The 65038-nt window shown below is 43.4% G+C and overlaps 1 protein-coding gene across 1 annotated transcript; it reads left to right on the plus strand.

The window, feature by feature from the left end:
* Nucleotides 1-9349: 9349 nt before the first annotated feature.
* LOC138765325 (uncharacterized) lies at nucleotides 9350-29129 on the plus strand. Its single transcript, XM_069942369.1, has 6 exons — nucleotides 9350-9530; nucleotides 9726-9815; nucleotides 9878-10086; nucleotides 10264-10752; nucleotides 11044-11290; nucleotides 24888-29129. The coding sequence occupies exons 1-6, from the start codon at nucleotides 9350-9352 to the stop codon at nucleotides 26102-26104; spliced, it is 2433 nt and encodes an 810-aa protein (XP_069798470.1). The 3' UTR covers nucleotides 26105-29129.
* The last annotated feature ends 35909 nt before the right edge of the window (nucleotides 29130-65038 follow it).

Consider the following 65038-nt stretch of genomic DNA (forward strand, 5'->3'; position numbering starts at 1 on the left):
CAGGTGGACCTGAAAGGATGGGGTCAGTGTGATGCACAGCAGGACCTGAAAGGATGGGGTCAGCGTGGTACACAGGATGATCTGAAAGGATGGGGTCAATGTGGTACACAGGCAGACCTGAAAGGATGGGGTCAGTTTTTTTTTTTTTTTTTTTTTTTTAAATTTTTTATTTTTCACACCATAAATCACAATAGCCATGATATACACTTTTTCTTTTCCACACATTTACAGTGACTTTTTCTCCCTCCCCCCTCCCTCCTCCCAAGCCACCCCCCCATCCCTCCCCCCTCTCATCCATTTTAGTTATACAATCTAGGTTGCATTAATTCAGTTAGACAATGTTGTCATTCAACAAAAATACACCAGAAATTCTAGAGTCCATTTTTTTCTTCTCTTCTCCTTCCATCAACTTAGGTAATGTTTGTTCCCGGTAGGTTTTCGCTATTGTATTTAATGTAAGGCTCCCATACTTGTTCGAATATTTCAATATTATTTCTTAAACTATATGTTATTTTTTCTAATGGAATACATTTATTCATTTCTATATACCATTGTTGTATTTTCAAATTATCTTCCAATTTCCAGGTTGACATAATACATTTTTTTGCTACAGCTAGGGCTATCTTAACAAATCTTTTTTGTGCATCCTCCAAGTCAATTCCAAATTCTTTATTTTTTATGTTACTTAGGAGAAAGATCTCTGGATTCTTTGGTATATTGTTTTCTGTTATTTTATTTAATATCTGATTGAGATCATCCCAAAATTTTTCTACTCTCTCACATGTCCAGATTGCATGAATTGTTGTTCCCCTTTCTTTTTTACATCGAAAACATCTATCAGATACTGTTGGGTCCCATTTATTTAACTTTTGCGGTGTAATGTATAGTCTGTGTAACCAATTATATTGTATCATACGCAGCCTCGTATTTATTGTATTTCTCATCGTTCCAGAGCATAACTTCTCCCATGTTTCCTTTTTTATCTTTATATTTAAATCTTGTTCCCATTTTTGTTTAGTTTTACCATTTGTTTCCTCATTTTCCTTTTCTTGCAGTTTAATATACATATTTTTTATAAATCTTTTGATTAACATTGTATCTGTAATCACATATTCAAGGTTACTTCCCTCTGGTAAACTCAAGTTGCTTCCTAATTTATCTTTCAAGTAGGATCTCAGTTGGTAATATGCCAGCGCTGTATCTCCCGTTATATTGTACTTATCTCTCATTTGTTCAAAGGATAAGAATCTACTTCCTGAAAAACAATTTTCTATTCTTTTAATCCCTTTTTTTCCCCATTTTCTAAAGGCAAGGTTGTCTATTGTAAAAGGGAGTAGCTTATTTTGCGTCAATATTAGTTTTGGTATTTGGTAATTTATTTTATTTCTTTCTACATGAATCTTCTTCCATATATTGAGGAGATGGTGTAATACTGGAGAAGTTCTATGTTGTACCAATTTTTCGTCCCATTTATATAATATGTGTTCAGGTATCTTTTCCCCTATTTTATCTAATTCTAGTCTCGTCCAGTCTGGTTTTTCCCTTGTTTGATAAAAATCTGATAGGTACCTTAATTGTGCGGCTCTATAATAATTTTTGAAGTTTGGCAATTGTAAGCCTCCTTGTTTATACCATTCTGTTAATTTGTCTAGTGCTATCCTCGGTTTCCCCCCTCTCCATAAAAATCTCCTTATTATTTTCTTTAACTCTTTGAAGAATTTTTCTGTCAGTTGTATTGGCAATGCCTGAAATAAGTATAGTATCCTTGGAAAAATGTTCATTTTAATACAGTTTATCCTTCCTATCAGTGTTAGTGGTAGCTCTTTCCAATGCTCTAAATCGTCCTGTAATTTTTTCATTAGTGGATTGTAATTGAGTTTATATAATTGGCCTAGATTTTTGTTTATTTGCACACCTAGGTATCTTATTGCCTGCGTTTGCCATCTGAATGGGGATTCCTCCTTAAATTTTGAGAAATCCGCGTTATTCATAGGCATTGCTTCACTTTTATTTACGTTTATCTTGTATCCCGACACTTCTCCATATTCCTTCAATTTCTTATATAGTTCTTTTATTGATAGTTCTGGTTCTGTTAAGTACACTATCACATCATCCGCAAACAGACTGATTTTATATTCCCTGTCTTTTATTTTTATTCCTTTTATATTATTATCTCTTCTTATCGATTCTGCTAGTGGTTCTATAGCTAGCGCAAACAATAATGGTGATAGTGGGCATCCCTGCCGCGTTGACCTGCTTAAGTTAAATTGCTTTGATACATGTCCATTTACTGTCACTTTCGCTAACGGTCCCTTATATAATGCTTTAATCCAATTAATATACTTCTCCGGTAAACTGAATTTTTGCAATACTTTGAACAAGTAATTCCATTCTACTCTGTCGAAGGCCTTCTCTGCGTCTAAAGCAACTGCTACTGCCGGTGCTTTATTTCCTTCTACTGCATGAATTAAGTTAATACATTTACAAATATTGTCTGTTGTGCGTCTTTTTTTGATAAATCCAGTTTGGTCTAAGTTTACCATTTTCGGTACCTGTTCTGCTAATCTGTTCGCTAATAGTTTAGCTATTATCTTATAATCTGTGTTTAGCAAAGATATTGGTCTATATGACGCTGGTGAGAGTGGATCTTTCCCTTGTTTTAGTATCACTGTAATTATTGCTGTTTTACATGAATCTGGTAAGTTTTGTGTCTCATCAATCTGGTTGATTACATCCAGGAGGGGCGGTATTATTAGGTCTTTAAATGTTTTGTAGAATTCTATTGGGAGTCCATCCTCTCCTGGTGTCTTATTATTTGGTAAATTTTTTATTATCTCTTGTATTTCTACTGTTCCAAATGGTTCTGTTAATTTATTTTGTTCCTCTATTTGTAGTTTTGGTAGTTCAATTTTAGTCAAAAATTCATCTATTTTCCCTTCTTTCCCTTCGTTTTCGGTTCGGTATAATTGTTCATAGAATTCTCTGAAGTTTTCTTAATTTCTTTTGGATTATATGTAATTTGTTTGTCTTTTTTCCTTGTTGCCAATACCATTTTCTTAGTTTGCTCTGTCTTAAGCTGCCATGCTAGGATTTTGTGTGTTTTTTCCCCTAGTTCATAATATTTCTGTTTTGTCTTCATTATATTCTTCTCCACCTTATATGTTTGTAATGTTTCATATTTTATTTTTTTATCCGCCAATTCTCTTCTTTTGGTTGTATCTTCCTTTATTGCTAATTTTTTTTCTATGTTTATTATTTCCCTTTCCAACTGCTCTGTTTCCTGATTATAGTCCTTCTTCATCTTGGTTGCATAACTTATTATTTGCCCTCTAATGAATGCTTTCATTGCGTCCCATAGTATAAACTTATCTTCCACTGATTCCGTATTTACTTCAAAGTACATTTTTAATTGTTTTTCAATAAATTCTCTAAAATCCTGTCTTTTAAGTAGCATGGGGTTTAATCTCCATCTATACATTCTTGGAGGGATGTCTTCTAGCTCTATTGCCAATAACAGGGGTGAGTGGTCCGATAATAGTCTAGCTTTATATTCCGTTTTCCTAACTCTCCCTTGTATGTGGGCTGATAACAGGAATAGGTCTATCCTTGAGTATGTTTTATGTCTAGTCGAGTAGTATGAGTATTCCTTTTCTTTTGGGTTTTGTTTCCTCCATATGTCCACAAGTTTCATTTCTTGCATTGATTTAATTATAAATTTGGTTACTTTGTTCTTCCTGTTAATTTTTTTCCCCGTTTTATCCATATTTGGATCCAAATTCAGATTGAAATCCCCTCCTATTAGTATGTTCCCTTGCGTATTAGCTACCTTCAAAAAGATATCTTGCATAAACTTTTGATCTTCTTCGTTAGGTGAATATATATTAAGTAGATTCCAAAGCTCTGAATATATCTGACATTTTATCATAACATATCTCCCTGCTGGATCTATTATTTCCTCTTCTATTTTAAATGGCACATTTTTGCTAATTAATATAGCCACTCCTCTTGCTTTTGAATTATACGATGCTGCTGTTACATGTCCTACCCAATCTCTCTTTAATTTCTTGTGCTCCAATTCAGTTAAATGTGTTTCTTGGACAAATGCTATATCTATTTTTTCCTTTTTCAGTAAATTTAGTAGTTTCTTCCTTTTAATTTGGTTATGTATTCCATTAATATTTAGAGTCATATAGTTCAGCGTAGCCATTTTATATTTTGTTTATCTTCTCTTTCCGTTTTTCCATCATTACCTTTCCTCCTTTTCCATTTCTGTTTTCTTATTTTCAACTCTTTACCAGACAACATTCCTACAACATCCAACATTTTCCTTATTCTCTTATTTCTATCTTCTTTATCCCCAATCTCCCCTTCCCCTCCTGAGTTGTCCTTTATCCCTTGTCGGACAACCACATCTCCCCTCTCCATTTGGATTTGCGAATCCACTCGCAAGCGTCAACTGATTTTGCAGTGACCGCTCTTTTCCCCCCACCCAGCCCCCCCCAGAAAAGATTTCGTTTTTTATATGTCACAAAGGTCACTCTTTTAGTTCCCTCCTTATTCTCTCTATTCCATTACCTTCCCTTATTAATTCTTGTCTATACTTTCTATGTTTTCCTCTAATTACAGATACTTTCACATATGCCCGTTGTCTCTATTCACTCTTATACCTCTTTACCCGCATACATATCAATCGTGGTCATTTTTACCCTCCTTACCCGTCTTCATCCCTCAGTCTATTTTTGTCTTTACCCACATACATATCAATCGTGATAATTTTTGCTCTCATTACCCGTCTTCATCCCTCAGTCTATTTTTGTAATTGTTCTGCAAATTTTCGTGCTTCTTCTGGATCCGAGAATAGTCTGTTTTGTTGTCCTGGAATAAATATTTTCAATACCGCAGGATGCTTCAGTGTAAATTTATATCCTTTCTTCCATAAAATCGCTTTTGCTGCATTGAACTCTTTTCTCTTCTTTAGGAGTTCAAAGCTTATATCTGGATAAATGAAGATTTTTTGCCCTTTATACTCCAGTGGTTTGTTGCCCTCTCTTACTTTTTCCATTGTCTTCTCCAGCACCTTTTCTCTTGTAGTATATCTTAGGAATTTTACTACAATAGATCTTGGTTTTTGTTGTGGTTGTGGTTTAGGGGCCAATGCTCTATGTGCCCTTTCTATTTCCATTTCTTGCTGTAGTTCTGGACATCCTAGGGCCTTAGGGATCCATTCTTTTATAAACTCCCTCATATTCTTGCCTTCTACATCTTCCTTAAGGCCCACTATCTTTATGTTATTTCTTCTGTTATAATTTTCCATTATATCTATTTTTTGGGCTAGTAATTCTTGTGTCTCTTTAGTTTTTTTATTAGATTCCTCCAATTTCTTTTTTAAGTCTTCTACCTCCATTTCTGCTGCTATTGCCCGTTCTTCCATCTTGTCCATTTTTTTCCCCATTTCTGTTAAGGTCATATCCATTTTATTTATTTTCTTTTCTGTGTTGTTTATTCTTCTTCTTAAATCATTGAATTCCTGTGTTTGCCATTCTTTAAATGACTCCATGTATCCTCTAACAAGAGCAAGTACCTCCTTTACCTTGCCTATCTTTTCTTCTTCTATTTCCCTGTACTCTTCCTCTTCCTCTTCTTCTTCCTCTAGGTTGACCATCTGTTGTTTCTTTGCTGCCCTTTCCTCCTCTTCTTTCTTGTTTCTATTGTCTTCTGTGGTCTCTTCTTGCTGCAGGTGTTCTGCAGCTGTCGTTGCCGGCTGTGGAGATCGACTCCCCAGCTGGTCCCCCCTCCCGTCGGTGTGTTTTTTTGTATGCGCATCGCGCATGCGCGAGGAGTCGCGCATGCGCGGTTGCGCACTTTTACTCGGCTCTGTGAGCCATTGTTGTAGTTCTCTTTCTACCGACCTGAGGTAGTGGGGTCTTCTCTCCACAGCGGGCCTCTTCGGACAGGTAAGGCCTTCACCTTTTTCCTCCGTTGTCTTCTCTTCCTCTCTTCTTTCCGTTGATTTTGATTTTTCTCCTTTTGTCTCCATCTTCTTTCCACCTTTATATTCACTTTTCTTTAACTTGTATTTCTGTGCCTTTGTATTTTCTCTTGTTTTTCCCGACTTTTCTGGAGAGGGCTGGAGTTCACCGTCCGGCCACTACTCCATCACGTGACTCCTCCTAAGGATGGGGTCAGTTTGATGCACAGGTGGACCTGAAAGGATGGGGTCAGTGCAGTACACAGGTGGACCTGAAAGGATGGGGTCAGTGTGATGCACAGGGAGACCTGGAAGGATGGGGCCAGTGTGATACACAGGCGAACCTGAAAGGATAGGGTCAGTATGATGCACAGGCGGACTTGAAAGGATGGGGTCAGTGTGATGCACAGGTGGACGTGAAAGGATGGGGTCAGTGCGGTACACAGGCGGACCTGAAAGGATGGGGTCAGTGTGATACACAGGAGGACCTAAAAGGATGGGGTCAGCATGATACACATGCGGACCTGAAAGGATGGGGTCAGTGTGATGCACAGGCGGACCTGAAATGAGGGGGTCAGTGTGATGCACAGGCGGACCTGAAAGGATGGTGTCAGTGTGATGCACAGGAGCACCTGAGAGGATGGGGTCAGTGTGATGCACAGGAGGACCTGAGAGGATGGGGTCAGTGAGATGCACAGGCGGATCTGAAAGGATGGGGGTCAGTGTGATGCACAGGCGGTCCTGAAAGGATGGGGTCAGTGCGGTGCACAGGCGGACCTGAAAGGATGGGGTCAGTGTGATGCACAGGCGGACCTAAAAGAATGGGGTCAGTGAGATGCACAGGAGGACCTGAAAGGATGGGGTCAGTGTGATGCACAGGCGGACCTAAAAGGATGGGGTCAGTGTGATGCACAGGCGGACCTGAAAGGATGGGGTCAGTGTGATGCACAGGCGGACCTGAAAGAATGGGGTCAGTGTGATGCACAGGAGCACCTGAGAGGATGGGGTCAGTGTGATGCACAGGCGGACCTGAAAGGATGGGGTCAGTGCGGTGCACAGGCGGACCTGAAAGGATGGGGTCAGTGTGATGCACAGGTGGACCTGAAAGAATGGGGTCAGTGTGATGCACAGGCGGACCTGAAACGATGGGGTCAGTGCGGTGCACAGGCGGACCTGAAAAGATGGGGTCAGTGTAATGCACAGGCGGACCTGAAAGGATGGGGTCAGTATGATGCACAGGTGGACCTGAAAGGATGGGGTCAGTGTGATGCACAGGCGGACCTGAAAGAATGGGGTCAGTGTGATGCACAGGCGGACCTGAAAGGATGGGGTCAGTGTAATGCACAGGCGGACCTGAAAGAATGGGGTCAGTGTGATGCACAGGCAGACTTGAAAGGATGGGGTCAGTGTGATGCACAGGCGGACCTGAAAGGATGGGGGTCAGTGTGATGCACAGGCGGACCTGAAAGGATGGGGTCAGTGTGATGCACAGGAGCACCTGAGAGGATGGGGTCAGTGTGATGCACAGGAGGACCTGAGAGGATGGGGTCAGTGAGATGCACAGGCGGATCTGAAAGGATGGGGGTCAGTGTGATGCACAGGCGGTCCTGAAAGGATGGGGTCAGTGCGGTGCACAGGCGGACCTGAAAGGATGGGGTCAGTGTGATGCACAGGCGGACCTAAAAGGATGGGGTCAGTGAGATGCACAGGAGGACCTGAAAGGATGGGGTCAGTGTGATGCACAGGCGGACCTAAAAGGATGGGGTCAGTGTGATGCACAGGCGGACCTGAAAGGATGGGGTCAGTGTGATTCACAGGCGGACCTGAAAGGATGGTGTCAGTGTGATGCACAGGAGCACCTGAGAGGATGGGGTCAGTGTGATGCACAGGCGGACCTGAAAGGATGGGGTCAGTGCGGTGCACAGGCGGACCTGAAAGGATGGGGTCAGTGTGATGCACAGGTGGACCTGAAAGAATGGGGTCAGTGTGATGCACAGGCGGACCTGAAAGGATGGGGTCAGTGCGGTGCACAGGCGGACCTGAAAAGATGGGGTCAGCGTAATGCACAGGCGGACCTGAAAGGATGGGGTCAGTATGATGCACAGGTGGACCTGAAAGGATGGGGTCAGTGTGATGCACAGGCGGACCTGAAAGAATGGGGTCAGTGTGATGCACAGGCGGACCTGAAAGGATGGGGTCAGTGTAATGCACAGGCGGACCTGAAAGAATGGGGTCAGTGTGATGCACAGGCAGACTTGAAAGGATGGGGTCAGTGTGATGCACAGGCGGACCTGAAAGGATGGGGGTCAGTGTGATGCACAGGCGGACCTGAAAGGATGGGGTCAGTGTGATGCACAGGCGGACCTGAAAGGATGGGGGTCAGTGTGATGCACAGGCGGACCTGAAAGGATGGGGTCAGTGTGATGCACAGGCGGACCTGAAAGGATGGGGGTCAGTGTGATGAACAGGCGGACCTGAAAGGATGGGGTCAGTGTGATGCACAGGCGGACCTGAAAGGATGGGGTCAGTGCAGTGCACAGGCGGACCTGAAAGGATGGGGTCAGTGAGATGCACAGGCGGATCTGAAAGGATGGGGGTCAGTGTAATGCACAGGCGGACCTGAAAGAATGTGGTCAGTGTGATGCACAGGCGGACCTGAAAGGATGGGGTCAGTGTAATGCACAGGCGGACCTGAAAGAATGGGGTCAGTGTGATGCACAGGCGGACCTGAAAGGATGGGGTCAGTGTAATGCACAGGCGGACCTGAAAGAATGGGGTCAGTGTGATGCACAGGCGGACCTGAAAGGATGGGGTCAGTGTGATGCACAGATGAAAGGATGTCAGCAGAGCACTCAAGGACGATGACAGCTTGCTGCTCAAGCGGACCTGAAAGGATCAACGTCAGGGTGAAGTTCGGGCGGATCGGAAAGGATGGGTTGAAAGGTACGCGGCAACGCGATGCACAAGCGGACAGTATCGTCCGAACCAGTTACGGAGATGGGCAGAGCGGAGAGGAAACTGAGCCAAACGATGCGCAATGTTGATGAGTCTCCGGGTGAAGCAGGGTCTGGTGGGGGGGAGGGGGGGTGGGTTGGGGGTGGGGGGCTCCGTAGTGGACCGAACAAGTTGAGTGTGTTCAGAAGCAGCACGCCACGCATGGCTCAGCAGGAAGAGCTTGATGGAGACGACAGCGCGTTCCAAGCGGACCTGAAAGGGAGGCGGCAGCGCGGTCCAAGCGGACCTGAAAGGGAGACGGCAGATGGTTCTCAAGCAGATCTGAAATGGTGAGCGTGATGCTCAGGCCGACCTGAAAGGATGAGGGTGGCTTGTTTTAAGCGGACCTGAGAGGAACACGGACCGTCGGGTGAACCGATTGCAGAGATGGGCAAAACGGAGAGGAATCGAAGCAAGGAATGCCCAATGCTAGTGAGTGTGCGGGAAGAGGAGAGTCTGCAAGGGGGTTCGATGGTGGACCGAGCAATAATAGCACCTGCAGGGTGGCGTGATTTAGTTTCTTTGCTCACGTTGTTCCCCTTCGAGTCAAGCATGGAAATTTCTGAAAGTTTGTCTGTTCCAAAACTCCGTTTTGAATCTTATTCTGCAATTTAGGTGGGATTCTCACTGGGATTGAGTTGCAAATCAGGCGTGATCTGACCAGATTGGGGTCATACTTGAGTGTTCCAGTGGTAGAGGTTTCAAGCCTGGCTTCAGAGGTAGAAGACCTTCGTTTGAACTTTACACCCTGCGTCGTTTCAAGCTCACGCTCGTCGATCTTTCCGACAAATCCACCGAGGGCAGCGTTGGCCGCGAGATGTCGCCCGACTAGCGAGCTGCGCTGAGGCCAATGGTGAGTCGGTTCCCTCTGGCAGTGTGTTGACCCCAGTATTTCTCTCCTGGTCGCTTTCAAAGCAGAGCGAGCGAATCAACGCTCCAGATGTCCTCCGGCTCCTTCTGACAGGTGCCCCCGCAACAGCAGATCAGGAAATGCATTCGAATGCATATTTAAGACATCATACTGGTTTAAATCCGGATCTAAAGCCCCAACCAATGGAGTAACAATTGCTTCCTTCTCAACCTGTGTCTGGGAGGAATGGGAGCACCCGGCAGAAGTTGGAAAGGTAAGGGGCCTCTATTTACTGGTTTTATTTTTAAATTCTGTTCCGATTACTAGAAAGTGGCGTTGAAGTGTCGAGTAAACGAAGTGGAGATGTGTAAGTAAAGTGGGGAAACTCCCGAAACAGTCGCTCGTCCCTGAGAAACATCATGGGCTCTGCCGGGTTCGCTGTTCCCCGCAGTACATGGGTGGGACAGGGAACTCCGCCTGCGGAGGATGTCAGTCGAAGAGACCGAGTGTTTGGAAGCCAGCGGCCGGCTTCGGGGTTGAAACCGAACGGCCGCGTGGGTCCCGCTACTTAATTTCGGAGTCCAAGGTCGCAAGGGGCCACAGAGAGAAAACCTTCCCAATCTTAAGTCGACGAGAGAGAGAGAGTCTCGGCAAATCAGTAGCAATGACTGAAATTAATGACGCTTTGTCGGGTTGGGACATCGAGAAGTGTGAGAGTGTTGAGAGCAGTTTGCTCTTGGGCTCCTTGTTCGCCGAGGGGTCTCTTGGTGGCCAGAGTATTGAAGGTGTTTTAATGAATTGTTCCGGCTGGAAGCAGCCGTGTTTATCATGTAGTCCTGGAAACGGCTGGCCTTTTCTCCTGTTTTGTGCGAGCTGCAACATCTCCGCCCCAGACCTGGGCTGGAAGTTGCCACTGTTTACCATTGCCATTTTACAGCCAGTTGCCACTTTCATCTGCCTCAACCACTTCTGTTCAAAAACCCTTCTCAACCAATGGTCTTATGGTTTCTATCCGAATTTATTGCCTTAAACGTGTCACGAAATTCGTTATTTTGTGGCTGCTTCATAGTGCAAACATTTATATAAACCACCTTATCAAATAGTTTCTTTTTAACAAGTCCAATTAAGACGGTGTATTTTGGGGGAGTGGGGTGGCATTGGGGAAGAAGCTGACCTTGCGCCACTGAGTGCTGGTCTTCGGATTCTTGTACCGTTTTCCCGTTGGTACTAGAGTGAAGAGGGCAGGGGGTCCTTGAGGACCGAAGAGTCGTTTTGCGGACCTCACCTGCGGAAGAGGAGTTGCTTATGTCATTCTCTCACTTCCCTTTCTGTCGGAGCCAGGAGGGAGTGGTGTGTGTTGACAACTGCTCCCAGGGTACCCCCAGACCAGTCGTTTTCACGAACAAAACAAAGTGAGCTGGAATCGGCAAGCGGGGAAAACAAACGCGGCGGCAACGCGGGTACTTTCTATAGCACAGGTAACCAACGTGTTGTGTTTGAGCCCATCGTCAAGGCACCTTATATAAAGTACACCGTTTGACCTGCGAAGTTTCTCCAGCATTGTGTTTTACTTCAATCACGTTGAAGACTACTGGCCCTTTGGCCCACAATGTTGACCTTTAGACCTGCGGTTCTCCCCCTTTTTCTTTCCACTCACATCCCACTTTAAGTATTCCCTATGCCCATTGGTGCTCTGAGATGAGTAAGGGATTGCTTAAGGTGGGATGTGAGTGGGAAGGGAAGGTTGAGAACCACTGCTCTAGACCCAATTGTTACTGAAATAGTTTGCTCCAGAAAAATTGTCATTGGCCCGTTTCCTTTGGAGTTCTGAAACCGTGCACATAACGAGTCAATGAGGTATGATTAAAACAGTGGTTTTCAAACTTTTTCTTTCCACCCACAGACCACTTTAAGCAATCCCTTACTAATCACAGAGCACCTATGGCATCGTGGTATGTGAGTGGAAAGAAAAAGGTGGAGAACCTCTACTCTAGACGCTGTCTCCCACATAACCCTTCCTGTTAAATCCCTCCATTTGCTTGTCTAGTATTCTCTTGAATTTCAACTATGTACCTCCCTCCAACACTGACCCAGGTGATGCATTTCATGCACCAACCTCTGGGTAAAAAAATCTTCCTCTAGTATCTCCCTTAAACTTTCCACCAATTACCTTAAAGCCATGTTCTCTTGTATTGCACAATGGTTCTCTGGGAAGGAGGGGCTCGCTGTCCACTCTATCCTCACTATCTTGTACACATCTATCATGTCTCCTCTCATCCTCCTTCTCTCCAAAGAGTAAAGCCCTAGGTCCCTTAATCTCTGCTCATAATGCATACTCTCCAAACCAGGTATTATCCTGGTAAATCTCCTCTGCACCCTTTCAAACGCTTCCACGTTTTTCCTATACTGAGGCGACCAGAACAAGACACCAAGTTTGGTCTAACCAGAGTTTTGTAGAGCTGCATCATTACCTCGTGGCTCTTAAGCTCAATCCCTTGACTTATGAAAGCTAACACCCATAAGATCTCTTAACTACCCTGTGTACCCATGAGGCAACTTTCAGGGATCTGTGGACATGGACCCCAGATCCCTCTACTCTTCCTCACTACCAAGAATCCTGCCATTAACTTTGTCCTCTCCCTTGGAGTTTGTCCTTCCAAAGTGTCACCTCATACTTTTCCGGATTGAACTCCATCTGCCATGATCTGCATCTTATCAATGTCCCTCTGCAATTGTATACAATCCTCCACACTATCCACAACACCACCAAACTTTGTGTCATCTGCAAACTTGGCAACCCACCCTTATACCCCCTCAGCCAAGTCATTAATAAAAATCATGAAAAGCAGAGGTCCCAGAACCAATCCTTGAGGGACTCCACTAGACAAAACCCTCCAATCTGAATGTACTCTCTCCACTACAACTCTCTGCTTTCTACAGACAATTCTGAAACCACATGGCCAAGTTTCTCTGGATCCCATGCCTTCTGACTTTCTGAATAAGCCTTGTCAAATGCCTTATCCATGTAGATCCCATCCTCTGCACTAACCTCATCAATATATCTGGTCACCTCAAAGAACTCTATCAGACTTGTGAGACATGATCTGCCCTGCACAAAGCCATGCTGACTGTCACTGATCAGACCATGATTCTCTAAATGCCATAGATCCTATCTCTAAGAATCCTTTCCAACACCTTACCCACCATAGATGTAAGGCTCATTGGTCCATAATTACCTGGACTTTCCCAATTACGTTTTTTTGAACAAGGGGACAACATTTTCCTTCCATCTCCTCCAGTACATTCCTGTGGATAATGAGGACATGAAGATCCTAGCTAGAGGCTCAGCAATATCCTCCCTTGCCTTGTGGAGCAGCCTGGGAAATATTCCATCAGGCCCCGAGCACTTATCCACCCTAATGCATTTTAACTGCTCCAACACATTCTCTCTCTCAATAGCAACATGCTCTAGAACGTTTACCCCACCCATATTGTCCTCACCATCATCAAGGTCCCTCTCCTTGGTGAATACTGAAGAGAACCTCATGCACTTCCACAGTCTCCATTCACATCTTCCCACCTTTATCTCTAATCGGTCCTACCTTCACTCCTGTCATCCTTCTGTTCTTCATAGAACACCTTGGGGTTCTCCTTAATCCTACATGCCAAGGCATTCTCATGGCCCCTTCATGCTCTCCTAAATCCTTTCTTGAGCTCCTTCCTGGCAACCATATATCTCTCATGAACCCTTCATGTTTTGTCTCAAGCAATTAGCTTTTTTAAAATTTTATTTATTAACCATGATAAATCATACAATAAAGGATACAAACAAATAAAACATAATACATACATGATATTTTTCTATCTTCCAACCCCAAACCCCCTCTAAAGTACCCCAAAAGAAAAGGAAGAAGAGAAAAAGAGGAAAGAAAGAAGTGAAGGTCAATTAACATAACACTTCAATTATTTAATGCACGAGGAAAAATATTAATAATTCCACCCCATATATTCCAAATACGGGCTCCAAGTTTTAACAAAAAAAGAATAATTATTATGTAAATTATATGTTTTCCATCGGAATTCAAGATCTCATTTCCAAATGCCATTGCTGAATATTGAAATTAGTCTAATTTTTCCAAGTAATTTCCAAACATTTTCTAGCCACAGTTAGAGCCAATCTCAAAAAAAGCAATTTGAAATTTACTTAATTTTAATTCCAAGCTCAATTTCTTGTAAACCCAATAAAAATGCCAAAGGGTCAAATGAAATTTTCAATTTAAAAACCGCTTCTAATTCATGTAATTAGTGGATGACGTTAGAAAGTGTCTGGTAGCTTCAGTAACCACTGGAGCTTGGTGAGACCACTGCCTGCATCGGTCCTTATTTAAGGAGGGGGAGAAGAGGTAACAATGCAGCCTAATTCTTGGTCTTAATGCCTGGACCAAAGAAAAGAACCATGCATGTGCCTTCTTTTCATTTTGAATATTTTCTTTTAGTTTTTCCTAGACTCATATAAAACATTATATACATCATATTAATAGCATTAAAATTACAGAGTCTCATATGATTGCTGAAATTTCACCCCCCCCCCAACTGCTAACATAAAAAAAAAACAATTGTCCAAAAAAGAAGGAGCTTTTGATCCTTTATTAATTACTCCCTATCTTGATCTTCAGGAATTCAATGCTATTAACTGAACTATATTGTTTAAATTTTTGGGGGGAAGTTAATTACATCTTTAAACCAGTATGATTCAAATAAGGTTTCCATATTTTAACAAATGCATCATATTTCTCTCTAAGATTATAAATTATCTTTTTCAGGGGAGTACAACTTTGCATTTCCATATTCCAGCGAGTAATAAGTAGGGAGGAGTCGGACTTCCATGTAACAGCGATATATCCCCTGGCCACTCCAATCCTCACAAACTGTATTTGATATTTTGATAGTCTTGTGCCATTAAGATGCTCAATAAATATGGTTCTGGTTCCAATGGAAAATCCACTTCTATATTTTATGTCAAAATTTCTGTCAAGTCATACCAAAAGGATCTTACTTTCACTCCTAGCCAGGTTGAATGTATAAATGTTCCAACCTCTTTTTTTTTTCTTTGGCTTGGCTTTGCGGACGAAGATTTATGGAGGGGGTAAATGTCCACGTCAGCTGCAGGCTCGTTTGTGGCTGACAAGTCCGATGCGGGACAGGCAGACACGGTTGCAGCGGTTGCAGGGGAAAATTGGTTGGTTGGGGTTGGGTGTTGGGTTTTTCCTCCTTTGCCTTTTGTCAGTGAGGTGGGCTCTGCGCTCTTCTTCAAAGGAGGTTGCTGCCCGCCAAACTGTGAGGCGCCAAGATGCACGGTTTGAGGCGATATCAGCCCACTGGCGGTGGTCAATGTGGCAGGCACCAAGAGATTTCTTTAGGCAGTCCTTGTACCTTTTCTTTGGTGCACCTCTGTCACAGTGGCCAGTGGAGAGCTCGCCATATAACACGATCTTGGGAAGGCGATGGTCCTCCATTCTGGAGACATGACCCACCCAGCGCAGCTGGATCTTCAGCAGCGTGGACTCGATGCTGTTGACCTCTGCCATCTCGAGTACTTCGACGTTAGGGATGAAAGCGCTCCAATGAATGTTGAGGATGGAGCGGAGACAACGCTGGTGGAAGCGTTCTAGGAGCCGTAGGTGATGCCGGTAGAGGACCCATGATTCGGAGCCGAACAGGAGTGTGGGTATGACGACGGCTCTGTATACGCTTATCTTTGTGAGGTTTTTCAGTTGGTTGTTTTTCCAGACTCTTTTGTGTAGTCTTCCAAAGGCGCTATTTGCCTTGGCGAGTCTGTTGACTATCTCATTGTCGATCCTTGCATCTGATGAAATGGTGCAGCCAAGATAGGTAAACTGGTTGACCGTTTTGAGTTTTGTGTGCCCGATGGAGATGTGGGGGGGCTGGTAGTCATGGTGGGGAGCTGGCTGATGGAGGACCTCAGTTTTCTTCAGGCTGACTTCCAGGCCAAACATTTTGGCAGTTTCTGCAAAACAGGACGTCAAGCGCTGAAGAGCTGGCTCTGAATGGGCAACTAAAGCGGCATCGTCTGCAAAGAGTAGTTCACGGAAAAGTTTCTCTTGTGTCTTGGTGTGAGCTTGCAGGCGCCTCAGATTGAAGAGACTGCCATCCATGCGGTACCAGATGTAAACAGCGTCTTCATTGTTGAGGTCTTTCATGGCTTGGTTCAGCATCATGCTGAAGAAGATTGAAAAGAGGGTTGGTGCGAGAACACAGCCTTGCTTCACGCCATTGTTAATGGAGAAGGGTTCAGAGAGCTCATTTCTGTATCTGACCCGACCTTGTTGGTTTTCGTGCAGTTGGATAATCATGTTGAGGAACTTTGTTATACCACGCCTAAAGCATGAGTCCGAATTTCAGATTTTAAACCGTATCATTTTTGCGGTAAAAGGTATAAATGGTGCATAAAATTGTATTGTACCAATCTATATCTGACATTCATAAATGATGCCATATTATCTGAGCACAATTTTGACCAATTGTTCTTGAATCCTTTTCCCCAAGTCCATCTCCCACTTTTCCTTCGACTTGTGCAAGCCTGGTTCCGGGCTATTACTCTGCAGTACAAAATACACCTTAGATATAAATTTACTTGCGATCCTCTTTTGAAAAAGAGCCTCCATGTCTCCACACATTGGCAGGGTCATGGCTGGCCCTAACTTACTCTTCAAAAGATCTTAATTGAAGATAACAGAAAAAAGTTCTTTTTGACAAATCATATCTATTTTTTAGCTGAGCAAAAATCCTGGACATTGTCCCTGTTCATAACAATCCTCGATATTGCTTGATCCCTTTAAGGTGCCAAGTGTCCAGGATTTTATTTTCTAATGTCACTGGTATTAACTCATTTTGATACAAGGGTGTTTAAACTTCACTTTTAGACCTATACATTTATTAATTTGTACTTTGTGCTTTCTTCACCACCCTGCCACTTCCATGGAATGATTTGTTGAAGACCCAGGTCCCTTTGTTCGACAACGTTCCCCTGGCCCTGGCATTCACTGAGCAAATCCTGCCCTGGTTTAACTTCCCAAAGGGATGGCCAAGCTTGCTTAAGAGCCACATACAATAAACTTCAGACATTTGAGAGCCCCAAGAGACATGCACATTTTTACTCGTATGCATATTTTGTTACATACATTTTATGTAGAAATGAAGAAATACATGTAAGTAATAATATTTATTCGTGTACGTCATTTTAAATATATATATATAAATGTGTGTGTGTGTGTGTGTGTGTGTGTGTGTGTGTGTGTGTGTGTGTGTGTTATGTATGTAGTCCTTCGGCTCAAATAAGACATGTTGTTGTGCACTTCATCTGGACACAAAGGTGATTTGACAGTCCCAGTCTGGAAGTGCAGAGTTTAACACAATGAGGGCACCGGAAGTCCATTTTTGCTTTGTGACGCTGGTCATGGTTTTCCATCAGTTGTTTGGCAGCACCTATCTTCGAAACTGGTATAGACTTCATAGCACAGGGCTCGCCAATGGGATCTGTCAGCAGCCATAGCTTCTAGTTCTCTTGGCAGGGTGTCACAGTCGTGTAGGGTTTCCTTCACAATGTCTTTACAGTGCTTGTATGGATGACCTTGAGGTCTTCTTCCGGTCTTCATAGAGCAACTGGCAAGGCATATGGTGGTTGTCCATTCTGATGACATGTCCCACCCACCACATCTGGGTTTTGATGATCAGGGACTGGATGCTGGAGAACTTTGTGCAACCCAAGACCTCCAGGTCGGAGATACCATCTTGCCAACATGTCAAGGATGGAACAGAGGGCACGTTTGTGGAATTTCTCCAGTTGTTTGATGTGTCATTGGTACAGAGTCCAGGTCTCACATCCATATAGGAGAGAAGAGATGAACGCAGCTCTAGACTTTCAGCTTGGTGGAGATACAGACATTGTGTTGATTGAGCACTCTGGTTGCAATCTCCCCAGAGCCTGGCTGGTCTTGCTGATCCTGGAGACAATTTCTTTGTCCAAAGACCCAGCAGTCAAGATGATGCTTCCCAAGTATTTCAAGCTGTTTATATTTGTCAGCTGGGTGTCGTCAACAGTTATTTTTGGTTCTATGGTGTTGGTGTTTGGAGCAGACTGATGGAGTACTTCAGTCTTGTTCAGGTTGATGATCAGGCCAAAGAGCATAGCAGCATCTGAGAATTTGTTCAGTATTATCTGTAGATCACTATCTTTGTGCGCCAAGAGCACACAGTTATCAGCAAAAACGGTTTCTTGAATAACTGTGTAGAGGCACTTCATCCGTGTGTTCAAGCAGCCAAGGTCAAAGAGTGAGCCATCCAATTGGTACCTGATGTACATACCCACCTACAGACCTTGGACAGCACAAGACAACATGCAAGAGAAGAACAGATTGAACAAGACTGGGGCTCGTACACAACCCTGCTTCACTCCATTGGAAATGGCAAATCCAGCTGATGTGTCAACACTGTGGAGATCTGTCCAGTCATTCCATCATGGAGCAGCTGAATCACTTTTACGAATTTCCTTGGGCATCCATAATGACTTGGGGTGATCCAGAGAGCCTCCCTGTTCACAGGTCAATGAAGTCAGAGTAAAGAGTCTTGTTCTGCTTGATACACTTCTCCTGAACATGTCTCACACCAAATATCATGTACACTGTACTCTGTTCTGGCTGAAAACTGCACTGTGCCTCCGGGAGATTCCTTCCCGAGACCATGACTGTTCAGGAGGATGCAGGTGAAAATCTTGCCTCCAATGGACACCTCTGAAGTTTCTGCAGTTTGATTTGCTTTCCGTATTTTTGTAGAGATCCATGATGATGGCATCGTGGAAGACATCAGGCATCTTCTCTGTGATTCAGATGTCTTCCTGGATGTCTTGGAACATCTGTAATGCACTTAGAGCTTTGTAGATCTCAGCAGGAATACCATCCTGCCTTGTTGCTTTATTTGAATTCACCAGCAAGATCGCTTTATTGATCTTATAGAGGGTGACAGGTCTAGGTCACCCAGTTCTGCTGAGGGATGTGCTATAAGACATCAGGTTCAACCTATTGAGTAGGTGGAAAAGTAATCAGTTTTTCAGTCCTTCCTGGTCTTTGATCAGGCTCGACCCATCTGATGACAGCAAGGGGGAGAATCCTGATTTAGAAAGACCATAAACTGACTTCATGGTGCTGAAAAACACTCTGGTGGCATGCATGTCTGCATAGCTTTTCTCTGCCACCATTTGTCCTAAATTTCTCACAGTTCTTCCTGTAATTTGGACTGCAGATGTTTAAACTTGTCTTTCTTTGAGACAGATGATGGGTCATTTTGCCAGTGCACAGGCCTTTGGCCCTAAGGATTGCTGAAATGTTCACGTGATTTTCATCAAACCAATCTTGATGCACTCGGGTTTTTGTCTTGAGAATGGTTGTTGCAGTTTGTGAATTTGTATTCAATAATCAAAAAGTACACATGCACAAATAATTTCAAAATCCTGACTGATTTTCTGTGGAAATCTCTGCCCAGGGGTGAAAGTTCATGATACCGGATCTCAATCTAAAACCTCAAAAATTCCTCCACACTCCACGCAGATGGCGCTTAACCTGCTGAGTTCTTCCAGTGTTTTTCTTTAGTAATAAAGTCCTATCTCCAATTACTTTTGAATTTGGATGGCACAGTTAGCATAGCAATTAGCACAGTGTTATTACAGTACCTTCTTTGGCTTGGCTTCGCGGATGAAGATTTATGGAGGGGGTAAATGTCCACGTCAGCTGCAGGCTCGTTTGTGGCTGACAAGTCCGATGCGGGACAGGCAGACACAGTTGCAGCGGTTGCAGGGGAAAATTGGTTGGTTGGGGTTGGGTGTTGGTACCAGTGACCCAGGTTTGAATCTGGCACTGTCTGTAAGGAGCTTGTACGTTTTCTCCTTGTCTGCATGGGGTTTCCCCGGGCACTCCAGTTCCCTCTCACCCCTTCAAAAATGTTCCGGGATTGGAAGTTAATTGGGATATTTTGGCAGCAAGAGCTCGTGGGTGGGCTTATGAGTGTGTTGTATGACTACATTTTTTTAAAAATTAAAAATATTCCTTTGGAGGATATAAAACTTTGTTTTTGCCAGTCACAAGGTGCAGTTGCCATGCAGTATCCCTGGAAGTGCCTTGGGATTTTTGTGTGAACAAAAGTAAATTATCAAGGGTGAACAACAATTGTGGCTTTCGAGTTGAAATCTTTACAAAAGTATCGTCAGCACAACTGACAAAGATGACCTTTCCCACACAATAACAGTTGCACATTCAGACATTTTCCTGATGACGTCTCCTCAGCAATGGGACATCACTGTCCATCTGAAACAGCCCAAGATGCTGGACTTAAGCCCACTTGAGGGCAGCTTAGTGAGATGATTAGCTATTCCTGACAAGCAATCATATTGACAATATTTGTACTGTACTCCAGGTAGCACATCGGCAACTTCATCAGTAATGGTAGTGCCAGCTTAATCCTCGCTCTATGGAGCTCACACTTGTGAAGAACTCAGAAATCTAGTTACCTGAATCCCAAGTTAAGTAAAATTACAAATAGCCATCAAAGACATGACTATATGTTTATGATAGATGTGTGCTACACTGCAAATATAAAATATTTGAATATACAGTCATCAAATTTAAAAGGCCAATTTGCTGTTTACAATAGATTAGACAGCATGACACAGCCCGATTTCATCACATACCACTTCAGTACAATTATTAACTTTATCTAAATGAAATTCTACTCTCACTTCTGAGTCAGAGAGCTGTGCATTCAAGACCCACCCAAGAGAAACATGGCAGTGCAGGCTGGAACATTAAACTGTGGCCTTGTTTTTACCACAACCTGGATCAAAGTAAAAGATCCCAGAGAGCTTCTGACAAATCTTTTAACTGTTTGACAAATAACAGAGTTATTTCCCAATATATTAACCAATTATTATCATTCAACCATGTATTGAATCATGAAAATAACTCCTCTATTTGAAGGACTTTGCACATATATAGGTCAATGTAATATTTCTATATTTTAAAAGATACAAATCGTCTAAAGAGCACGATATCTTTTTAGTGGTCAGCTTTCAGTTTCAGGAACAGCTGCTACCCCTCCAACAACAAACTCAATCAGGGATTAATTTAAGGACTCTTACTTGTGCACTTTTATTGATTTTTTTTTCCATCTTTGTATTGCACAGTTTGTTTACATGTGTACGCTGTGTATTTTGCACTACCAATGTGGTAATTCTACCTCACCCGCAGAAAAAAAATAATCTTAGGGTTGCATGTGATGTCACGCATATATTCTGACAATAAATCTGAAATCTGAATTTTCCAGGTACAGATTACGGCTTTACTGGTAGCCTTGTTAGAATAAAAGCAGTCAAGAGAAGGAATGAATGGGTCCGGCCTTCCTTGTATGTGCCAACACTAAATTAGTTGTAGGGAGACGGGTAGAATTTAGTGGCCTGTGAAGTTCAGTAAATGTGTCTGTACTCAAGAAGAATTCAGCTTGATCTTAGAAAATGAAGTACTGACGGGGCATGAGAAGATAGAGTTCAGTCTGAAGATAAGAAATTACCATTTTTTTTGGACATAGTATGGCGATTGTTTAGAATTCTTTTGGGCGACGGCAGCCCAGTTACTCAAAAGAGAGTAATAGATTTTTGGATCTTAAGGGAATCAATGAGTGTGAAGTTAGTGCAGGTAAGTAGTACTGAGGAAAAAGCTCAGCGCTGATTTCATGGAATGGTAAGGCTAGCATGAGGGGCCAGCTGATCCATTCCTGCTTCTATTTCACTTGTGGTTAAAAAGCCTTAATTTAACCACTTTGTGAAAAGCTGCAACATTTTTCGGCATCTGCTCTCAGAATTAGTGGGTAGTGCCCTCAGTGAAAAGATAAGGGATGTGTGTGAAACTATAGGTTGGAAGGAAAATAAGTAAGGGATGGGATTACACCTGGAGATGTTGTTAGGTAATATAAAAGTATGTACCTCTCTTATCTGGCAACTCCCATGGTCCGGAAAGTTTGAATTTGCCGCCATTAGTACAGAAAATGTGGGACTCGAACCCCAGTCCCGATCGCTGGCACTGTAAAGGTGTTGCGCTAACCCTTGTGCTAACCATGCCTCCCCACAGTATTATTTCCTGTTTTAAGCTTTGTTCTCCCTTTGATATGTTTACATAGGGGGTTCCCTTAGGGATCAGTTTTTGTTTTCCGGCATTTTTCTGTGGTTTGGCAATGGCTGGGTCCTAATGTCGCCAGATTAAAGAGGTACAGCCTGTCATATGAAAATGAGGTGGGGGATGGGTGTATGGAGTTGAACAGGGCAGCTTAGTGAGATGATTAGGAACAAATCTCCTGGCTGTCCTCTCAGCCTTGCAAGAAATTACTGGGAGAACTAAAAGTGGATTAAAAAAAATTCAATGCAAATTAATTGAAAAAAATAAAGATAATTTTTGGCAGCAAATGTGCAATACTGTATTTTTGGACATAACTCCCTACTTAAGCCTGCACTTTAAAGGACAAAAATTTCAGCTTGTTTAATAATTAAATATCAATAATAATTACCAGTTCGTACAGAATTTTCTTGTTATTTTCTAAACAGTTCTTCAGCATGTTTATTGCAGGAAATTCATACTTCAATGCCTTTCTGGCACTTAGGAAAGGGTGTGGGTACAAATGGAATTTGTAATGGAAGCTGGATTAAGATAAGGCAGCTTTTATTCAATGTGCTATTATTATCGGTGCTCTTATCTTACTTCTTCTAAAGTTGGACTTACAGAAAGGATTTGATAAACCCCAACAAAATGGCCTTACAATAAAAGAATGTTTTTATTCTAGTTTCAGGAATGTTCCAATATAATTCATTTTGTTCTGAATGGGGTCAGTGTGTGTTGACAGACCAAATCTAATGGAAACCATTCCATCTCTCTTCCCACCCTTCCCTCAATAAACTACTAATTCATCCATCACAGATAATCCCAAATAACTGGATGATGTGTTGTGGCTTTACTGTTACTGTGGGGCTTTTAAAAAATTGATTGCAGAGTCAACAATCCTGGGAAAAACTAATCGTTGTTTGATAGAGGGAGGGAGTGAGGCAGTGGTGGGGATGGAAGGGAGCTCCAGTGGCTGAGTGATAACTGGCAGACAGAAGGACGATTCAAGGTGCCTCAGCCCCTGGAAAGTGCTACAAAAAGAACTGACAGGCAGACAGCTCAAGTTCCCTCACCAGTGACTTCCTCAACTGTCAGGAATAAAGCTATTAACTTTGTTGAGATGAAGCAGATCATGTCAGCTAATGTCTGTACATACAGTTCAAGCTTTAGCTGGAAGGCGAAAATTTGCAGTGCTGAAGTGGAAGATGATGATTGTTGGAAATTGTCTGACTTGGTATATCACTGCAGAGTCCCACACTGTTAGCTGGGGAGTCGGGATGTTGGTGCAGGGTCAGTCGGTTCATGTGGTGCACAATTGCCATTAACAAGAAGAGAGTTAGACCAGACCAGACTGGCTGAGAAAGGAAAGGGAGGGATTGCAGTGATAAACCTTCAGGAGAAACGAGATGGAATCCAGGTGTGGTGTGCTGTTAGCCAGAATCAGACACACACAAGGTAAAGACTGTACAACAGGCTTTAATCCTCAAAGACTTCCACAGAGCCAGGCTGGCTGTGGCTGCAGCAACTCTGAGTGAGGTCTTGGGAGGCTGGTGCAGGCTTATATCCTGGAGGGTGATTGACACCCAACCGGGTGGGGCTTGATCCATTCAGGCCGACTGATTGACAGCCGGCCAGGTGTTGTCCTGTCCCCTTGCACTCCTGCAGGTACAGAGGTTGCCCCCTGTACCAGGCCGGCGGTACACTCCTGCAGGTACAGTGGTTTCCCCCTGCAGTAGGCCGGTGATGTACCACCATACCAGGACAAGGAGTTACCAGGGCATAAGAGTGCACCATAGGTAACCCAGGAGTAAAAGCAACAGAGACTGGTTTGCTTTTGATTGGTCCTTGGTAAACAGTCACATGGCCATTCAGTTCCATAGAGCTGGCTTGCCATTTATCGTCAAAGCATGAACACATCCTTCCAATCATATACAGATTGAAAAAAAATTGTTCACAACTATTTAGATAACTTTCACAAACGCAAGACATATCTGTTTTGCCAGTTAACAGTCTGACTGTTTGTATATTCACGGAGTCATTTCTGAACACTAATAAGTATATTTTGAGTGTCTGATGTTTTGTGTTTGAATATTCAAAATAGAGACTGAAATGAAACTCTTTTTTTTTGTTTCTTTTGTTTTAAATGGTGGTTTTGAAACAGATCTGTACACAGCTTGGCTTTAAAATAATACTTTTTAAAAGTTCTCTTGTACTTATTTGATCGATAGCATTTCATTGCAGAGATAGAGACCACAGAGGGACATAAAAATACCTGAATGGGAGCAGCTAATGTCTTGTTTGAGGATATTATAGTGTGAGCAAGGTCATGAAAAGATTAGGAAACATGAGTTAGAATTTTGAAATCTAAGTAGTGCATGGGGGATATGTAAACATTGATGTGAGTTAGACATGAGCAGTGGTTGACTCACTTGTAATGGAGAATGGAATGAGGGCGGATAATTAGGAGCACATTGGAATGGTTAAGAGATTAAAAATGGGCAGCTGAACTGACAGTGGGACCAAGGGGGCAGATGTTACAGAGATGGAAATGAGCAGTGTCCAATGGTATCAGAGGGGCCTGATTTCTGATCTTGACCTTGGTTTAAGGAGAAGGTGAGGCAGATTCACCAACAAGCAAATCATCCTGGGCTGAAAGAAGATTTATGAAGGTCTTTTTCGATGTAAACATTTTTTTCATTAACTTTAAAAATTAATTTGGCTTCCAGGGAACTGGGGTGGGGAGGGAGGTGGAGGGGGTTGGTGAGGGAGGTCATAAAGCAACATATCATCTGTATTTTCCAACTATTTAATTAACAGTAACATTCTTGCCATTTGTCCCTGTGCCAACTTCCTTTCCCAGGTACAACATCACGGATATCGCTCCAGCAATGGATTCTACTCCTGGCATCAATTTCCACCCATGGGGCTGTAAATGAGGTCTGCAAGTGTGATGGCAGCCTTGATTTCAGGACATTTAACTTGAGCTATGCAAGAGAGCAATGTTGCTTAAATTTCACTGGTTCTTCCATTGGTGCCCTTCACTGGAATGGTTTCGCTGGCCTAACAAGACTAGAAATCCTTGACCTGTCAAGTTGCAACATATCTGACATTTTCAACATAGATGACGATCTACACTCTCTGGAGATCCTAAATCTAGACCAAAATCATTTAAAACGATTACCTTCTAACTTCCTAAGCAATGCACCCAATTTAAAGATCCTTCACCTGGAGAAAAACCATCTTCAGGAATTACCAGAGGACATTTTGGATGCGTCAAACCAGATTCAGCAGCTATACTTGGATTTCAACAAACTGATTTCCATTCCTCCCAATGTTTTCAAACCAAGCCTTGAAAAATTGTCTCTTTTCAATAATACTTTGCAGTGTACATGTGCCTTGTACGATGCATTGGCAAAATACAATACAAGTGTATTGGAAACTGGGCCCATGTGCTACACGGCTCAGCACCCAAAAGGTCTGAATATCACAGGCCTTCACCGCTCAGATATCTGCAGGTCACATGGCCTTACTGCTCTCTTCATTTGCCTCCCTTTAATCTTGATTCTCGCTCTGGTATTGGGTTGCATTTGCTGTAGAAGGAGATCTGATTTTAAAGAAATTAGACAAGACAATCACATTTGCACTGTGGAGAAGTCTGGCTTTACAAATATGGAGGACCACCACTACATAACATGCAGGACCCCAGAGCCAACTCCTACCCTCACCGGACATGACAACAGCATGCTTGCCAGAAACCAGCTCATGTTGCGACCCTCAGTAGCATTGCTGGGGAGTAACCGTGACTTATATGAGGAAGTGGAGATCAAACTTGGTGGTTCTGTTGACTCTATTACAGCTACTAATGACACCTATCTTAATATGTCCACTAGTAAAACAGAAGATGTGAAAGAGGAAGTCAGTGCCCAGCCAGAAGTGACGAGTGTGACAGAGGAGCTACAAGACGTGGATCGGCAAAGGCTGTACATGAATAAATCAACAAACTACTATAATCTAGTTCCTGGTATTGAATTAGATGACTCAGACCATGGCGAATATGAAAATATTGACTTGTCTTAACAACATAGGGAAATTTGTAAATAAAACTGCCAAAAACCTTGCTCAATACAGATTCATCATGACAAGGTGGTGAAAGTGAGCAGAGGATTGGTTTAACACCCTTGTGCATTTAAGAATAAGAAAAATAGAATTCTTGCTTGAAATCAAAACACTACTGAGGATAAAATATAGGCATATATTCATGTTATGAAGCTCTGCTGTGCCATTTTCCTTCAACATGTGGAATGTCAAGGACAAGATCAGGGCTCAGCTAAATTTAGAGATGCTATCTGTCATAGTTTCTGGTGATGATAATCTAACCACCTGAAGGTAAATGCAAAGATATTTTAGTGGAGCAAGAAATGAGAGACAAGATCTAACTTGATCCCAATAATATAATTTGCTTTTCTTTTCAAGGACAATCCAGTATCAGAAGAAGAAACAATGGGTGGATGGCTACGATGACAAATTCCAATAGTCTATTGTGGAAGTATAGCTCCAGTTTTACTCTACCTACCAGTAGGAAATGGCTGTATTTGTTTCAGATCCCCATTTTCTATCCTCAATGAACAAAATGAATGGAGAATAGTTTGGACTGAACTTAAAATATGCATCCCATTCAAAACAACACCTAACTCCCCATAAGTGTTAGGGTAAAAAAAAAAATCAAAGTTCAAAACTTTGATCAGACACATAATAATTTTTAGCCAATGAATGTTGAATGTAATTAATCAGAATGGAGGAGAGGTTTGTAACCTCAGTATTTCCCCATATCTGATGTTTCTCAATCTCCCTCACTGCACTAGATGGATAGGGGGTGCCAGCCAGCTTCACGGGTTCATTGCCATTTTTGGAATAGCCTTCTGACAACTCTTGGATTTGCTTGCTTCATGAATAAATCTTGTTATTTGTAGAGTATTAATATTTAGTACTTCATCCAAGTAGTAATACGAAAGGGTGAACATTGTTGAGCAGAGTGTTTAAAACTTGGAAGTAGATGAGCTGCAAGGCCCATTGCAGTTTATCCCTAATCCCCAGCAATGCAACTCCTCCACTACCAAGAATAAGTGAATATTGAGCCAGGGTTCAGGCCCTGGTGACTAACTCAATTTACCAGCATTTTATCTGTGAAAGAAGGGCTCTGAAAAAGAGGTACAAGGACGCTCTGAAGAAAATCCTTGGTGCATGTCACATTGACCCATCACCAGTGGTCTGCCCTAGCCTCTGATCACGTGCCCTGGTGACACGCCATTCACCAGTCTGTGTCCTCCTTCAGGAACACACGCAGCGCTGGTCTTGAGGACAAAAGGAGATGGAGGAAGGACCGTGACACAGCAGCACCAAACCCAGAATAGAATTTCCCTTGCAGCTGCTGTGGCCAGGCATGTCTGTCCTGCATTGGTCTTGTCAGCCACCAGTGAGCCTGCAGCAGATGTGGACAGGCCACTTTCTCCATCTTCATTCGTGAAGCAAAGCTATGATCTTTGCTCACCTCTTTGTCGCCAACCCAACATCCATCAATGGCTACAATAGATTGCTATATCACTTTGGAGAAACTGTTGAAGCCACTATGGGACATCCTTTTATATTCTTAAGGCTTGTTTTTGTTGGTTGTAGTCTCGCAGTAGTAATCTGTGAGTCCTCCTACATTCCTGTAGTAGACCCCTTGTGCACTGAATGAGGGATTCTGCTGGGGGTAATACTCCGCCATCTTATAAATACCATCACCTGCATCATGCCATGAGTATTGAATGAGGAATTCTGCCATAGACTGAGCTGAAGTTTCACCTGGAGAATTTCCTGGCCACCAGATGATCATTGCCCCACAGTGAAATCAAAGGAATATCTAGAAGTGCCTCACCAACCCTCTAAGAACAGGAAGAGTAAAATCCAGTCTTAGAAATCAGCAAAAAAAACTCAACCAAGGACTCGACAATCTCAAGAGTCCAATTCTGGCCCCCTCCTGCAGGTATTACCCTGATTGGCCAAATGAGCAGACTTTGCCATTGGTTATGCTTCCTAGCCAGGAGATAGCACACTCAGTTGCAACAGTTCATTCCCGTTCCTGCCGAACTCAAAGTTTAAAGCTATTTCCCTTTTCTCTGGAACATTTAAATCCCAAGCCTGCCTGAGGAACTAGTTCTAAACAAATTATGCTAAATGGATGGCCACTTTTCAGACACCATTATTTGCACCCAGAAATTTCACATCCCTGGCAGCTGCTTTGCAGAAAAGTGAAAAAGACCATGACATGGAGAGTTGTGATCTGGATTGTCCATATTTTGCAAGAGTTCTGAGAGGTTTTGAATAATTTGCTCCTTGATGTTTTAATAAACCTACTTTGTGATTTTTAGGCGAGCTATTAATAATTACTGAACAAATAGCCCATTTTTTATTGCCCAATGCATTTTGTGGCCTCTGGTCTTGGGAGTGTTTTTTTGTATCAGAACAATTGGTCACAAGCAGGAGCCCAGTCCCAAGAGCTTGAGACTTTCTTGACAAATCAACCTCACTCAAATACCTTCAGTCAAAGCAGGAAACTGAATCCGACCATTTGTGGACAGAAGAGAGCGCATATGCTGGAATCTGGCGCTAGAACAATGGTGGGCAAACTCAGGAGGTTAAGCAGCATCTGTGAGGAGGAAGGGGAAAGGTCCTGATGCAGAGTCTCCACCCAAAATGTTAATAGATTCTTCCGCCCAGCCCAGGTGCTTCTTGACCTGCTGAGTTCCTCCAGCAGTTGGGTTTTATTTTTCTGCCATTTGGCTCCTTTCAGAGGTAAAAGGAAAGGGGTAGGTGAGACAATTAGCGTAGCGGTTAGCACAATGTTATTACAGTGCCAGAAACCCTGGTTTGAATCCAACGCTGTCTGTAAGGAGTTTGTATGTTCTCTCCGTGACCTGCATGGGTTTCCCCTGGGGGCTGCAGTTTAGCCCTACCCTCCAAAAACATGCAGGGTTAATTGGGCGGCATAGGTTTCAATGGCCAGAATCGGCTTCTACCATGTTGTAAATAATAAAATAAAACTGAATAACTGTACTTTCAACATGATGTGTTGTTTCAACCAATTATTTGATTTTCAGTGAAGAATGCAAACTGTGGACTTGATTGGGGCAGTGCAGCCTTAGGAGTTTTCTGCATATATTTTGTCATGTTCCCAAGCAGTCTGTTCATAGTTTCACTGTTGCCGTCCTGCCAATGAATGGACAGAAACTGTATCTGCCCAAAATAAAGGGGAAATGTCGATTCCCTTTGTGGAACAAAACCTGTGCTTTGTAAAAGGTTCTATTATTGTCACATAATACTACATTTAGAATGTAACATACATGAAATTGTTCAACTTTGTCAAGCGCCCCTCACAGAAATGAAGCCGTAGCAAGGAACAAACTTGCCATCCCTGGTTTACAAGACCAGTGCTCTAACCACGGAGCTATCAGAGCTATTAACATGATAATGTAATGGTAGATCCCACCCCCACCTTGGCTCACAAAATCATTAACTTCATCATTAGACTGTCACAATTGAAAAATAGTGACAAGTTTCTAGCTTCATATTTCAGTCTTGTGTGATGTGATAAAATCCCTCTCCTTATTCTAATCTGTCATTGTGCTTGGAAAATAAATCACATGTCATTGGTGAACTGATGCTCCAAAAATAAAAGAGCTTTAACATTTGGCAGTGCCCGAATATTCCAACCTTAAAATTGGCTGTGTCTGTCGCTATTGATAATCAAATCAATAGTGAGACTGATGTCTGTCATTATATTGATTTCATAATGTATGCATTCAAAGAGCTTTTGAAGAGAATATTTCCTGCCCTGCTGTTCTGCAGCCATGATGAGATTAATGCCTGTTGATTATAATAATCCCATTCCCCTTGTTAACCTGTGTCCTAAATGCAATCTGAAAGTGAGAGAAAAGTAACATTTCTTTTGGAATCCTGCCCTCTCAGAAATCTGGGGCACACAGACTAATTCAACAAAAGTCTGCAGACGCTGTGTTGTAATTCAATACACAAAGGTGCTGGAGAAGCACAGCATCTATTGGAAGTAAAGGGATACAAACAAACATCTGGGCCTAAGGCCTGAGTGAAAAGCAGACAGGCACCTGTGTAAAAAGTGAGCAAAAAATAAGCATGAATCTGAATAAAACGTCAGCAAAAAGCACGCAAGGTTTCCAGCTCTGCTCTGAATGCTGGACATCCCTAATCCACAGGAGCATTTTGGACGCTGAGATCAAGACATATTGTGGGACAGAGCAGAACTTATCTTCCTTTGTAAATACAGATGATACAAATGCCTTCTCCTTCTTGAAATTCTATATTCCAATGCCATTACACACATCAATTCATCAAGAAGTATTTATCAAAAATGGAAAAAGATCAATAGATAATTTAAACCATGAAAAATGAGCCATCCACTAATTGATATTTAGGGAAGTCACATCACATTTTATAATTTTCACGAAAATGAAGGAGAAATTTAGCGAGTTATGCAGCATTTTTTTTAGGTAGCAAAGATAAAGATACATAACCAATGTTTCGGGCCTGAACCCTTCATCAAGGGAATTATAACATTTTGGCCTTGTTTTTGATAGCAGAGAATAATTAAAATAGTCTGCTTCAAATTGCTTAGTTATTTCCTTTCAATGTTGTTTAAATTTGTGATTACCAGAAGGGCAACGAAGAAGCTTCTCTACAATGAAAGGTTAAGCAAGAAGCAGATGCAAGTGTCTGAGGAAGTGCAAGTTTCCCGTATGTCGATATGGTGGCCAATTGCCAATGACGTGGTTAAAAGTAAAATGGAAAATGACTTCAGAAATTGTCACAAGGATAGAAATTGTGCATTATTGCTTGTGAAAGATGAATTTGGAAATGAGATCCATAACAAAGAATAATCAACAAAAGAAATTGATTCCCAAAATCAAAGCGAAGGTCAGAGTGGTGATCCTGCAAACATTTAAGAATCAATGTTACAAGGTTGGTGATGTAGGATATTTTTGAGTAGATTAGAAAAGCATTTCCTGACTAATTAACACATGATATGGCCCCAGACTGTCTAACTCATTAAGTAATGGCTCAGATTTTCTGGTCAGTAGCAAAAGAACATTTTTTCTCAATACAAGGTACATAAGTGACCACAGATGTTTGAAAATTTGCTGGAGAAACAGCAGATCAAACCTTATTAATTGTGGGGGGGGGGGGGGGTTGAGGGACAGCCAAGGTTTTGGGTCGAAACCCTTAATCTTTCTCTATTCCTTATACTTACAGACACTTGGCAAGTTTTATATGGCAACCTACTCAATATTGGTCTCCACAGGAAACTGACCTGTCTTTTCTTTGGCTTGGCTTCGCGGACGAAGATTTATGGAGGGGGTAAAAAGTCCACGTCAGCTGCAGGCTCGTTTGTGGCTGACCAGTCCGATGCGGGACAGGCAGACACGATTGCAGCGGTTGCAAGGGAAAATTGGTTGGTTGGGGTTGGGTGTTGGGTTTTTCCTCCTTTGCCTTTTGTCAGTGAGGTGGGCTCTGCGGTCTTCTTCAAAGGAGGCTGCTGCCCGCCAAACTGTGAGGCGCCAAGATGCACGGTTTGAGGCGTTATCAGCCCACTGGCGGTGGTCAATGTGGCAGGCACCAAGAGATTTCTTTAGGCAGTCCTTGTACCTTTTCTTTGGTGCACCTCTGTCACGGTGGCCAGTGGAGAGCTCGCCATATAATACGATCTTGGGAAGGCGATGGTCCTCCATTCTGGAGACGTGACCCATCCAGCGCAGCTGGATCTTCAGCAGCGTGGACTCGATGCTGTCGACCTCTGCCATCTCGAGTACCTCGACGTTAGGGGTGTGAGCGCTCCAATGGATGTTGAGGATGGAGCGGAGACAACGCTGGTGGAAGCGTTCTAGGAGCCGTAGGTGGTAGCCACAGGAAACTGACCTGTATAACATGACAAACAGCAGAGTTCCACCTTTTCATATTACCTGATTCACATTTGATCCATAACAATGAGATCCATAACAAAGAATAATCAACATAATCCTGACCTTATAACGTAAACAGCCGATCATTTTGCACCATTCCATGCAGGTAACATGCACTTAACCATCAAAGCGCAAAGGAGTGATGTCAATCATTGTGCAATGTCCAATTGACAACCCTTGATACATTTGTATAATGTAGAGTCTTGATTTGAAAACAGAACCCTTGTTTCTGCCATACAACTTCATAACAGTGGAGTTCAGGAATCATAAAGAAATCTAATCCCTCTTTCAATCAGAAATACACTGGTCATAACTGATGATCCCTAGAAATTATTGGGTTTCTCTGCTACCAAATGTTGGGCCATCCATGGAGCTGAATGCGTGGCACTGCCTGGATTACCCTGGGCCAATTTTCAGTGTTTTGATTAAATCAACTAAGCCCAATGAGAGAGGTCATAATCCTGCTTCTGACATGTGAAGATGCTGCATTTGGTTCTGCCATGTCAGGTGGTATGACTTGACTGCAGTGTGTCTGCACACTAGAAATAAATTGTTTGTTGAATTGTTTATTGTCATCTGTAGTGAGCTAGTGAAAAACTTTGTGTGCTATCCAGTCAAGTCAACTTATCCTTGAGTACAACAGAGAAATGGACACTAAAACAAAAGTTGCAGAGTATAGTGTGAGAGATTGAAGAGTAGGAGAGGACCTGTTGGAAGCAGCACACAAAGTCATCACACTCCAGAATACTTTTTGTCATTTTTTTAAACCAAATAGAGATTGTAGTCACAATAAATGATCCAGATGACAAAAAATAGGCCCTGTGTAACTGACCATGGAGTTTCAAAGCCTTAAAACTTAATGCAACATGATATATTAAATAGAGGGAAAGAAAGAAAGATGGGATTAAAGGCACCACATCATCTGTGACTAAAAAAAAATTTAAATCCCCAACAGCAATTAAGATCTGATATACTGAGGCACAGAAGTTTTTTTTTAAGTGTTTGAGAGGTAGTTTGGAAACAATGTCTAAAGAAGGGGTAAAACACAGGATTCTGTTGACGCCGTGGTGAAGTGAAAAAATACACAAATGCTGGAGAAACTCAGCCGGACAAACAGTGCCTTTATGTAGCAAAGGTGAAGATACATCGCTAATGTTTCGGGCTTGAGCCCTTCGTCAATGTATGTGCTAAAAAATAAATCATTACAATTTGCCAGGCCCAGCTCAATCTTACTTGATTGCAGTTTATGAGTATCCGATGAATAAGCCTTTCAAGTATCTGAAGAGAATTTTCAGGTGAGGTTGCTAACCAAGTACAGGGGCAGATGAACTCAAACTGCACCTTCCTTTTTTTTTTGAGTGTTTCATTGCATGTATATTGTACAATTATTCCATGGGCAACATTTATGTCAACATGTTGGATGGAATGAAGGTATTCCAGGAAGTTTTGCACTTTTATTTGAGAAAATACAAAGTAATGTTAAAATCTAGACCTTCTGGCTTTCCACAGAATAGAGATGACCGTTTCCCTAATAACACAGTTCAGTATTAAATATTGACCAATGCAAGTTCTATCAAGGCTCATATATCTTTGCTATATAAAGTTGATTATTTGACCTGCTGAGTTTCTCCAGCATTGTGTTTTTACTTCAATCACGGTGTCTGCAGACTTTCATATTTTACTCCTCTCTTCTCTCTTACAAATAATATCATCAGCTAACTAGAAAGTAGCTTAATTACTATATGGGTTTGTTATTTGATTTAATTCATTGTTGATTTGCAGGCAATCCCATTATCCATCCATAAAAGTGCTCCCAGTCTTCCCTCTATGTCAAAATACCAACTGATTTTTTTACATGAACTGCATTCAATTTCCCTATTAGTGCAACCAAAGCACAATATTATAATGGACTAATTTCTCAACAAACATTTCACCATATAATGATCTACAGTGAGCGACAATGCCTTTAATGGGGAAAGTTTCAGGCAATAGATCACATGCTAGCTTGGCTTACAGTGGTTTTATGGAAACGACATGACATCATTCCTATTGACTATGTCAACTGTTTGATGTTAAAATATAGACCGTGAACATTCACTAAAATAAACAAGTTACCCCTATTTTGAAAAAGTGACGATACCTCCACAGATGTGAAGGACTGGAACATCACAAGGTCATGAAAGATGCGCAAGGCATTTATTTCATTGAAAGAAAAATTTAAAGATGAAGATTCTGGGAATGTGAAATAAAATCGAAGATTCTGTCAATCCTCAGTAGGTCAGACAGCATCTATAAGAAAAGAAGATACTGTTACTACTGATTCCTTATCAGAACTGGGTCTTTGACCTTTAGATAAAATTGTGATGAAGAGTCTTGACCCAAGCTCCGTGCCCCTCCAGAGGCTATCTGACCCACCAAGTCCTTTTTGTTTTGACCCTTTTCCTAGTTGTGACAAACCATCTTTATCCTGAAACATCGACCGCTTCTCTTTCTACAAATACTGCTCAATACTCCAGCATTTTCTGGTTTTCATTCATGTAGTTAGCAGCAAGGGTTATGAGGTTTTACAGCGGAAGCTGAACTTCATTCAGCCACAAAGATCATTGAGGTGACTGACCTGGCTTTTCTTGGTTCAGTGCGAGCGACCCGAGCTGGATTTAAACACAGGTCGTTCACTTGCCCAATTAAATGGGATCACTGCGTAGAAGTCTGGATTGAGTTCTAGAGTGGATAACTGGTCCCTTGATACACCAGGGCCATTCTGACCATCGGGAGCAGTTATTTACTTCGCTTGGCCCACACACACCTGCTTCCATCAGCCACTCAGGTAATGACTTCCAGATACCAACCATCCTCTGGGTGAACATAAATTATTCCTTAAATCCCCTCGAACTCTCATATTCCTGTCCTTAAACCAATATGCTTGGCTATGATTGAAAAGATCCTGCAATTTACCCAGTACATAACTCCCATGATTTTGAATACACCGCAATTTGTACCTCTCCAGGAAAATGAGCCCATCCTAACCAATCTCTCCTCACAATTGAAACACTATTACAGGCAAAATCCTGGAGGAAGTATCCCATGTGCCTCCTTCACTTTCTGGTCTGCCTTCCAAGACGCTGCCATTCATCTAGATTCAATAGTCTGCCCAAATTGCTTAACTGTTCACTTATGGAATTAAATCCCATCTGCCATTGTCTGCCCATGTTCCAAACTGATTAATATCATCTTATCCTCACAATGAACAACTCCAGCAGTTTCATTGTCATCTGCAAACTTAATATCTTTTACATTCTATGATAAATACAGCCCTCACCAGCATAATAGTCTCATATTACCAGAGCAACTTTGTATTCAATTTGCCAATTGTGGTTGGATCCCTTGAGTTCTTATCTCCTGCCAATATTAACAGTTAGGTCTATCACTGTTGCCCTGAGGATCATAGGTCCTAAACAATCATTATAACTTAGAAATACGTCTCCTCAATGCCATTTTTGGCAACTACTTAAATTTATAAAGTATTTTTAATATAGTAAAACATCTCAAAGTGCTTTACAAGGAGTATTTATCAAGAACATGAAGCTAGGAGCCAAGTGATCAAAAACGATACAAAAGAGAAGAGAGAAATGGGAAGGTAAAGAGATTTATGGACAGAATGCCAAAGTTGAGGAGATTGAAGACGTCATGGAGCAAGTATATTCAAGGATCCACAAGAGATAGATTTGAAGGATGGTATGTCATAAATGTACAATTGCACTGAAAATGTAACAATATATCGCCAATGCTTTGCATTATTTATGTTTCATTCCAAACACCATGTATTTCAAACCTCCAACAGCACTGATGCTATTGAGGTAGGCTCTGTAGAATAGCAATGTATTACTAACAATGTTTTATTACCTTTGTATGCCATGGGGCCTCACAGAACTCAGAGAGCAGTACTTCCCCCACCAGTTCTCAATTTCCCTCAGCACCACAGCCTCTTTGTCTAGGGCTGACCTGTGCCTGTCACGGAGCAGTAACTGTAAGCTCTCAATTCCCAGTGCAGCAAAAATGAACCAGCTGGTCATCATGCAACAAAATGGCCATGATATTAACCTTCCTGCAAGGAATTCAGGAGGTCTAAGTGGGCTAGTAACACCGGACAGCAATTCTTTTCAAAAGGTTTGCTTCCTGAAAAAAATTTGGGACTTATGAGAGATGACTTCAAACTGAAAACAAAGATAATTTCAGATTTACTGTACCATGTAGGAAGTTGGAGAAACATTGTATTATCTCTTATTGAATTTATCACATTTAATCACAAAATTATGCAGACGTATTGCGTGAGTTCAACCAACCTAAAATATTTTCCTGCTGATTTTCACTTGTATTCAGCATCTGATGCCTCTCGTGTAAGTGTCCATCAATGTCCAAATCCAGCGTTGATGGATTCCAGTTGCCATGGTCACAATGTGCTGGTGAAACCTTTCTCCATGTTTGTCGTTGACTGCACCAAGATCAGCAGAGGAGAACTCCAAGTGCAATGCAGAAAATAAATTTTCAGTGACATCTTGCACTTCCTGATTTTGGATGTTTTGTAGACTTGAAATAGGAGAGGAAATGACAACAATAGGTTGTGTCTAAAAAACGGTACGTGATAGGTAAGTTTTAAGGTGATTTTTGTGATCAGCAGCTGAAAAATCCATAAAATACACCCAAAAGTGTTCAGGAAGCAAGATCTTCATTGTCCAATGTAATTAGACCTTTAAATCTGTGAAAAGTATACCAATCTGACATTTTTATATAATGGGTAACATTGCATGCCCTTTCTTGTAGATGTGATAACACACAGCAATTATACATGGTGTAACAGTCAAGTTGATATCCCAAAGTTCTGGAATCCTGACTAAAAGGGGGCAGAGGTGTTTGCTTTTAAATACCACTCTTTGAGGGTCAAAAAGAACAGGAATGCTTCCCTAACCCATTGAGGCAGGTCTTTTCACTAGTAGAGGCTTTGTTTTTGGTCCCAACATTATTGTCTTCCACCCCATTAGTTCCTACCTCCAGCCTAAATTGCCATAGATCACTGGCTATAGAATTTTGCCATTGGCTTTCAAGCCAGCTATTTTATAAATCTGCTGCAGGAATTAGGCAATAAACAGGACTAAAGCATTTTGTGGGTACATGGTTAAGTTCAACAGGACCTATATCTTTTTGAAAGGCACACTCTATAATATTACGGCTCTTCACCACCCATCCATGTTAGTCCCACTAGACCAGTGGTTCTCAACCTTTTTTTTCAACTCACTTACCACTTTAAGTAACCCTTACCTTAAGTAATCCCTTATTCACCACAGAGCACTATGGCATAGGTGCTCTGTGGTTAGTAAGGGATTACTTAGGTGGTATGTGAATGGAAAGAAAACGGATAAGAACCACTGCACTAGACAACTGGTAAAGTAAAATATTCATGAAGAAAATATAGCTAGTGTTTGTTCAGTCAGTGGTTATGTGACATGATTTGCAATTAAGTGTCCTTAATTGCTTGTTGAATCTGTATGCTGTCTGTGATTCCTGGATACCAACACTTTCTTCATCTCTTACCATTTAAAAATAAATTCAGAAAATTCTATGTTTTTACCAAAATGGACAACCTCACATTTTTGCACATTACATTAAATCAGCCATATCCTTGCTCATTCACTTAGCCCTCCTCTATCCCTCCAAGGCCCCTCTACATCTTCACCAGAATCCATGCTGTCCCCAGCTGAGTGTCATGTATTATATCAGTGATAGAGACTGAAAACACCTTGGGCCCCACTTGTCACAGCCTATCAACCTGCAAAGAACTCACTAATTCCTACTCTCTGCTGTCTACTAACCAATCCTTAATCCCTGCTAATATAATTCCACAGTTCAATAAAATCTTTAAAAAAATTAATAACCCCAATTCCCATTTATTTATTCTGCTAGGTACAAACTCAAAAAAAATCAACAGATTTGTCAAAAATTAATTCATTTTTTAAATTAATCAATGCTGACTCACTCAATACTATTATTATTTTCTAAGTTCTTTAATAATAGATTCCAGCTTTTTACTTACCACTGATGTCAGGATCCCTGCTCTGTAATCCTTTGCATTCTCTCTCTCTCTTCTTAAATAGTGGTGTTGATTTCCTCTGTGTGTGTCATTTTCAGATGCCTTGAACAGAGGCTCTCTGCATTCATCCTCCCTTGTATTAAATACTCTAGGGAGTTAAATTTGACAAAAAAACACTTCTTCCCACACCTGCTTCTGTCACTCTTTGATTTATTACACACCGATACTTTTTGGGAAAATATTTATTGGGCATTGTTGGCATAGCCTTTACAGCTCCAGCAATTGGAACGGACCACAGTTCGGATCCCACGCTGTCTGTAAGGAGTTTGTATGTTCTCCCCGTGTCTGCGTTGGTTTTCTCCAGGGGCTCCAGTTTCCTCCCACCGTTCAAAAAGCATCAGGGGTGTAGGTTAATGGAGTGTAAATTGGGTGGCACAGACTCATGGGCCGAAATGGCCTGTTAGCATGCCATATGTCTAAATTTAAAATTGAACGAGAATCTGGGGTGTAATGTTGCTAAGGTTATGTGATTCTGCAAACTAAACTCCTTCTAATATTTGATGTGGTTAGATAATCCATAAAGTATACATTGTTTCAGCTTTTATTTTGCCTAAATAAATTAGGACTATTTCAGTTGTGCCACACATCTTAATCCGTTGAGAATTATGTATATGAGTGGAAGGAGCGGTGAAGGCAGCTCAGGTCATGGAGAAACACTAGCATGGTTAGATGGGCCAAGTAGCTTCTAGGTAGCACCCTCCCACATTTACCAGGGTGTCTGTGAAGAGCTGGATGAAATGAACCTCCTCAATCAGAAGCAATGTGGCAAGGTATCAGTAAAATGTTTTTTTATTAATTCAGAAATTTGAGAACTGTTAAGATTGATTTTAGTAATTTGTAAAATGCCTATTTTTAAATAAAAAAGAAATTAAGAAATAATTAAACATGTTAGAATAAAGTGAAGTATATAAAACAAAAGCAACTGATGGTCTTGCCTTACTTTTCCTTTTCCCATCTAATCTGCATGACTGGAATCTGCATTCAAATAAACAGGAACTCATACCTTGGCAGATCAATTTCGGAATGCAACGGGGTAATGGTGGGGGATCTCAGCACGACACAACTCCCATGTTAAACTCCCTGCAGAGTCTAGTGCCAGAATGAAAAGAGATATGAGATGCATCTAACAACTCTTATAGCACTAGCGACATGGGTTCAACTCCTGTAAGGAACTGTCCGCCTTCTCCCCATAATCACATGGGTTTCTTCTGGGTGCTCCCGTTTCCTCCCGTGCACGAAAAATGAATGGGGTTGATAGATTAATTGGTTAGGGACTGTTGTCTTTCTATTAGGAAGTCCAGGATCTAGTTATAGAGTCCCAGCAAGGATTGGGAGTGTGGGAAGGGTCTGTTACTGTGCTGTATCTCTAAATTAAATTAAAATGAAAAAAGTTGCAGACAGACAGTGAAGCCTAAAAAATCTGTGATTTACTTCCGACCATTGGTACTTCTGGCCACAACCATTTGATTTAGCATTCTTGTGGATGGAATGTGAACAGCAGATATGGTTGAAGCAAGAGTTAAGATTAATTGTAATCGTGTTGCTTCACCCTGTCCTGGCCCATCTCGGGAGCCATGCCTCATACACCAGGCTATAGTTCATTGACTTCAGCTCAGCGTTTAATACAATCATTCCCCAGAGGCTGGTGGAGAAGCTGTCCTTGCTGGGACTCAAAACCCCTCTCTGTAATTGGATCCTGGACTTCCTAACGGGAAGACCAGTCTGTCTGGGTGTGATAGTACAGATCTATCACCAATGTACATAGTGTATATAGTTACTGTATCTAGACTGTGCTTACAGCGATTGGCTGAGAGCTAAGCCACACCTATTGTTTGGGCCTTAAAGGGTTGTGTCCCTAGCCAGGTCGGATCATTCCGGACTGGTCGGCCACCTGTGAAGAGCTCCGGTCTTTTGCTAATAAAAGCCTTGGTTTGGATCAACAAGTCTTTGGTTCTTTCGACGAGCTCTACAATTTTATTAGCAAAAAGAATTTTTTTTGAAAGGGATGGAGCGTTTAACTCGGCCAGAAAAACTTGATATCGACCCACAGTCAGCTACAGCCTTCAAAGCCTTTAAGTTCTGGCTGCTGAACTTTGAAAACTTCCTGAGATTCATTCAGGTAGAGGAGGATAACCTGCGTCTAACAGCATTGCTGTCTATGGTGTCCTTGAGAGTCTACGAGAACATCCAGGATGAGACCACTTACACCGCAGCCATAAAGGTACTGAAGGAACTGTATGATCAACCGGTGAACAGAGTTCATGCCCGGCTCATGCTTGCGTCGAGGAAGCAACAGCCCGGCGAGTCCAGCAGGGCATATTTACAAGTATTAAAGGCATTGGGCAAGGACTGTAACTGTGTGGACAAAACTGCTGCCGAGATCACTAGCGACCTCGTCCGGGATGCCTATGTGGCCGGGCTCCGATCAAACGAAGTGAGGCTGCGTTTGCTCGAACAAGGGGTAGAAAAACTAGAGGACGTGGCCCGGATTGCAATCACAATGGAGGATGCAGCCTTAAAGTCCACCGAGCTCTCTAGGGACTGGACCCCTCGTTCTGATGTGAGTAAAGTGCCCTTCTACCCTACCCCTGACGGCCTGTCGGCTGCTGCTACCCTGCCCCGTGCGAACCCGAAATGTTATTTCTGCGGGAGGAACAAGCACAGCAGATCCCAGTGCCCAGCAAGAAAAGCCAGGTGCCAGAAGTGCCTTAAAAACGGCCACTTTGCTGCAGTCTGTAGGTCTAAAATGGCCGCCAGCAAACACAGTGCCTCGTGTGAAGCCCAACCGCCACTATCCCATTCAAACTCTTCTTCCCCAGAGCTCTCGTCCAATGAGAGCGAGGGCTCCCCTGCACGGCAACGCCTGACGTCACGGAGACGCCGAACCCGGAAGGGGCAACCCACCGTCGCAACCATGGTGATGGCCTGCCTCTCGCCCCCGTGCGGAACACTTGACACTACCGCCGCTGCTGCCGCCGCCACAGCCACCCCCGGGGCCGACGCTACCGCCGCTGCTGCCGCCGCCACGGACACCCCCGGGGCCGACGCTACAGCCGCTGCTGCCGCCGCCACGGACACCCCCGGGGCCGACGCTACCGCCGCTGCTGCTGCCGCCACAGACACCCCCGGGGCCGACGCTACCGCCGCCGCAGCCACCCCCGCGGCCAACCAGGTGCTCACCCTAGCGTCCATCGCTGACGACCGCCAGGGCCCGACCACCGATCACGAGCAACTACAAACCCCACTACTTACCATTCACCTGCCACAACAGCACTTCCGGGAGGTTCTCCAACCTTCTCCTCGAGCGTTGACTACGTCATCCCGTTGCGTGACGTCATCCCGTTGTGTGACGTCATCCCGTTGTGTGACGTCATCCCGTTGCGTGACGTCATCGCGCAAAACTCGCCTGTCAACTGCTTCAATAACATTAAACCAGCAATGCTCTCATCCCCTCACCAGAGCAATGGAACTGATTAAAGTGCATGGACACTACACCAATTGCTTATTTGACTCTGGGTCAACTGACAGTTTTATCCAGCCAGATCTGGCCCTCCGTTGGGGACTTGACATTATCCCCACTACCCAGAGGATCTCATTAGCGACGAGGTCGCACTCGACTGGGATAAAGGGGTATTGCATCGCCACGCTGGAAGTACAGGGCGTGACGGTCACCCACTTTAAATTATTCGTCCTTCCCCAATTGTGCGCCCCAGTGTTGCTGGGATTAGACTTCCAGTGTCAGTTCCAAACGGTGTCCCTACACTTTGGGGGACCCCACGCCCCCCTCTCGGTCTGCCATCGCCCCACTCCCGAAGCACCCGAGCAACCCGCCCCCGTGCCCCGGGGCCAATCCTGCGGCCTTTCCACACTCCGGATTGCCCCGCCAGCACTCTTCGCAAACCTCACCCCTGGCTGGAAGCCTGTGGCCACCAAAAGTCGGCAATATAGTTACGAAAACAGGCAATTCATTAGGAGTGAGGTGCGTAGATTGCTGGATGAGGGCATCATCGAACCCAGTTCAAGCCCCTGGAGAGCCCAGGTGGTGGTTGTCAAGAATGGGGAAAAACTACGGATGGTGGTCGACTATAGCCAGACCATTAACCGCTTCACACTCCTGGATGCGTACCCCCTGCCACGCATCACGGATGTGGTGAACCAGATCGCCCAGTACCGCATTTTCTCCACTATTGACCTACGTTCGGCCTACCACCAGCTCCCGATCCGCTGCGAGGACCGACCATTCACGGCCTTTGAAGCGAATGGGCGGCTATATCAATTTCTCAGGGTACCATTCGGGGTCACAAATGGTGTCGCGGTCTTCCAGCGGGAAATGGACAGGATGGTGGACCAGAACGGGCTAACCGCTACCTTCCCGTATCTGGACAATATCACCATCTGTGGCCACGACATGCAGGACCATGACGCCAACCTAGACAAATTTCTTCAAACTGCCCGTCAGCTAAACCTGACTTACAATTTGGACAAGTGTGTTTTCCGGACCACACGACTCGCTATTCTAGGTTGTGTGGTGGAAAACGGGATAGTCATGCCAGATCCTGACCGCATGCGTCCCTTAATGGACTTACCCCCCCCACATACCCAGAAAGCTCTCAAACGCTGCCTGGGCCTTTTCTCTTATTACGCCCAATGGGTTCCAAACTACGCTGACAAGGCACGTCCTCTTATCAAGACCACCTCTTTTCCCCTCTCGACCGAAGCCACAGCGGCTTTCGATCGAATCAAATCTGACATCGCTGCTGCGACGCTGCACGCGATCGATGAGTCTGTCCCGTTTCAAGTCGAGAGCGATGCATCCGACTTCGCCCTGGCAGCCACCTTGAACCAGGCCGGTCGGCCTGTAGCCTTCTTCTCCAGAACCCTCCAGGGTCCGGAGAGTAGACACTCCTCGATCGAGAAGGAGGCCCAGGCCATAGTTGAAGCGGTACGTCGTTGGAGACATTACCTCGCTGGGAGGCGCTTTACACTGTTGACTGATCAACGCGCGGTCTCCTTCATGTTCAGCAACACCCAGCGTGGTAAGATAAAAAACGACAAAATCGCCAGATGGAGAATCGAACTCTCCACCTTTAACTATGACATCCTGTACCGGCCTGGTAAGCTCAACGACCCGCCTGACGCGCTCTCCAGGGGGACGTGCGCCAGCATACAGATGGACAGACTACGGAAACTCCATGAGGCGCTCTGTCATCCAGGGGTCACTAGGTTTGCTCACTTTGTCAAGGCGCGCAACTTACCCTACACAGTTGAGGAGATCCGCTCCATGACCCGAGCCTGTTCGGTGTGCGCCGAATGCAAGCCCCACTTCTTCCGTCCGGATAACTCCCACGTCATCAAAGCCACCCGCCCCTTCGAGCGTCTTAGCGTAGACTTTAAGGGACCCCTACCGTCGACCAACCGTAATACCTACATCCTTACGGCCATCGACGAATACTCCCGCTTCCCATTCGCTGTGGCCTGCCCAGACACCACTGCCACCTCAGTGATACAGGCCCTTCACAGTATTTTCACCATCTTCGGGTACCCCAATTCCATCCACAGTGATAGGGGGTCCTCATTCATGAGTGCAGAACTGCAACAGTACCTTCTGGAGTGTGGTATTGCTTCAAGCAGGACCACGAGCTATAACCCACGCGGTAATGGCCAGGTCGAGAGGGAGAATGCCACCATATGGAGAGCGGTTACACTGGCTCTCCGGTCTAAAGGTCTCCCCACCTCTCACTGGCAGGAGGTTCTCACTAGTGCCTTACACTCCATCCGCTCCCTCCTATGTACTGCAACAAATGCCACCCCCCACGAAAGGATGTTCCTTTTCCCGAGGAAATCCGAATCGGGAACCACTGTACCGGCATGGCTCACCGTCCCTGGCCCCGTCCTTTTGCGACGCCACGTCCGGCACTCAAAGAACGACCCCTTGGTCGACCGAGTGACTCTACTCCACGCGAACCCACATTACGCATACGTGGAGTTCCCAGACGGGCGGGAGGACACTGTTTCGGTGCGGGACCTAGCTCAGGACGCGGTAGACCCAGCAAACCCCCCAACTCCTTATGCTCCAGGCCCCGTGCCGCAACAGAAGGACCAACAGCACCCCAATGACTCGGGCCACCCTGCCGACAAAACGACTGGGGAATTGAGTGACGGAGCAGTCGCACCCGATGAGCCCGCTGGTGACACCACTCCAGCGACCCCAATCCCGGCACCACGGCGGTCACGCCGGATGGTCAGACCCCCTGACCGCTACAGTCCTTGACCTACCCCTTCCTTTTCATTCTCTCCCTCGTTTTTGTTTTTTTTTTTTTTCCCGGGTCAATTCTCCAAGGAGGGGTGAATGTGATAGTACAGATCTATCACCAATGTACATAGTGTATATAGTTACTGTATCTAGACTGTGCTTACAGCGATTGGCTGAGAGCTAAGCCACACCTATTGTTTGGGCCTTAAAGGGTTGTGTCCCTAGCCAGGTCGGATCATTCCGGACTGGTCGGCCACCTGTGAAGAGCTCCGGTCTTTTGCTAATAAAAGCCTTGGTTTGGATCAACAAGTCTTTGGTTCTTTCGACGAGCTCTACACTGGGTTGGTAGCAGAACATCAAGCACCATCACACTGAGCACATAAACACCTCAGGGCAGTGTGCATAGCCCATTCCTGTTTATGCTACTGACCCATGACTGCAACGCCAGATCCAGCTCCAACCGTGTCATCAAGTTTGCAGGTGACATAACAGTCGTCAGCCTCATCAGCAACAACAACGAATTGCACTACAGAAAAAAGGTGAAAAATCTCATGAAATGGTGTGAGAATAACAACCTGAATCTCAACATGGACAAAACAAAGGAGATGATCGTGGACTTCAGGAGGACCAGGAATGACCACCCTCCACTACACATCAACCACTCTGTAGTAGAGAGTGTAGAAAGCAGCACCAAGTTCCTTGGAGTTCACTTAACTAGTGACCTATCGTGGACACACAACATCTCCTCACTTGTTAGGAAGGTGCAACAATAACTGTACTTCCTAAGAAGACTGAAGTACCGGCCACTATATGTCAACCTTCTATAGGAGCTCTTCCGAGAGCATCCTGGCCGGCTGCATCAAAGAGTTGTACAGTTGCTGCAGAGAAATGGATCAGAGGTCAATCCACAGGACTGTAAGAGTGGTAGAGAGGATCACTGGAGTCTCCCCTCCCCCCCTATTGATGTGACCCACTGGGATCGTTGTCTAAAGAGGGTGCGCAAAATCACTGAGGACTCCTTCACCCTGCACACAGCATCTTTCAGCTGCTCCCGTCGGGGAAGAGATACAGGAGGATCAGAGCCAGCACCACTAGGCTGAGGAACAGCTTCTTCCCACGGTCATTAAGAATGCTGAATGAGCCATATGAGACTAACCATATGAGACTCTCATTTGTACAAAACAAGATTTATTTATTTATTTTTATAGCTTATAATACTTGTCCTACATATGTATTATTTGTCCATATGTATTGTAATGATATGGATTGAATATAGTCATTGGCCGGTAAAGGCACGGGCTGGCCCGCCCCCTGATGACATTCTCCCCTGGACTCTTCCCCTGTGGCCTAGGCCATAAATGTTGAGCCACCTCTCCCTTCCCTGCACTTCCCTCGTTTGGATCCGAGCCAGCTCAAGTCTTCTGTACAATAAAGCCTATCGTTCCCCTCAGTCTTTGTCCTTGTGATTATTGGGGCAACTGGTAGTGCCCAACAATTTAATATACGTAAATTTTTTAACATCTCCAGTAATGGAGAAGGTGCTGCGCCCCAATCGGCTAGAGGTGGATTCACAAGTCTCGGGTGCATTGAAACTCTTTGAACAGTGGATCAGTTGTTTTAACAACTTCCTTGAGACCAGCTGGAGTGGTCGACTTGGATGAGAAGAGGCTGAAAGTCCTACAGGCGAGTTGGCCAGAGGGCTTTCCAGGACATCAGAAGCTGCACGACCAGGTGATGGGTGAGCGACAGGCGCTATACAAGCCCAAAATCAACAAGGTCTACTCCCGCTACCTCCTGGTGTCTAGGAAACAGCAGCTTGGTGAGTCGGTAGAAGAGTTCATCCAAACCTTGATCAAACTGGGAAAAGACTGTTTGATGAACAGTGCATGAAAGACCTGGTCCAGGATGCTTGCATGTTGGGGTTGAGATCGGACTAAATCAGACAATGTCTCCTCAAGGAGGATCAACTCCCATTGCTGAGGATATGGCGTTCATCCAGGCTGAGGTTCAGCAACTTTTGGCGGAGGGGATTATAGCCCCTAGCTTCAGCACCTGGAGATCACAGGTCCTCGTGGTCAGAGGGGCAGGCAAGCCCCGGATGGTGATTGACCACAGTCAAACCATCGACTGCTTCACCCAGTTGGATGCGTACCCTCTACTCCGCATAGCCAACTTAGTCAACAAGGACGCACAATACAGAGTCTTTTCCAGCATTGACCTCAAGTCAGCATATCATCAACTCCCCCTTCATCCAAGCGACCGGCTCTACATGGGCTTCAAGGCTGATGGCAAACTTTTTCACATCCTGTGGGTGCCTTTTGGTGTTACTAATGGTGTCTCTGCTTTTCAGAGGGTTATGAATCGGATGGAGGAGGAGCACAAGCTGACGGTGATGTTCCCATACCTTGACAATGTCACCATCTGTGGCCATGACCAGCAGAACCACGATGTGAAACTCGCAAAGTTCTTATGTACAGCCAAGTCTCTCAACTTAACATACAATAAGGACACAGACCGCCTGGCCCTTCTCGGATGTGTCGTGGCACATGGCGTCATTGCCCCAGACCCCGACCGCATGCGACCTCTTATGGAGTTCCCAGTCCCAAATACCCTAAAGGCGCTGAAGAGGTGCCTGGGGCTGTTTTCCTATTATACACAATGAGTGCCCAATTACGCTGATAAGGCCCACCCCCTGATTAAGTCCACATCCTTCCCGGTATCAGCGGAAGCCCAAGCTGCATTCTATCAGATCCGAGGACATATCGCAAAGGCCATGATGCATGCCGTGGACGAGTCCATCCCTTTCCAGGTGGAGAGCGATGCCTTTGATTTCGCACTGGCCGCCACTCTTAACCAGGCAGGCCAGTAGCATTTTTCTCCCGCAACCTGCACGGTCCCGAGGTATGGAACTCCTCGGTCGAGAAGGAGGCACAAGCAATCATTGAGGTGGTGCACCACTGGCAACATTACCTGGACAGCAAACAGTTTACCCTGCTGACAAACCAGAGGGCCGTGGCCTTCATGTTTAATACTAAACAGTGGGGCAAAATAAAAAATGACCAGATTCTTAGGTGGAGGATCGAGCTCTTCACCGATAATTACGACATTTTGTACCGACCAGGTAAACTCAACGATCCCCCAGATGCCCTATCCTGGGGGATGTGGGCCAACGCACATCTCGACCACCTCCAGATCCTCCATGACAGTCTGTGCCACCCTGGAGTCACAAGGTTGTACCACTTTATCAAGACTCGGAACCTTCCGTATTCCGTCAAGGACGTCAGGTCCATGACCAGACACTGCCAGATCTGCGCTGAATGTAAGCTGCAGTTATACTGACCCGAAAAGGCACATCTTATTAAGGCCACATGCCCTTTTGTCAGCTCAGTGTCAATTTCAAGGGCCCCCAAATGAGAATACCTACTTCCTGATGGTGGTGAACAAGTTCTTCAGGTTCCCCTTTGCTATTCCTGCCCGAATATGACCTCGGCAATGGTACTCAAGGTGCTGCGCAGCATCTTCACCCTGTTCGGGTACCCCGATTATATTCACAGCGATTGGGGGTCCTTGTTCATGAGTGAAGAACTGTGACAGTACTTCCTGGCCAGAGGCATAGCCATCAGCAGGACCACCAGCTATAACCCCAGGGGTAATGGCTAGGTGGAAAGGAAGAACACCATCACCTGGAAGGCAGTGCTCCTGGCCCTTTGGTCCAACAACATGCTGGTGTCCCGTTCGCAGGATGTTTTGCCCAAAGTGTTCCACACCATCTGATCGCTCCTGTACACCACAACTAACACCACCCCGCATGAATGCTTGTTTGCTTTCCCTAGGAGATCGGCGAATAGTTCCTCCATTCGTCCTTGGCTGGCAAACCCAGGGCCGGTTCTACTACAGAGACATGCGAGGGGCCATAAGACGGATCCACTGGTGGAAGCAGTCTACGTCATACACGCCAACCCTCAATATGCATTTGTGAGGTACCCCGATGGCCACGAGGGCACTGTGCCTATTCGAGACCTGGCGAGGGCCTGAGATCCCGAAACTGCCCTGTCGTCCACCGGCCACCCCATGGAGCAGACCACCCCACACTGGAACTCAATACTAGAGGCTGAGCTGCCCGGCTCTCCTCTCCAGGAGTCGGTCCTCTGGAGCTCTCCCAGGAGCCCTCAGTCATCACCCTGACCCACACAGTTCCTCCCCTGCTCCCCTGGGACAGCTTCCCCTCCTGAACAGCAGAGCACAGACACACCTGCTCCCCGTCAGTCCCGCAGAAGGAAGAAGTTGCCGGTGCAACTGAACCTCTAGTTAGATTTAAAAAATTTTTTTTGTTTGTGTAAAAGAGGAGGGAGTTCTGTTTAAAATGAGGGGGTGAATGTAATGATATGGATTGTATGTAGTCATTGGCCAGTAAAGGCATGGGCTGGCCCACCCCCTGATGACACTCTCCCCTGGACTCCTCCCCTGTGGCCTAGGCCATAAAGGTCAAGCCACCTGCACTTCCCTGCACTTCCCTAGCTTGGATCCAGGCCAGCTCAAGTCTTATGTACAATAAAGCTTATCGTTCCCCTTATCCTTTGTCCTTGTGGTCATTGGGGCAACTGGTTGTGCCCAACATGTGTGTTAAGTCTGGTTGTGTGTCGGCATGGTTTTACATTGAGGACCAGAGAACCCTGTTTCATCGGGTTGTACATGTGCAAACAGGTGACAATAAACTTGACTAATAGAAATGTCAGAAGATATTGTTTGAGATCTTTATGCCAGCTGCAATCGTATAATCTTTACTGGCTTGTGAAAAAGCAGTCGGGAAAGAAAATTGAAATTATTTATATTAAGTCTAATAAAGATGAACAAAATGAAGTTATACTCCAGTGTTTTCAGTTGATCGATTATAGTTGCTGCACAGTAATGCCTGATGCATTATTTTGCTGGGTTTGTGGCATCATTTAACTTGACATAAATATTGGAATTAGTTTTATAAACAATCATTTTTGATCACCTAATAACAGGAAGGATGGGAAGCTTTAGAGAGGGTACAGAGAAGATTTGCCAGGATACTGTAAAATGCTACAGGAATAGGGGACGAGGACTAATTTATTTTTGCTGCCTCTCTTTTCAGTACTTAATTTTGTCTCTGGGTATATTAATTGGGATAAGGAGGGGGGGAGTGGGAGGTGGGGAGGAAATTAGACTCGATGGTGAAGCTTGTATATAATTGGAAAATGCAATGTTTTTTATTTTTATGGATTATTGACGATTGTTGACACTGTTTGAGTTTGAAAAATTATAAATAAAATATTTCCAAAAAAGATTTGCCAGGATGCTGCCTGGATTAAGAAAGGCTGAGTGATCTGGGGATTTTCACTTTGGTACAATGGAGGAAGAGAGGCAACTTAATATGGGCATACTGATTTCTGAGAGGCATTGACAGGGTGGACAGTCAGCAACTTTTTATCCAGGATAAAAATGGCCAAAACCAGAGGAACTTAATGTGAATAGAGGAAAGTTTAGGGGAGACATCAGAGATAATCTTTTTTACACAGGGAGAGGTGGGTGTCTGGAATGCATTGCTGGAGGTGGTGGTAGAGGGTAATACAACAGCGACATTAAAAAAAAAACATTTAATAGGATCATGGATGTAAGAAAATGGAGGGTTATGGGGCTGAGAGAGAGAAGGACTGATCGACATCATGGAACAAACAGAAGGGTGGGTACTGTGCGGTATTCTTCCATGCTCTAATTATATTTTGCAAGTTATTCATCACCTAGCCACAGAAATATCCACTAGGGTGTACCTCAGAGAGATGAAGATTTGAGACGTGAAGGAGGGAGAAGATTAGTCAAAAGCCGACAGACAGGTGAGTATTCATGATTTTTCAAGATTGTGAACTAAATGTGAATGGGCAAGTAGTCTTCTCCATGCTACCCAGCCAACTATCCAACTCAAGAAAACGAAATCCTGACTGGAAGTTTACTGGATTCTATTGCTTTATTTCCTTCACTGGAAACATGACATTTTAACTGAGCATTCACAAGGCAGCATTTGCTAACACCATAGAGCACATGCTTGCTTCAGTGACTTCACTTCGAACACAACATATAAAACAATACAGCACAGGAATGGATTCTTGGCCCACAACGTCTGTGCCCACCATGTTGTCAAGCTCATCCCATCCATATCCCTTCACTGCAATTAAAATCTCCTTTAAACATTCACCCCACCGAAACATCCCAATCCAATGTCCTCCAGTACTTGACATTTTCACCCAGGAAAAAGACTATCTTCTCTGTGCCTCTCATAATTTTATATACTTCTATTGGGTCACCCTTTAATTCCAATGTAAATTAAGTACCTGTTGTGTGGTAATAAGCAGATTATGTTGGTAGCAAAGGTGAACATTGTTGAAGGGGGCAGTTTGCCAATAACATTAATAATGAAAGAGGAAGAAGTACACTGAAACCCCTGGTATCTGGATTTCAAGCAACCAGCAAGTAAAATGAGGAAAATAAATAAATAGATAAATAAGAATAAATAAATATGTAAATAAAAGTTTAAAATTATAAAAGCCAAGCTTCTCCTTTGGTGAAGATTGGAGCAAGTATTCAGTCAGTGGAATCCCTTGGTCGTGCTTGTGTTTGGATAAAATGGCGTTGCCCAGGATGAAGAGCTGGTTGATGCCACTCGCTGTTGGGATGACTCTCTTAAAATGTCTCCTTATCTCTGCTTAGTAAGATTCTTTATCTTTATTAGTATATTATTGTATATTAATAAGGTTTTACCTGTTGTTAGGAGCCCAGAGTACCCCAAAACCCAGCAGCAATAGATAATTACCAAGACAAATAGTTACTTAAACAAAAGTTGCTTTTAATTATCTTTAAACATGAAAACAGGATCACCCTTTAACTTATCACTATTGACTTAACAGTCCAATCTCACTTCTCATTCCTCCAAGTTCACTGGTGCAGGCAATTCTTATACTGTGCACAGAATTTAACATTTATAAATTTCACCAGGCTTTGGTGTTTGAAAGGTAAATGGTTACCACTCAGGAAGGTTCTTGTCAGTTTTCAGAGAGATTTGTTGTTTCTGGACATAAACTGATCCCTTTTAATCAGCCACGTCGGTGTCTTGCCGAAGAAACTTGCCCTATCAGGTTTTCCAGATGATAAGCTCTTCCTTTCAGGTCACCACGGAGTTATGGGAGTTTTTTTTTCTCTTATTTCAAGTGAAACATTAGGCAGCCAGTCCTCTCCTCTTGTATGGACCACAAGGGCTTTGACCAGGCTGAACAAAGCACTCACACCCCGTCTTCAAAATGGGTTTTTCCACAAGCTTGCCATCTTATCCTGTTCTAGTCCCAGCTGCTGCTATTGAACTGAATTCTCTCTCTCTCTCTCTCTCTCTCTCTCTCTCTCTCTCTCTCTCTCTCTCTCTCAGAGAAAAGCCTGTTTTACTCTCTCTGCTTGCAAAACCACATGACCCTCTTAGAACATCAAGCAGCCCTCAGACAGACTGTGGCTCCAAACCTAATCCTCTGTTGCTTTTCAAAACAACAATCCATTAGTGAAGTATTTGATAGAAGCTCCAGTATTTTAAATGAAATCTGTTTTGAAGTGTTTGTATGTGACCTACACTAAAAAAAATCTGCCACGCTTTATCTCCCAAAATCACATCTATATACAATATAAAATACAACATATCCTGTCACACAGTAAACTTGGAGGGGGGGAGTAATTATGAAGGCAACATGGTCAGCACAGTAATTAGCATAATGCTGTTTCAGTGCCAGTAACCGTGGTTCGAATTTAAATTTCAATTTTTTAAGTTATGAGAATTACCTGATTAAAGTGAACTTTACATAATTAAGGGCTACAATATTGATTTTTTTTTCCAATTTATTTTATATTTTCCATTGTCTTTTAAACTGTTAAATCTTGATGCTGATGTATTAATTAGTCATTAGTCACGCAACCGGAAAATGATTTTCCGGCATATACCAATACCAGAGGTTTTACTGTATCTGGATTTATTCTTGTCCAGCCACAGAACAATTCAATATGTTTAAACTCAATTAAGTTCAATCCTTATGTTAAAAAAAAGTCACATCACTATGGCAATAGAGACTTAAATACTGGAAGATATGGCAGTCAAAAGTAAATTTCATGTATTACATTATTACATGACAATAAAGGAATCTTAAAATCTTGAAATATGGTCCTAATGCTGGCAAATGGAGTTAGTACAGGTCTAAAATGTTGTAATTTCCGATGAATTCCAATAACTGCTCTGTGAAAATGACTAGATCTATTTTTAACATTTTGATTTAAAGGATAAGTAGAGAACAGAACAATATCTCAGAAAAGAGCCATTTAATCTTCCATAGAGTTGTACAGTATGGATGTTCATTGAGGGAGTAAACAAACCAGTGTAATATCTCGTCTGAGAATGACTACTTTAACAGTATCTACTTGTTCTGGTTTATATTTTGTGTGTGGGACAAAGGACAAAGGCTCACATTTATAACCCCTTGCACAACCACAGGACATCCCCAAATACTTTACAGCAAAGAGGTACTTTTATCAAACTGTGGCTGTTGAAAAGAGGAAAAGAAGAGGGAATTGACGGACAGAAATCTACACAAATAGTAATTTTCTAATGATTGGATAACTGTTTTTTTTTAAGTAGTACTGATTGCAATTTAATATTGGTCAGTGAATTGGGTGTAAGTGTAGTCACTAAGACAATGGAAGAATAATGGGAACAAACTTTCAAAGTATATGATCTTGTAAGCCCACCTGAGAGGGTAGAAAATGCCTCAGTTTAAAATCTCACTTAGAAAACTGCAACATCAATTGTGCAGCACTTCCTCTGAAGCAGTTATTTCATGATCTCTGTCATGTCACTGGAACTGGATTCAAATCCCAAACTGAGATGGAGGGGTGTGATGTTTCTTTTATTGTAATAAAGAATCCTGGGTTCTTTTAAAATAACTGTACTTTATTAGCCAAGGAACTCATTCAAGACCACGTGGAGGCATCCATCTTCAGTCTATCGGAGCTGCAACAAACTAGTCTCCGACTCCCTCTTGTGATCAGGAAGATCACTAGCACTCGCATTTGTACTTTATATCAGTATATCCCCTTTCCTTGAGATGTTTAATCTAACAACATGACACACCAATACAGCATTAATTTTGTTATGGAGTCCAGAGGACCCCAAAAACCAGCAGCAATGATATGCATCACAACACAGGGTTACTTAAACAAAAGTTGTTTTTAATTACAATTGAACAAGAAAACAGAATTAAACTTTAACTTATTACTTAACCTCTTCTTTGGCTTGGCTTCGCGGACGAAGATTTATGGAGGGGGTAAAAAGTCCACGTCAGCTGCAGGCTCGTTTGTGGCTGACAAGTCCGATGCGGGACAGGCAGACACGATTGCAGCGGTTGCAAGGGAAAATTGGTTGGTTGGGGTTGGGTGTTGGGTTTTTCCTCCTTTGCCTTTTGTCAGTGAGGTGGGCTCTGCGGTCTTCTTCAAAGGAGGTTGCTGCCCGCCAAACTGTGAGGCGCCAAGATGCACGGTTTGAGGCGTTATCAGCCCACTGGCGGTGGTCAATGTGGCAGGCACCAAGAGATTTCTTTAGGCAGTCCTTGTACCTTTTCTTTGGTGCACCTCTGTCACGGTGGCCAGTGGAGAGCTCGCCATATAACACGATCTTGGGAAGGCGATGGTCCTCCATTCTGGAGACGTGACCCATCCAGCGCAGCTGGATCTTCAGCAGCGTGGACTCGATGCTGTCAACCTCTGCCATCTCGAGTACTTCGACGTTAGGGGTGTAAGCGCTCCAATGGATGTTGAGGATGGAGCGGAGACAACGCTGGTGGAAGCGTTCTAGGAGCCGTAGGTGGTGCCGGTAGAGGACCCATGATTCGGAGCCGAACAGGAGTGTGGGTATGACAACGGCTCTGTATACGCTTATCTTTGTGAGGTTTTTCAGTTGGTTGTTTTTCCAGACTCTTTTGCGTAGTCTTCCAAAGGTGCTATTTGCCTTGGCGAGTCTGTTGTCTATCTCATTGTCGATCCTTGCATCTGATGAAATGGTGCAGCCGAGATAGGTAAACTGGTTGACCGTTTTGAGTTTTGTGTGCCCGATGGAGATGTGGGGGTGCTGGTAGTCATGGTGGGGAGCTGGCTGATGGAGGACCTCAGTTTTCTTCAGGCTGACTTCCAGGCCAAACTGGTAGGTTACTTAACCTACCTAACTACTTAACCCCCCCCCCCCCTCTAATACTAAGCGCAGGTGTGTGTAATGTATATTTAAGATTAGAAAAGTTCTTCGGATCACAGTCCAATCTCACTGGTTGCAGAAAATTCTTGTATTGTGCACAGAAGTTAGCATTAACAAAGTTCACCAGTCTTTGGTGCTTAACAGGCAAATGGTTACCACTCAGGAGGGTTCTTTCTGGATTTCAGAGAGAGATTCCTTTTCCAGGACATCCGCAACTGATTCCTTCTCAATCAGTCTTGCTGACGAAACTTTCCCCCTTCAGGGTTCTCCAGATGATCCTCTTTCTTTCAGGTCACCTTTCACACTGCCAGTCTTCTCATTTGACTAGGCAGCCTTCCAAAGTTTGCCAGTTGTCCCTCTGGAATGGATTTCTGTCTCTCTCCTCTCTGTTTCACACCCTCCCTCTCTGAGAGCAAAACTGTTATCCTCTCCCTTCAAAGATCACATGCTCTCCCAGGCAAGCTGCTGTTGATACTTTGTTGCCTCCTGCAAAAGCATTCTGCAAAAGTCCTGCAAAGATTGTGTGTTTTAAAATGTGTGTGTGCAAGCTGCTCTAACAATTCCTCCCAAACCACCTCTAAATACTCTGTCACAATTTCAATTTAAAGTTCAACACAAACGTAAACACAACAACAGTGGCACAAACCTCTTAAATGTGCAGTTCTTTTTCTTTTAGACATTCACCCTGTCAAGTGCTTTGATAATGCATGTGGATCTTCTTAACATTGGTGCTTGTGTCAGCTCTGCTGGATCACCACTGTCTAGCACTGGTGGTGCTTCCTCTGTTGTTGTGCAGGCTGGATCTTCTCCATTTGTCTGTTCCTGCAGTGTCTCTTGCATTTTCAGCAGGCTCTTTCGATTCCTCCTCAGTATTTGACCATCCTCTATTCTGACCGTGTAGGATCTTGGATTTACTTCCTCCAGAACAGTGTCCTTTTTGTCCCAGGTGTTGGAATCTCTGAGTCTCACTGTGACATGTTGTGCCCCCAGTGGCCCTCAGCTTCTTGCTGACTTGTCATAGTTTGCTTTTTGTTTCCCTTGCAGACACTTTTGTTTCCATTCGACATCTTCGACATCTCTGTTCTTGTTTGGGTCTGCAGAGTGGGGCAGTGTTGTGCAGAGTCTACATTCCAACAGAAGCTCAGTGGGTGACAACCAGGTCCAAGTGGTGAACCTTGGTAACTCAACAGAGTTAGATAAGGATCTGAGCCACCGTCTCGTGCTTTCTTGAGCAACTGTTTAACTATGTGAACTCCTTTCTCTGCTTTAGCGTTTGACTGTGGATGCAGTGGACTTGAAGTCACATGTCAAAAATCATACTCTTCTGCCAAGTTCTGGAATCTCTACAGCTGTCGCATGTTTCCTTGTCACTGTAGACATTTTGAGGAATTCCATGTCTTGCAAAGATCGATTTCATATATTTGATCACACAAGCAGCAGACATGTTAGGGAGCAGTGCAACCTCAGGATAGTTCGATAGATAGTCAACAACCAGCAAGTAATTCCTTCCATCCATGTGGAATTAGTCCAACTTTCTGCTGGTACATCAGTAATTATCATGGGTTCCTTTCTCTGCTTTGCAAGCTATTTCAAACAGGTCTCACAGCTGGAAACCATCCTGTCAATGTCACCATTTATCCCTGGCCAATTAACAGCAGTTCTGGCAGCCTTTTTGCATTTTTTCATTTCAAGGTGCCCCTCATGGACTCTTTCCAGCATCTCTTGTTGCAGTGATTGAGGAATGATCATTCTACTCTGAGTAGAAGCCCATTGACAACTCTCAGCTCAGTTCTGATGTTGTAGTATGGCTAACATTCACCTCTAGGCCATCCTTCATGCAGATTCTTGATGACCTTTTGTAGAACAGAATCCTTTTCTGTTCCATCTGTGATCTGCTTGGATTTCATGTCAGATACAGGAAGAGATTCAATGATCAGGTTCATGTGGAGGTTCACATCAGTCTCCATTGAACTCTCATTGTGTGCTTCACTCTTCATCGTTGCCCTGGATAACAAATCAGTTAACACAATAGATTTCACTGGCCTGTACACCCTCTTGACTTGGCTTAAGTTTTCACATGCTTTGTCACCAAACAGTAATTCATGTCTATCTGGGAGTACTGTGAATCTGAGGTGGTGCTCTTATCTTTAACTTTCACCTTGAGTTTACATGTACTTTTCGTGTTGATGCTCTGTCCATTGTAGGCTTTGATCTGTACAGGATGTGCATGGATGTATGGCTTTATCTTCATTGGCCTGATGTCATGCTCACAGATCAAATTGACCTTTGCCTTGTATCCAGCTTGAAAGGAGTATTTGTTCCATTTGTATGTAATGACAGTTTACTTATTCTGCTGGACTCTGTTCACACTTGGCTGTTCAGTGTCTGTTGGTTTATAATCTTCCTGCACTACCATGCCCACGAAAAGTGTATCTCTGAGGGCAGTTTCTAGTATGGTATGTACAGTGTATAGTGTTCACTTTTGTTTTGTTTCCTTTTGGAAATAATGATTCTGCCACCTGCACTTATTACCGACTTCTCCACAGGCAGAGCCCATTGTTTTGGTGCATGTTGAGTGCCACATTGTTTGCACTTGAATGTCTCTCCACCTTTTTGTTGTTTCCTATGTCTTATTTTTTATTTGTGAATGTGGACACACACTGTGGCTATGGCTATGCTTTAATTTTTACTGGCTTTTGCACTCTCACCAAACTTTATCACATGCTGCAGAGCTAATTCACTGGCGTGGCCTACCTTCACAGTTCCCCTAAGGTAACCTCTATCTCTCACAGCAACCTTCTTATCAATAATCCTGAACACAATTTGATCACAGATTATTGAATCTTGCAGTGATCCAAAATTGCATGTTCTTGTTTTTAATTTCAAGTGACAAGAAGGATGACCGGCAAGAAAATATACAAGTGAACTGGTGCAGACTCGAAAGGCCAACATGGCCTGTTTCCGCTCCGTAAATGGTTATATGGTTATATGGTCTGTACAAAAGTATTAAAGCTCTCTCCTTGCAGCTGTGTGCATGAGCGAAATATATACCTCTCAAACATTTCATTTTTCTTTGGTGAACAGTGTTTATTAAATGACTTGATAACCTTGTTGAACTTCCACTGGTCTTCTACCTCGGCAAGAACAAATTTATTGAAAACCTCTAGTGCTTGAAGTCCTGCCATGGTAAGTAGCAATGCAATCTTCCATGCATCAGGTTTGTTATTGACTCCAATGGCTTGCAGGTACAGCATGAATCTTTGTTTGAACAACTTCCACTCATGGTCAACATTTCCAATCCAATATACAGCATCAAGGCCTTCACATTTCCCATTTCTCTGCTGCAATTGACTGATTCTCACTCCTGGTGATATTTCTTTTTATTGTGATAAATAAACATGGGTTCTTTTAAAACAACTATATTAGCTAAAGAACTCACACAAGACCATGTGGAGGCATCCATCTTGAATCTACCGGAGCTGCAAAAAAAGCTAGTCTCCAACTCCCTCTAATGGTCAGGAGGATCACTAGCACTCTATCAATACAAGGGGAAAGAGTTAGCATTGAATCATCATCAACATATATTAGATATGGGAGAATAGATTTCCCCACCAAGCCAGCAATGTACTTTAAACAAACTTTATGCTGAATCTCGCCCATACAGAAAGGAAAGCCTTTGGCTAGAATTCAGGGTTATGATTGCAAATTGATAATAAATAGAGATACACAAGTTTTGAAACTGCTAGTATATCAGCATGTGGATTGACCTCACAGTGGAAATAGAATCAGGATCAGAATTAGAATTTATTGCGATGAACATGTCACAAAATCTGTCATTTTGCAGCAGCATCAGGAGTGAAAACATTTCTATAAACTATATTTTTAAAAATCAAATAAAAATAGAGCAAAATGTCAAAGTAAGGCAGTGTCTGTGGTTCATTATTCACTCACAAGTCTGGTGCCCGTGACGTTGCAGGCCGCGTTAATAACCCACTGGAAATTTTTTCTTGTCCTGACCATCGGCACCTCCGTACCATAGAGTGATGCAACCAGTCAGACTGCTCTCCATGCTACACCTGTTTTTGGTGAGGTTTTTGTGAGTCTTCAGTGACATATCAAATCTCCTCAAACACCTTACAAAGTATAGACACTGGTGAGCCTTCTTTGTGATTGCATCGACATGGAGGGTCCAGGACAGATACTTGGAGATGTGGACAGCCCCCAGGAACTTGAAGATCTTGATCCTCTTCACTGCCGAGCACTCGATGAGGACTGGTTCGTGTTCTCCTGACTTCCACAGTCATCTAAAGTACTTGATTTTGCTAATGTTGAGTGCAAGGTTGTTGTTGGTGTGACACCAGTCATCTAGCTGATCTATCTCCTTCCTGTTCACTTCCTCAATGCTGTCTTCGATTCTGCTGATAATGGTGGTGTCAACAGCAAATTTGTAGATAGCATTTGAATTGTGCCTGGTCACTCAGTCATGGGGATAGAGTGAGTAGACCAGTGGGCTGAGCACATATCATTGAGGAGTGTGTGTGTTGATGAGAAGGAGACATTGTTTCCAATTCATACGGACTGTAGTCTTTTGATGAGGAAGTCACGGATCCAGTTGCAGAAGGGGGTGAAGAGGCCCAGGGTTTTGAGCATGTTGACCAGCACTTGAGAGAATAGTGTTGAAGGCTGAGCTGTAGTCAGTGAAGAGCAGACGTATGTATGAGTCGCTGTTTTCTAGGTGATCCAGAGCTGAGTGGAGATATTGCATCTACCATGATTATGTGTAACTGGGCCATATCACAGAACCACCTCCATTAGAACAAGAACTGGAACATAATACACAGCCAACTGAATAGATTGGAGATTATGAGCTTCTGCTTTTGTTGTGCAACTTGATTGTGTTCACATGGTCACAATTAATCCATTCAGAGGCCCCAAGATGTTATTGCTTAAACACGTAATTTGTTTGAATAAACAAGAATTCTATTTGCTTTGCACAATAAGCTCTCTGACAGTCACAATTCAACAACACAGCTGCAATGATGGCTCAGCATCTTTATTCAATAACACTTACATTGTCCTCTTATCCAAGTTAAAAAATATTCACAAACCACAAAATTTAACATCAAGCCACATAATGAGGCATTAGAAAAGGTGAGTGGAAAGCTTGGGGGCGGGGGTTGAGAGCGGAGGGTCAAAGACAGCTGAAGGCACTGCAGACACTGTGAAGAAAACAATATGTATGTGCAGGATCTCAGAGTAGGAGAATAAGCTACCACTGCCCTCTGTCCACCACAGCTGTCTCTGGTTTCATGTTGCTTTAATTCTCCTTCCTACTCACACAGTGATCTGTCTGTCCTTAGCCTTTTCCTTCACTACAAAGAGGACAAATGCTATCATTGTCTTTGTAACTCCCTAGTTGACTCATCCATCCCAACCCACCCTCCCTATCCCCTATCATTTTTCCCTGAAAATGGAGCAGGTGTAATACTTGTCCCTTCATTCCTCCCTCACCAGGCCTTCCAGGTGAGGCAGAGGTTCACTGGTATCCCTCCCAACTCAAGCTATTGCAACTCGTGCTTTATAATGTAGCCTCTGTATTGGTGAAAATGAGTGTAGAGGAGGCAACCATTCGGAGAAGTGGCCGTGCTCTGTCATCTTTAGCCTCTGGTTGTACATCATTTTAACTTTCTTTCCCAATCTGTCTGTTCTCAGGCTTCTGCATTGCTGCAGAGAGAATAAATGCAAACTAGAAGAATTGTATCTCATAGTTTATCACTCATTGGTATGGATGTTGAATTTTCCCATTTTCAGATAACCCACACGCTCCTCCCACACATACTCACCCATCCACCTAGTTTTAATCTCCCTTTGTCCACCTCTCCCTGCCGCCTAACCTCAAGAGGTTAGAGTCTTTCCTGCTGGAGATGGTCATCTCCTCACATTTTTATGGTGCCAATTTATCTATTGATGGCATTTCTAAAGTGCTTTGGGACCATACAGACTAAATGAGAGACCACATGAATGGGGGCACCATAATTAGTGTAGCAGTTAGTGCAATGTTGGTACCACGCCAGCAATCAGGACCCAGATTTGAATCCTTTCTGTAAAGAGTTTGTACGTTCTCCCCATGTCTGTGTTGGTTTCCTATAGGTGCTCCTGTTTCCTCCCACCCTTAAGAACGTACCGGGGATTGTACGTCAATTGGGTGTAATTGGGCGCACAGGCTTGTGGGGCGAAAGGGCCTGTTACCATGCTGCATGTCTAAATTAAATTTAAAACTAAGAAAATTAAATTCTTTCATTATGTGCAATTCTCACATGTGAAATGGAGAAGGGGAAAGGGACCTTATGAGGAACATTACACAATGTGATGCGCTGTGGTAGTTGCAAGCAGACACAAAACACAAAAGACTGTACCACAGGCTTTATTCTGCTAAAAGTCTGTACACACCAATTTCAACTGTGGTGGCTCCCGAGTGACTCGCTCAGGAGGGGCTGGCTCATTGACAGCCGGCCACCTGCAGTCAGCCCCCAGGTGGTCCTTCTGCAGGGACAGAGATCGCCCCCTGTGGTCATATCACCACACACAACTAAGGAAACTTCATGTGATTCTAGATGGTCTAGAGTGCCTATCCTGGAGTTGGAAAATATGAATGGATATACAACTTGAACTTGACATCACTGTGTCAACAGGATGCAACAGTGAGCGAAATGGAAATTAAACAGAAAATGCTGCTAAAACCAAGCAGACAGCAACAGCCAAGAGAGTGAAAGTCAATGTTTCACAGCCAAACAAATAGAAGCTTTATTTCTGTTTCTCCCTCCATGGGAATGCTTCCTAACGTGATGGGTATCTCCAAAATGTTCTGCTTTATTTTTGGATTTCCAAGATGTCCATTTGCAGTGAAAGAAGTCCAATTATTTTACACCATCTTCTGAAAGGATTATGAGTTTTGTGTAAAGGAAAATCTGCAAGTCCTAATGCTTGAGTTTTGTTCAAGTATTAAAAAGCAGGTAAATACATCCAGTGCAAAATGCTTGCCCAATGACACCTCTTCCATGCATGCAAAACCTTTACAGCCCATGAAACAAATATATTGAGACAGATTTGTGGAAAGGATTTTCATGACACATATTTGTTTTGGACGGTGGAGACTATTTCATGTCCATTAATTGCAAAATATTACATCATAGTCTATTTTTTAGATCCTTGTACCAACTTAAACAGCCAAGCTGAGGTAGAGCATAAATTGTAAGTAAAATAAACATTCTTCATAGGTTAAACTTTATCTCTGTAAATTGCTTGAGTGCAGGAGGTAAAATTCCAAAGCTCTCATGTCATCAGCTCGCACTAATATAACATGGAAACTTGTTGAGGTACTTCTGAGGGACAAGTAGCTTTTCTAAGTTTTTAAAACTGCCTGTTGCTGTGCTGTACATCTAAATTTCAATCCATCAGCTCTACTCAAACCTCTGGGACAGCAGTTAGTGCTGATGCCTCAACAGCTCCAGTGACAAGACTTGATACCGATCTTGTGTGCTGTCTGGGTAGATTTTATGCATTCTTCCTTTGAATATGTGCTCCACTTTCCTCATGTGTTTAACTTCTATTCTAACTTATATTTATGTAAATATGCTCCATGCTCCTGGAGAAACATTATCCTGTCTTTACCATGCGAGCATGGTATGAATGATAAATAAAGGTGAATTGACAAACTACGAGCATGTGCTGGTAGATTGATTGGCAGCAGCAAATTACATCCAGTGCAGGGAAGTAGCAAAAGAGAAGTTGATGAACATGTGAGAGAGAATAAGTTGAAGGGATAGAGGGAAAATCCTTAATTAATAAGACACAATTGCATGAAGGCAGGAAAGACCTGCAGAAGCTGATTTGCCAACCGACCATCATCGCTCCTAGTATCCGCAACACATAAATTACAAGTGTTTATTGAACAAAACTCAGAACAGCACAGGCCAGTATGGGCCCTTTGGACCTCCATTAAGGCACCTGTCATCCTCCATTGCTCCAAAGAGAAAAGTTCCGCCTTACTCAACCTTTCTTCTTCAGATTTATTCTCCAATCCATACTCATACAGCTCCTCTGCACCCTCTCTATACCTTCCCCATCCTTCCTATAATGAAGCAACCAGAACTGAACACAATATGCTGAGTGTAGTCAAGCCAGGCTTTTATAGTTCTGCAACATTACCTCGTGGCTTTTGAATTCAATCCTCAAGTAATGAAGGCCAGCACACGATATACCCTCTTAACCACCCTATCAACATGCGTGGTTGGCAATGTATTCTGAATTTGTGCCAAATGATGAGGAATCTATGTTGTGAGTAAGCAGGCAGCAAGATTGCCCATCATTTAATTAAAAATTGGTGTATTCTCTATCTATATATTGTCACACATTTTATATAACCATATATCCATTTACAGAGTGGAAACAGGCCATGTTGGCCTTTCGAGTCCGCACCGGTTCACTAGAACAACTCCACTAGCTCAAACCTTCCGCTCTCTGCCAATAACCCTCCAACCCCCTCACCTCCATGTACACAGCCAACTTTCTCTTAAATGACAGGAGGGACCCTGCCGCAACTATCTCATTCAGAAGATCATTCCATTCTGTTCCACCACTCGCTAAGTGAAAAAGCCACCTCTAATATTTCTCCTAAAGTGTTGCCCCCCTTACCCTTAACTCATGCCCTCTTGTTCCAACCTCCCCTGCCCTCAGGGGAAAGAGTCTGTTTATGTCTAGTCTATCTATTTTAAATAATTCTATCAAGTCCCCTCTCAGTCGTCGACATTCCAATGAATAATGTCCCAGTCTTCTTAATCTCTCCCTGTAATCCAGATGCTGTAAGCCAGGAAACATCCTTGTAAACCTTCCCTGCACCCTTTCCATCTTATCTATATCCTTTCTATAATTTGGAGACCAGAACTGAGCACAGTACTCCAAACCTGGCCTCACCAATGCCTTAAACAGTTGCATCATCACCTCCCAGCTCCTATACTCTATGCTATGATTTATGAAGGCCAGCATACCATATGCCTTCTTAACCACCCTGTCTACATGGGAATCCACCTTCAGTGAACTCCGTACCATAACCCCAGGTTCCTTTGCTGCTCTGTGTACCTCAGTGCCCTCCCCTTAACTATATATGTCCTATTCTGGTTATTTTTACTGAAATGCAACACCTCACACTTGTCTACATTGAATTCCATCTGCCATCTTTCAGCCCACTCTTCCAAACAAACCAAATCCTTCTGTAATCCAAGAAAATCTACCTCACTATCCACCACTCCCCCTATTTTCGTATCATCCGCATATTTACTTACCCAGTTAACCACACCCTCCTCTAAATCATTAATATAAATGATAAAAACAAGGGACCTAGCACCGATCCCTGAGGCACCCAACCTGACATACAGTTGTTCACCATGACTCTCTGCTGTCTATCTCCCAGCCACCTCTGAACCCATGTCACAATCTCTCTACCAATTCCTAGTGATGGAACCTTCCTTATTAACCTTCTATGCGGAACCTTATCAAAAGCCTTACTAAAATCCAAATAGATCACATCAACCGCCCTACCTTCATCCACTTTTTTTGTCACTTCCTCAAAAAACTCAAAAGGTTTGTCAAACATGACTTTCCTTTTATAAATCCATGCTGGATGCCCCTAATCAACCTCGCCTATGCAGATATGTGTATATACTATCTCGAAGTATACCCTCCATAACCTTCCCCACCACCGAAGTCAAACTTACTGGCCAATAATTGCTTGGCCTACACCTACTGCCTTTTTTGAACAACACAACACTCCAATCTTGTGGTACCACCCCCTTCTCCAGTGATCTTTGAAAAATTACTGTCAGTGCCCCCGCTATTTGCTCCATGACCTCCCTTAAAGTCCTGGGAAAAATCCCATTAGGACTAGGAGACTTATCCACCTTAATTGACCCTAGAAGCTCCAAAACTCTCGCTTTACTAATCCCTATCCTTTCCATAACTAAGCCCTTTGCCTTTCTTATCTCGCATAGCCCAATGTACTTTCCCTTGTGAATACTAACAAGAAAAAATTGTTCAATATTTCTCCCATCTCATACGGTTCCTGACATAGTTCACTGGTCCCATCATCCAGTGAATGTATTCTATCCTTAACCCTCCTTTTACTGTTCACATATCTGTAAAAACCCTTAGGATTCACCTTCGCCTTATTAGCTATTGACACCTCACACCTTCTTTTTGCATTTCTAATTTCCCTCTTAAGGTTCTTCCTGCAATC

This window comes from Narcine bancroftii, chromosome 5, assembly GCF_036971445.1.
Source record: "Narcine bancroftii isolate sNarBan1 chromosome 5, sNarBan1.hap1, whole genome shotgun sequence".
Taxonomy (NCBI): Eukaryota; Metazoa; Chordata; class Chondrichthyes; order Torpediniformes; family Narcinidae; genus Narcine; species Narcine bancroftii.

What these genes read in the sequence shown, in the direction of transcription:
- LOC138765325 (XM_069942369.1), top strand. Translation starts at nt 9,350, where the DNA reads ATGGGCAAAACGGAGAGGAATCGAAGCAAGGAATGCCCAATGCTAGTG. An exon ending in CCATTGCCATTTTACAGCCA is followed by an intron (nt 10,753 to 11,043) that starts GTTGCCACTTTC and finishes CGTTGGTACTAG; the next exon opens with AGTGAAGAGGGCAGGGGGTC. An exon ending in GGGTACTTTCTATAGCACAG is followed by an intron (nt 11,291 to 24,887) that starts GTAACCAACGTG and finishes TTCCTTTCCCAG; the next exon opens with GTACAACATCACGGATATCG.